Source organism: Vombatus ursinus, unplaced genomic scaffold (genome assembly GCF_900497805.2).
Source record: "Vombatus ursinus unplaced genomic scaffold, bare-nosed wombat genome assembly UNPS02014773.1, whole genome shotgun sequence".
NCBI lineage: Eukaryota > Metazoa > Chordata > Mammalia > Diprotodontia > Vombatidae > Vombatus > Vombatus ursinus.
Window position 1 is genome coordinate 3428833 of NW_020954551.1, and position 71327 is coordinate 3500159.

General features: G+C 42.2%; 3 protein-coding genes across 4 annotated transcripts; all 3 read left to right on the plus strand.

The window, feature by feature from the left end:
• The first annotated feature begins 7424 nt into the window (after window positions 1-7424).
• Window positions 7425-48118, plus strand: ABHD6 (abhydrolase domain containing 6). The gene is made up of 9 exons (XM_027864126.1): window positions 7425-7512; window positions 18596-18740; window positions 28762-28918; window positions 31331-31444; window positions 32375-32507; window positions 39652-39809; window positions 43299-43353; window positions 43551-43651; window positions 46779-48118. The coding sequence occupies exons 2-9, from the start codon at window positions 18622-18624 to the stop codon at window positions 46953-46955; spliced, it is 1014 nt and encodes a 337-aa protein (XP_027719927.1). The 5' UTR covers window positions 7425-7512; window positions 18596-18621; the 3' UTR covers window positions 46956-48118.
• A 16506-nt stretch (window positions 48119-64624) lies between these two features.
• RPP14 (ribonuclease P/MRP subunit p14) lies at window positions 64625-70517 on the plus strand. 2 transcript variants are annotated; one of them, XM_027863891.1, is made up of 6 exons: window positions 64625-64726; window positions 66481-66592; window positions 66685-66769; window positions 67136-67212; window positions 68259-68337; window positions 70431-70517. In XM_027863891.1, the coding sequence occupies exons 2-6, from the start codon at window positions 66495-66497 to the stop codon at window positions 70488-70490; spliced, it is 399 nt and encodes a 132-aa protein (XP_027719692.1). In that variant the 5' UTR covers window positions 64625-64726; window positions 66481-66494; the 3' UTR covers window positions 70491-70517. The 2 variants fall into 2 exon arrangements, with proteins under 2 accessions (XP_027719692.1, XP_027719693.1); XM_027863892.1 differs by lacking the exon at window positions 64625-64726 and adding an exon at window positions 65352-65411.
• Window positions 70518-70609: 92 nt separating this feature from the next.
• On the plus strand, window positions 70610-71296 carry HTD2 (hydroxyacyl-thioester dehydratase type 2). Its single transcript, XM_027863890.1, has one exon. The coding sequence runs from the start codon at window positions 70623-70625 to the stop codon at window positions 71157-71159; it is 537 nt and encodes a 178-aa protein (XP_027719691.1). The 5' UTR covers window positions 70610-70622; the 3' UTR covers window positions 71160-71296.
• Window positions 71297-71327: the final 31 nt, after the last annotated feature.

The following is a 71327-nucleotide window of genomic DNA, read 5'->3' on the forward strand; positions in this document are numbered from 1 at the left end:
CATCCGGAACTGCCTTATTTGTTAGCATGAAAACCAGGAAACAACCTGTTTGCCTAGCAACTGGGGAACTGTTGGGCATGGCAGGGGAAAAGGGTTGGGATAGTTCAGAGGGAAGAAACTGCAGTGTATTAACGTCATGAAATGAACAGCGGCACAGTGTGGGATAGAGATACGGCCTCAGAGGGAGGAAGATGTGGGTCAGTTCCTGTTCCTGACGCATCCTAGTGCTGTGTCCCTGGGCAAATCACTTAACTTTCCAAAGGACCAGGGAAATCTCTAAGACTTTAGCAGGTGTTTACTTTTATTGGTAGAGAGAATTTCCTCAGAGGGGAAGTCACAGTGTCCAAACTATTATGTGTGTGTGTATATATATATATATATATATATATATATACACACACACACACACACACACACATTATATATATATATAATACACACACACACATATATATATAAAATGGTATATATGTATGTATATATATGTGCATGAGTGTATATGTGTGGATATATATATGTGGATATATATGTGTGAATATATATAGTGTGTGTATTTTTTACATATATAATGAAATATTATAGTCCTATAAAAGCAAAAATATGAAGAATAAAATTGACATATGGAAAAACATATAAAGTGATGAAACATGAGATCAACAAAATATCATACACAGTGAATACGGTTATACTAGACAAAACCAAAGGCAAGAGAGATAAGGGAGTATTATAAGTACATCAACAGATTTGGAAGGGAACCTAAGCAGAGGTATTATTAATTTTGTTCAAATGTGTGTTACAATGTTTAATGAAAAGGCAAATAGTTCACTTTGGAGGATTTGCCTTGTTGTTTTACCTTATTATTTGCTTATTAGTTTTTGTTGTGAATGTCCAGTTAATGATAATAGTAAATACAATAAGGGACTGACCAGTGAGAGTTTGATCCTCAGAGCACTGGGTCAATCCAAGTGGAGGTTTGATGAATTTGCCTCCAGAAACTCATGACAGAGGAGACTTTTCCCTCCATGATTCAGAGCATGTGCAGGTATACTGACCCGCTTGTTGTGTGGTAATAAAAAGACTTTTAATTGGCTTAGAATCCAAACTAAGGTTTCATATGAAAGACACAAACAAAAACACCCACCCCCACCCCCACCCCCACCTCCCTGCTGGAGGCTTTCAAGGGAGAAGAAAACAGCTGTGAGCCTGGAGGGGGGCCGCATGTGGCCTCATCTCCTCACCCTGGAGGCATTCACAATTCCATAATTGTAATTCCAATTTTGTAGCCTCCCATCTCTCTGCTGGTGTCATTATCTAGAACCATGTAGTTGCCTGTGACATTATTTGCCTTTTTACTCTGATGAACACTTCTATTGCTATTTACTTTTTCCAGCATGAGCTTTGTTCCCCTAACTTTGACTAGACATTCCTTCTGGGGTGGTCCTTTGTCTCATGACTCCTTAGTTTCTGACATATAGCACCTCGATCCTTCAAAGAGCTCTGCTTTTTTCTCTGTTGGCCCTCCTCCCCCCACCACTGAAAATGACAATATCTGTGGAACATTTTCCAAAAATTCTTAGGCCAGAAAATTCAACGCTCTTGTGCCCATCTGATGAGGAGATTCCCCAACATGGGGGTCCTTGAGGGACAGACACACAGTCCACTCAGAGCACTGTTTTCCCAGCCTGATAGGACCCACCGGAGCTTGTGTTCTGTTTAAAAAGTCTGAGAAATCAGAGCTTCCTTCACACCACCAAGAAGCACCAAAGAGGCCTTTTTACATACTTGCTGAGTGAATGAATGGATGACCATGCAAGGCTCTGGTCTCCCTGAAAAGATGACACTATTGTTGCCTAAGAACGTTGTATAAAATTTGACCTCAGGCTTATGTGTATTGCATGTCTTTACCCTGTCATGGCTCACATATGATCAACTAAATAGAATTGCCACCTTGACCAGTTAAGTGGGTTATAGATAACATATAAATATACAGATAGATAGATAACAGATAGGTAGATAGATAGATAGATAGATAGATAGATAGATAGATAACAGTCCAGACTCTCAGGATTCCAGTCTTTTATCCTGCTAGATGACACAGGGGATAGAATGCTGGGCCTGGAATCAGAAAGACCTGAGTTCAAATCCAGCCACAGATACTTACTAGCTGTGTGATCCTGGACAAGTCACTTCACCTCTGTCTGCCTCAGTTTTCTCAAGTGTAAAATGGGGATAATAATAGAACCTATCTCCCAGGGTTGTTGTGAGGATTAAATGAGAAAATATTTATGAAGCACTTAGCACAATGGCAGGCATATAGTAGGAGCTTAATAAATGCTTGTTTCCTACCTTCCCTATCTCAGAATCACAGTCTGAGTTGAAATGGGAGCTCATTGGCTACTTGCTCTGATGCATACCTGACTAAAAATGAATCTCCTGTCCAGCACACCAGCCAAGTTATTCAACCTTTTTTTAAAAACCTCTAGTGATGGGGAACTCACTACCTCCCAAGGCAGCGCATTCCACATCAGGACATGTTGAACTCAGTAGAGTTTTTCCTGACATCAAGCCTAGATCTTCCTCCTTGCAACTTCTTCCCTTTGCTCCTGGATCTCCTCTCTGGGGCCAAACAGAACATCTAACCATTATTTCATGTGACAATCCTTCAAATATTCAAACAAGAGTGAACCCTCTACGAAGTAATGAATTCTAAGTCTTGAATGCAGCCTGAGATACTCCCAGCTCCATATCCGGTCCTGATGCTTTTGTCAATATGGTTCCCAACCTTACTCTGACCAATGGACTTTGGCTCAGTAGCACGCCCTCCCCCAAATCATCCCTATCTGTAACAATCAATCATAAGCACCTATTATGTGTCAGGCACTAGCTGGACGCTGGAACTATAGCTAAGGTGAGGCTGAGGTGAAGCAGTCCATGTGTCCAATGAGCTTACCCTCTACCAAGAAAGACAATGTGTACACACTTAGGTCTATAGATAAGATATATAACACAGATAGAGACAAGGCAATTTGGAGGAAGGTGAGGAGGGGTGGATCAGGAAAGACTTCATGCAGAAGGTGGCATTGAAGCCCAGCCTTGAAGGAAGCTGAGACATTTGAGAGGTGGGAGGGAGTAGAAAGGAGGAAGCTTCCAAATGTGAGAGACAGCCAGCGAAGAGGTGTGAAGACGGCGGAGGGAGCGCCAGGGAGTGAGGAAGAGTTCGACTCTAGCCTTGGTGAAGGGCAGGAATGTCTAATAAGATTAGAAAAGTTGGATAGGAAGTGGTTGGGAAGATTCTGAAATGCCAAAGATAGTGTATATTTGTGCCTGGAGGTAATAGGGAGCCAGTGGAGTTTGCTGAGTAAGGGAGTGATCAGTCCTGTGCCTTAAGGAATGTAAACACAAATATAAAAAAGAGTGAAGGAAAATAATAATAAAAAAAAAGAGTGAAGGATAACTAATGGCCACCCCATGGGCTCCACTGATATGCTTAAGAGGTCCCAAGAAAGCAGGTGAACTTGGACCCTCTACCACACTCTGTGCAATCTGGCTATCATCCCTATCTCCTCTGCAGTGATGGACTCTGCTCCTGAGATGTCTAGCTGGTAGGTGAGCTTTGGCCTCATTTATATTATTATATAAGGAAGGCCAATATATTATATTGGCCTTGCTCCAATCTGGTCTCTTCTTCCAGTCAGCTCCATACCATGCCATCTTCCTCCTCTTTCTAGCTCCCCTGTATATATTGTTTTCCCCCTTTAGAATGTAAGTTTCTTGAGGGTAGGGACTGTCTTTTTACTTGCGGGACTTAGCACAGTAACTGACACATTGTAAGCACTTAATAAGTGCTTGATCAATTTCTCTCTCTCTCTCCAATCATCTATAATCATCTATCTATCTATCTGAGTCACACGGGATAGGCAGGTGTGGATGGGTCCTGATCGTCATCATTGGAGGAAATATCCATACTCATGAGCTCATGTATCCAGTGCAGTATTAGAACAACGTAAACAAGCCAGGTGACCAAGCGTAATGGAATTTCTTGATATATATCCTGGCGTCTGATAATTTCAAAACTTTCCACTTCAGTAACATGTTGAGACATGAAAGCCGATAAAGAAACAGCTGTTCTCGCTTGAACATTTGAACATGCTGTTACTAACACAGGTATCCCAATAGGGGTTCTCTCAGTAGACTGGCTAGGATTCATTGGCTTCAAGAATCTGGTCTTATTTTGTCCAGTGGTTAGCACTCACTCATAAGAGGACTTGGTGCCCCAGTCCCAACCTGACTCACTACATGACCTTGGGAAAGTTTTTTCAGTTCTTTTCAACTTCATGTCCTTCTTTGTGAAAACAGGGCTAATTGAAGCCTCCCTGTCAGGAGTGTGGTGAAGTGGAACCAATATAAATGACTGTGGATGGTGGAATGGTTCAGTTTGGTTTGGCTGAGTGGAAAACATTGCAGACACACTGAATTGGAGCACCTAGTACTTACTGAATAGTGATAGACCACCTGGTTTCCAAGATAAGCATTCACTGTAAACTCCTGTGTAGCAGGGACAGCCAATCTTTCCTTTCCTCAACATGGGGTTATGCCAGAGAAATGCATGACTCCTCCTTTCCCCCAAAAATGTTTCCAGCAATAGGCCCAGGTTATTTAGATAACTCCACCCAGATACCCCAAGAAAGCATTAGTGAAGTCTGAGATTGCTACAGAGAGGCTAAGTCACTCTCTGGAGTCTCTATAACTCTGGGAAATGTGGCACGCTTGGGAATGAGAGGAGAGAATGATGAAGAGGAGGGAATATTAAGGGTAGCTAACATTAATATAGCACTTTAGATTTTGCAAAGTACTTTACATATATGATCTTATCTGAACCCCACAACAACCCAGTGAGGTAGATATTATCCTCATTTTACAGATGAAGAAACTGAGGCTGAAACAAATTAAGTGATTTGTCAAGGGTCACACAAGCTGGTAATCAATTAATAAACATTAGCGCTCATTTTGTGCCATTTACTGTGAAAAGTGCTAGAAAGCCAGCAGCTAGTAAGCATCTGAGGCAAGATTTGGACTCATATTATCTTGACTCTTGGTCCAAAACTCTAGCCACTATACCATCTAGCTCTCTTTGTTTTGTTTTTGTTTTTTTGGTGAGGCAATTGGGGTTAAATGACTTGCCCAGAGTCACAGAGCTAGTGTTACATGTCTGAGGCTGGATTTGAACTCAGGTCCTCCTGACTTCAAGGCCAGAGCTCTATACACTGCACCACGTAGCTGCCCCCCCCCATCTAGCTCTCTTTTGAAGAGAATATCAAATTGTAATAAGTCACCACAAGCATATATGGAACTGAGGACAGAGACCTCTATCCTCAATAAGGTGCAATGTGTTGTGGTTTCTTGAGATCCTTGGAAGATCTTTGGATTTTGGTCCAGGTATCATAGGAACTCCAATAAAAGACTGGAGAAACAGTGCTATGCTTTGGGCTACTGATGAAGTGGAAGATTCTGGAGGAAAACTGGTCCCCTGGGAAAAGGGATGACTTCCACCTGCTGGTGCCTGAGGAGAACTACAGGAAATGAGTGATGCAGACTGAACAATTTTGGTTGTTGAAAGGGATCCATGACAAAGCAGCAAATGACCTCCATCTATTGGGGGCTGAAAAGAACTGCAGGAACTGCTGCTCAAAGAAAAGGCATGCTTTCCTGTAGTTGACTTTAAGGTTACCATTGAAATTCAGCACCACGGAGCAGGTAGGTGGTGCACTGGATAGAGCACCCACCCTGGAGTCAAGAGTACCTGAGTTCAAATCTGGCCTCAGACACTTGACACTTACTAGCTGTGTGACCCTGGGCAAGTCACCTAACCCTGATTGCCTCCCCAAAAAACATCCAGTGTTTCCTAGATCCTGTGATCTCTTATCCCTATACCCAGAGCAGAAAGATAAGATAAACCTGGGAGATCCTGAAGCCTTGGTCTGAAAGTCTATCTTAGATAAAATTCAGAAGCTGTTCATTAAAGGGAGTTTTTAAAGGGAGTTACAGTAAAAGGGACTGAAATAAGGCCTGGTTTAAATATAGTTAGAGAACAGAAATTAAATAGGTAATCATAGAGAATCATAGGAAATAGGACTTCAGACGAAGGGAATTACAGATTAGAGCAGGAAGGTCAGAGGTCACCCAGTACAAATCCTTCATTTAAATATTCCTTATTTTTTTATTATTATGAATTTGAAAAATAGTGACAAATACAAACATTTTCATACATAAAGAACATAAGAGGATTAAATATGAAACTGCACATCTGTTACATACAGCTTGTTTTTCTTTTTTTAAGTATATAACAAATTCACCGTGTTAGTTCCAAAGTTTTCTGGCTTGTGTCTGCCATCCCCTGAATTTCCTTCAGTGAATTTTAAAAATATCTCACTGGTGTCCTTTTCTTTCTTTCCTTCTTTCTGTTTTTGCTAGCGGGATCTGAGCACTTTTTCAATGATTATTGATGGCTTGAATTTCATCTTCTGCAATTTTCCTGTTCACATCTGTTAAGGACGGTTTTTGTTCTCATACATCTGAATCAGTTCTCAGTCTGTTTATCTTGCATGTCAGCTCTTTGTCAGAGAAACTCGTTACAAAGAATGTTTCCATTTAACACTCTTTAATTTGAGTTTATTTATGCAAAAGCTTTTCAAGATCCACCCCCCCCCCAGCCTTTTCTTTATAATGTAAATGTGTTTGGGCAAAAGGAGTTGTTTTCCCAGGTTTCCCCCTTTTAAACCCTTCCTTTACAGTTTGATTTTGTCTTTGCTAAAGCTGTTGGAGATTTCCCCAGTTAACCCTTTCTTTCCTAATCTGATTTTGTTTATACAAAAGGAGTTCAGTTTTCCAAGATTCCCCTCATTTTACCCCTTTCCTTTATAATTTGATTTTGTCTTCAAAAGCTTTTATTTTTTTCTAAATTCTCCTTCCCGTTTAACATTTTCCTTTATGACTTTGGCTGAATTGATTTTGTTTCTGCAAGTTTCCCCCAGCCCTCGCCGACCTCATGTAATTAAAATTGTCCGTTTTATTCTCAGCGATCGATCATCTGCACCCCTGGTCGGGTCCCGCGCCCAGCCATAAAGGCGTCCGCCTCCCTGCGCCTCTCGTGCTGCATGACCTGCCCATTGCTATCTATCTCGCAGGTGGGCAAAGTGAGGCCCAGAGAGGCGGCGGCGGCCCCAGCTCTGGCTCTCCGGCCGCCCTCTCGCACCACCCACCTGCCCGGGCGCGGGTGCCAGGGCAGCTATCGGAGGCCGGCAGAGCTGGGCGGAGCCGGGGGCGGAGCCTGAGCCGGGGGGCGGGGTCCAGGCTGGCAGGGAGGGAGGGCTGCCGCCCACTTTCTGTCGGCGGACGAAATCTGCCGGCTTCCGCGGCGCCTTTAAGGTGCGAGCAGAGCTGCGGGCCAGCGAGCGAGCAGGGAGGCCGGCCGTGGGGGAGTGCGCAATCGGGGGCGACGCTCGCCTGCAGGAGGTGAGCGGGGGCCCGGCTGGGAGGGGGGCGCCCTTGGCCTTGCGCCTGGAGAGAGGTGGGGGCGGCCCAGGAGATGCCCCCTGCCCGCCTCCTGCCCCGTGGGATGCCGGGGCTGCTGCCCACCCTGGGCATCGCTCTTCATCCCACGGGTGCAGAGGGGGGTCCTTTCCAGTCCTGGCATCGCTTGAGCTTGGCGGCTCAGCTCATCCGAACTCAGGGATGCTGCCGGAGGGAGGCCTTCAGCCCCGGGCTGTCGAAAGCTCTGGCCCCCCACCCCCACTCCGTGCTCTTTGGCACCGGCAGCTCCTCCGTATCTCCGAGGGTCACCCCTCTCCGCGGGCTTCCTTAGTGCCTGCCACTTTGGTCGGGTAGCCGAGAGTGGCTCTCGGCACGGGAGCAGGAAGGAGGAGCGAGGCTGCTGCAAAGGCAGCATCCCCGGCGGCACCTGCGCCCAGGATTGAGCGCTGGAAGAAGGAACCCTGGAGGTCATTTAGTCCAACCTGCTCATTTTACAGATTAGGAAACTGAGGCTCGGCGAAAGTAGGAGGTGATTTCTCCAGGGTCACGCAGAACGTTTGTAGTATCACAGTATTTTAGATTTAGACTTGGTCCCAGCCCCTCGTTTCACAGTTGAGGAAACTGATCAGGGTCCCTAGAAGTGAAGGGCTTTACAGGATTTGAACCCAAGTCTTCTGTCGTCAGCACCAGGGAGTTTATTTGGAGTATGCTTAACTGCAAATCTCAGATTGGCCGAAGGATCTTTCTGGTCATCAAGTGAAATATTAAATATTAGTAATGAATTAACCCCTTGACAAATGCTGAGGGCGGGTGGTATACCAATGGTCAGAAAAATACTATTCCGAGGCTTTTAGAAACCTCGCCGTTGGATACATTTGTTAAAGGGATTCCAGATGGATTTTTCGCCCACCTTTCCCCATATTATGGCATTCATAAAGAATACAGTTCGGTACACTCCACCAGCACAGTTAGTCATTCAATCAACGAATGTTTATTTAGCATGTTCTTGTGTGCCTCCACTGTGCTAAACCCTGGGGATTGGAGTAGAAACAATGAAACAATCCCTGCTCTCTCGGAGTTTACATTCTAATGGTGGGAACAATTACGTATACAAACATATACCGCATAAATAGAAAGTTAATCAATACCCATCTCTACAAAGTAGTTCAATACAAGGCAGTCAAGTATGGAGGAGACTAGCACTGGGGCACTGGGGGAAGGCTTCACCTAGGCAATGGTGCTTGAGCAGCGTCTTAAAGGAAGAGACTAGATCTCTGAGATACATCCAGTCAGTCAGTCTGTTAGTATTTATCATTTATTCCAGGCATGGGGCATGATCAGGACAAAAGCACAGAGACTAGGGATGGAGGATCCTATCAGAGGAACAGAAAGAAAGACCATTTGGGCCCAATCACAGAATGTGAGAGGAATTAACTACTGTCCAATGAGGTCGGAGAGAGAGATTGGCACGAGCTTGTGAAGGACTAACCGGGACTTTGTATTTGATGCTAGAGGCCGCAGGAGGGGACCATTGGAGGTGACCGAGTGGGGGAGTTACATGGTCGGATCTTTGATGGAGGAAAATTACTTTGAGCAGCAGTGTGTAAGAAGGACTGGAGTAGGTTGAGGCTTGAGGCTGGCTGAGCAGTTAAGAAACAATTAACAAGAATCTAGGTGAGAGGTGATGAGGACTGGAATTAAGGTGGTAGCTTGATGGGTGGAGAGAAGCCATCAGATACAAGATGATGCTGTGAATGTACCAACAGGAAGCTTTGGCCACTGTGTGAGATGAAGAAGAATGTTTCTTAGTGGAGTGGTGCCTGTGGGCCCAGCAGTAAGCTACTTACTGTAGGAGATACTGGAAGAAGCTAAGAAATTTGAAGAAACTTGTAACCTAGTTAGAGTCAGAATTTGTTTACAGGAAACTGCGAGGGGACCGTTGGGAACTATAAAGAGAACATTCCTTGCACAGGACGTGACATGTCCTACCTGGCTTTGTGTATTGTTTTTACCTACAACAAAGTGTCTGAGGCAGAGCCAAGAGTCAAGCTGTTCAGCTTGGATGGCCTTGGCCCTTTGGTCCGGGGGATCAAAAGACCCGTTTGTTAGTGTTTGGGGTTGAAAACATAGAGAAGAAAAAAAGCAAGTATTGATTTCTATAAAAAATTTTTTTGATGTCTTTGTCTTTTGTTTTTACGTTATGGTCATTTCCTGATAAACATCACCACCCCTTCTTGAAAAACCGAAAAGGGAAACTGACTAATGGATTGACTGACTGCAAGAATTCTCTACTGTGGTGAAGCACCCAGGTGGTTCAGTGGGTAGAGTGCTAGCCTTGCAGTCAGGAAGCCCCCAGTTTGAATCTTGCTTCAGGTATTTACTGGCTGGGTGACCCTGGACCAGTCACTTAATCCCTCTCAGCCTCAGCTTCCTCACCTGTAAAATGAGGATAATAATAGCACCTACCTCCCAGGGTTTTTGTCAGGATTGAATGAGGTAACACATGTAAAACACTCTGCAAATCTTAAAGCATTATGTTAATGCTAACTATAAATAGCCTTCTATAGCACTATTATTGTCCCATAGCACTATTTATTATTATTATTATTATTATTATTATTACTGGTAGTCCTCAACCTTCTAACAAGAGGGAGCTCAACACAGATTCTGTACTTTGAACTGAAAGAGACGTCAGGGGCCATCTGGTCCAATGCCTCGATTTTCCAGATGAGGAAACCGTGGCCCAGGAAAGTTAAGGGGCTTGCTCAACCAAAGTCATACAAGTAGTATGTGTCTGAGGTGGGATTTGAACCCAGGTACTTAGAGCAGAACTGGCGCTCTTTTCACATTCTATTTTGCTTCCATCATGTGTTTCCTTACTTGTTGTCCAGGTTTTGATTGGTCATCATTACAGTTAATTAGAGTTTAGCTGCCTTTTAGACACCTCTGTCTAGTCATCTTTTCTGTTGTTTTCCTGGTTCTGCATTCTTGGCTCTGTATCACTCCATGGAAATGTTCCCATGCGTCTCTGAATTCCTCATTTTCAGCATTCATTTAACCACTTCCCAATCAATGACACTTATCTTTTCCAGTTTATTTGCTAATATAAAAAGGGTTGCTATGCACATTTTGCCCCATTTCTTACAAAGGCCCTTCTTTCTGTCTTTGCCCTCCTCGTGACATATACCCTACAGTGAGTCACCAAAGAATGTTAGCATTTTAGGGACTTTCCTTGAGTAATCCCCAATTACTTTTTCCAAAAGAATTCTCCCGCTTCAGCGTTCCACCAGCACTTTATTATTGTGCCTGCTTTCCCACAGCTTCTCCAATATCACCTACTTCCATATTTTATCATTTTTGCTGGGTGAAACCTCCAAGTATCAACACTAATTTCTTTATTAACAACCCACCCAGAACAGCTGTAGAGTAGTAACAGTGTCAAAGGCTTGTGGAAGGATAACATCCAAGTGTAAACAATTCTAATGGTCTTTCTTTTTGAATCTTTGATCTGAGAAAATATGGTATATTGTCAAGTGCTAAGTCAGGAGAGGCTTGGGGAAAACTCTTAAGGAGGGCTCCTAAGAGGAGAAAGTGAGAAAGGAGTATGTTCTAGGCACCAAGACTGCAGGGGTATGGAGATGGGAGATGATGGAATGCCTTATATGAAGAACTGAAAGAAGGTCATTACGGCAGGGTCAAAGTACATGAAAGACAGAGATGTGTAATAAGATAGGAAGTGCTTTAAAAGCCATATGGAGGATTGCATAGTTAATCCTAGCCATGAGAGGAAGTTGCTTCATCAGGGAAGTGACATGGTCAGATCTGCACTTTAGGAAAATCATTAGGGCAGTGGAGTAAAGGATAGACGGAAATGGGGAGAGACCTGAGGCAGGGAGATCAATTAGGAAACCAATTCAGTAGACTGTAGAGAAATAATGATGGCCTGTGCCATTGGGGCTGTAGAGGACATATTTGAGAGGTAGTGTGGAGGCAGAGATGATAAGATTTCACAACTTCTGGATGTGTGGAGTGAGAGATAGGAAGGAGTCAAGGGCAGCACTGATGTTGTAAACCTGAATGACTCAGTGATACTGGAGAAATTTGGAGGAGGGGGGAATAAAGAGAAATAAACACTTATTGTTTGGTTCTACCCATTTTTCCTGGTTCTGCCCTTTGGGGTCAGATGGAATAAGTCTAATCCCTTTTCCGCATGGCTCCCTGTGAAATAACTAAAGTAGTAACTATGTTCTCCTAAGTCTTTTCAATTGAATTAAATAAATATTCATTAAGCACCTACTTCTGTGCTAGGTGCTGAAGATAGAAGGCCAAAATAAAAAATGGTCCCTTCCCTCAAGGAGGTGAGTTGAAGAAAGGGGGAAGGGATACGATGTGTACAACTTAATACCAAGTTAGCTGATATAATTGCAGGAGAAAGGCAGTCCTGGGCAGAAAGACTCCCTGCAGGAACTGGCATAGGAGTTGTGCTTTGAATGGATTCTAAGGTAATGAGGGAGAGCATTCCAGGTATAGGGAAGTGCCTGTGCAAAGACCTGGAGGCAGGAGATGGGATGTCAAGGTCAGAGATTAGCTAGCAGATCCATTTGCCAAGCGAGTAGTATGAGATAAGATTAGAAAGGAAGATGGGAGCCTGATTGCTTTTGAGGACTTTAAAAATCATCATTTAGAGACCGGGGCATAGGCAGGTTAGCCTTTAGGCAATAGGGAGCCTTTGAGGATTGTTGAGTATGTATGTGGAGGGTGAGGGCACGAGTAGGAATGTGAAAAGAGATGAGTAAGAGCATTTAAACAGGGAGGATTTGTAAGAGATGAGTAAGAGCATTTAAACAAGAATGTTGTTACAGAAGCCAAGGGAGGAGAGAGCATCCAGGTAGAATGGGGGCAGGCAACAGTGATGAGAGGGCCCAAAGATCACAGAAAAGGCCTTTGGATTGAGCCTTAAGAAATCATTAGTAACCTTTGAGCCAGATGATAAGGTAATTTAGGGATTAAGAAGGGAATGGAAGGCTAAGAAATGGAGGCAAACAGGACGCCTTCCTAAGAGTTTAGCTTGGAAAGGGAGAGGGTGATACCTTAATGAGGCATCAGGGTCAAGTGAACCCATGTTAGTGTCATGATGGACCCACCAAAGCCACAGAGGACAGATAATGCCTGGGTTCTTCTAATCGATCACTTTGCATTTTGTAGCTATAGACAGTCTTTGTCTTTTTTTTTTTTTTTTTTTTTTGCTTTTTGGCTCTGTCTTTTTTGATTTCTTAGGTCGTCATTTATCTTCTAGCTTACCATCTTCTTCGCCTTTTCAAAATTCATCCCTTGGAAAAGGACCCACATGTACAAAAATATTCATAGCAGCTCTTTCTGTGGTGATCAAAATTGGAAATTGAGGGGATGTCCATCTATTGGGGAATGGCTGAACAAGTTGTGGTATATGAATGTAATGGAATACTGCTGTGCTATAAGAAATGATGAGCAGGTGGACTTCAGAAAAACTTGAAAGGACTTGTATGGTCTGATGCTGAGTGAAGTGAGCAGAACCGGGAGAACGTTGTGCACAGTAACAGCCACGTTGTGCAATGACAAACTTTGAAAGACTTAGCTCTTCTCAGTAATACAAGGATCTAAGACATCTTCAAAGGCCTCATGATGGAAAATGCCATCCACATCCAGAGAAAAATCTATGGAGTTTGAATGCAAATCGAAGCATACTATTTGCTCTTTTTTTTTCTTCTGTTTTGTTTTGTTTCCTCTTTCTTGTGATTCCTTACAACATCACTAATGTGAAAATATGTTTAAGAGGAATATATATGTAGAGCCTATATATGCATACCATCTTGAGGAGGGAGGGGGAGAAAATTTAAAACTCAAAAGCGTATGGAAATGAAACTAAAAAGAAATTAATTAATTTTTTAAAAAATCATCCCTTGATAGGCAGCATGGTACAGTAGCAAGATTGCTGGATTCAGAGTCAAAGGACCTGCATTCAAATCTTGACTTTTCTAGTTACTAACTGTGTGGTCATGGGCAAGTCATTTCACCACTCTGCCTCAGTTCTCTCATTTGTAAAATGAATGGGTGGAACTAGATGGCTTTTAAGTCTCCTTCTGGGGCTGCTAGGTGGCTCGGTGGCTAGAGTGTTTGCTCTCCTCTTCCTCCTGATGCTGACCCCACCACAACTGATACTTCTAGCACAGAGAGAAAATGGAATTCTGGAATAGAGGGTGCCAAAGCCACAAAGCATTACATGATAGCAGAGCCTGGAAGGGAAGATGTGGCAACAGGACCCCGATGCAGCTGTGACCAAGGAAATGGGCGAAGGCTCCAACATGAAGCCAAAATACAAGGACCTCAATTATCATCTTTGAGGTTAGATCAGGGCAACTCCCCTTATTGAGTAATAATCTTGCTGTCCTTCCAAGTCTGGCCAAAGGGTCCTCAGTGACAACCCTAGTGTCACCTGGGGTAGAACCTTCAAGGAGAAGGCTATGTTCTTCCACCTTGGGGCAGAATATATTTTATGTGACCTCTATTACTTAATGGCCTCCAAGATGGTGAGAATGCCTTTCTGTTCTAAGAAGGGTTAGGTTGTCTGTTCCCTTCCAGAGTAGAACTGGGCTCAACTCTTGTCAAGAAACAAGCAACAAAACAGATTTGACTTCTCAAAAATTCTTCAAAGGGCCCAGAACCCAAGTCTTGGATTCTCCTGAAAGATCAGCAGATTTTTCCTGGTTGCAAAGGACTTTGGAGCTCTCTGAGGGACACACCTGTTTAATGCTCTAGCCAGAGATTTCTCCCCCAGCCCTCTGCCACAAGTGAAAGTAAGGAAAGAGCCCAGGGAATCTTGGCAGCATTGTTGGGGTGGCCACGGGGCACCTGGCAGCCTGAGGACAGTGGAAGCAGCCAGCCCACCCACATGAAGCACACCATTATATTTTAGTGAGAAACTGTCCCAGAGGATGTTATTTTGACTATTAAAAACCTGATATTCAGTTGCCTGGGTAACATGATGTTAAATGATGTTCTGATGAAGCAAAATTAGAATCAAAGGATCCTAGATGTGGAACTGAAAGTCCAACGCTGTCATTTTACAGATGAGCAAACTGAGGCCCAGAGAAATCCAGTGACTTGCCCAAGGCTTGGTTTGTTATTGTTGTTTAGTTGTGTCCGACTCTTCGTGACCCCATTTGGGGTTTCTTGGCAAAGATACTGGAGTTATTTCCTTCTCCAGCTCATTTTGCAGATGAGGAAACTGAGGCAAACACAGTGAAGTAACTTACCGAGGATCACATAGCTAGTAAGTGTATGAGGCCAGATTTGAACTCAAGAAGAGGAATCTTCCTGACTTCAGGCCTGGCATTCTATCCACCGTACCACCTAGCTGCCCCTTGCCAAGGTTACACGTGTACTAATTGAAAAATGCCCAAGTTCAGCTGAGGTTCTTTGAGTCCAAAGCCAGTATTCTTTTCCAACCAATAAGCACTCCATTATTCCCAGCCTTTTTCATTATGTTGATTGGTTTTGCTGGATTTTTTCCTCTTTTTAAAATTCTTTCTTATGAGGGATGGCTTTCTGGGAAAGGAAGGGAAGGGAATACTATAGGTGGAAATGTAGATGATGTAAAGGCAGAAGGTAGAAAAATCTATTTTTAAAAGAAAAAATAATAGCTGACATTTACATAGAGCTTTACCATTTGCAAAGTACGTACATTGTTATTTTATTCAATCCTCGAAGCCACCCCACTAGGTAGATGCTGTTATTATCCCCAGTTAACAGATGGGTAGCCCAGTAGTGACTTGCCTTAGGCCGCACAGCTGCTATGTATATGGAGTACTGCTTGGGAAGACTGCCGGCCTTGCTGATCTAGGCAAGGCACTTCCTTGTCTGTACCACGAGAGGCCTGGGCTGGATGGCCTCTCAGGGACCTCAGAGGTTGTTGAGTGCAACTGCGTCATTTTACAGATGAGCAAATTGAGGCTGAAATAGGTGCCCAGGCTCATCCAGCAGGATCTGAACTTGGGTCTTCCTGATAGCCTTTTCACTACATCCCCATCCCCCTCTGTGGCATACCTAACAAGACTCAATTGGTAACCTTGCTATTAATCGTTGAAAGTGAGTTGAAGTGTTATTTTTTTTTTAAGCTTAGCCATGCTGGTCAGCTTTCCTAAGCCTGAATGGCATGGTTGGCAAAGATAGATAGTCCTCATTCTCTTGCCAGTGATTGTTTTCTTGTACAAAGAGCACAGCAAACACCATTTATGCTTATCGCCTTGGGAAAACTCAGTAACTCTCAAGATCTCAGGCTCTTAAGAGGTGATTGGTGTGATGGAAAGAGTTCATAAAACATTTTATTGATACTTTTTAAAAAATTGTCATTCCCCAAGAACACTCTCCTTATCATAATAGAATACCCCTCAATTTCCCCATTAGAGTCCTCCTTTGTAACTTGGCTTAAGCAAAATAAATCAACCCAAATAAACAAGTATCAGAGAAAGAAGAGGAAAAGCATTTCTATAACACCTACTATGTGCTAAGCATTTTACAAATATCTCATTTAATACAACCTTGGGAGGTAGGGACTATTATTATCCCCATTTTAGAGTTGGGAAAAGTGAAGCAGACAGAGGTTAAATGATTTGTCAAGGGTCACACTGAGGCAGCATTTGAACCAAGGACATACCTGACTCTAAGCCCACTGCTCTAACTACCATATCACTCTGTCTCTAAATAAACGTAACTAATTATGAGACATGTGAATACATGACAAGTACAAAAAGGCACTTTTGTCAGAGGGGAACAGGATAAAATGTCACATGAGATCCCAAGTCAGGAAAGATTCCAACTGAAGGAATGAAAGAGGATTGTGTAGGGGAAGATGGTGCCTGAGCCAGGCTTTGGAGACGGGAGTGGGGAGAATCTTACCCTTTTGATGTGTCATGGCCCCCCCCCCTTACAGTCTGGTGAAGCCTAGGCACCCCTTCCCAGAATCATGTTTTAAAATAATTAAAATTTCAATAATATAAAAAATATTCAATATTTTTCAAATTTCAATAATATAAAAATATTTTAAAAATAAATTTCAGTTACAGATTAGTGAAAATAAAGATGCTACTCTTTCTCATCCAAGTTCACAGCTCCCCTGAAACCTATCCATGGACACCTTGGGGCTCTGTGGACCCCCTAGTTAAGAATCCCTCCTTTAGAGGATAAGAGAAGGAAAAAATGAGTACTGTCTACAAAAAGAAAATCAGAAGGCACCAAACATGATGATAGAATGAAAGTCCCTGTCACATGAAGCTCTCCTGACTACCCCCTAGGTGATAGTACCCTTCCTCCACAAACTATTTAAGTTCTGCCATTAGAGAGTAAGCTCCATGAGGGCAGGAACTGTTTCTCTCTTTCTTATATCTAGTGCTTAGCACTGTAGCTGTCAATCAATAATGTTTTGTTAAAGGCTTGATATTTATTCTGTGTATATTTCAATATGTCCCTTTTGTCTCCTTCCAATAGAATGTAAGCTCCATGAGGGCAGGAACTGTTTCATTTCTGTTTTTGTATCCCCAGCACCTAGCCAGGTGTCTGGTGCATAGTTAATGCTTAATAAATGATCCTTGATAGCTTGAATATTTATATCCCCAGTCACTGCCTAGCACACAGTAGGATAGTGTAGACATTGGACCAGTGAGTTCAGTGATATAGGGAAATCCTGGATGAGAACACTCCTTCTACCAGTGCAGATTAGGACCTTCTGTTAACAAGTTATGAGAACAGACCCCAAAATCTGAAATCGTTTTAAAAAGAAATTGATTTGGTCATTTGGTAGAAGAGGAAAGCAGGAAGAAGGCTCCTTCCTCAGTCTCTGAAAGGTTTACATTATATAGGGTTTCCTAGGATTCCTGCACGAATACGTACACATAGCGGTGAAGCTGTTGTGTGGAGAGGGCAGTTCCCAGGCAAGGTTCAGGGAGTATCTATCAGTGAGCATGAACATTCAAATGAAGGGTGACTGAGATGTAAGCTTGAGCATTTTCAGTTCGAGAAACCCTAAACACAAGCATTGGGTTGACCCCAGATCTAGGTGGCATTCAGGCATTCTCTGCAGCAGAATATCCAGCTGGTCTCTGAGGTCAGCCAGTTTCTAGCCACATCAAGCTAGGTTCAGACAATTTTTATAAATAAGGCTTTCGGAACAATGTGATCAATTTTTCCGTACACTTCACTGCAATGCATAGTTTTAGAGAGTTTTCTAAAACACTGAAAGATTTACCAGTCATTCAGCTAATTTGTGTCAGAGATGAGATTCAAACTCAAGTCTTCTCAGCTCTGAAGCCTCTTCTCTGGCTTCCTCCCCAGGCATATATACTTGTTACTAATTGATGAAACAGAAATGAAAAAGAAAAACATAAAAGACTGTGAAAAGATCATGTACATATATACTACTGCACCCCCTGCCAAGGCAAACAAAAAACATACATACTCTTTGTACAGAGAAAAACAGTTAAGCTAGAACAAATATTACAGTGACTGCCTGAAAATGCATTGTACCATTTATTTCCCTTGCCCTCTGTCCCCTTTCCTGCTGCCTAGAGAAGAATATGTTCTATTATATTTTCCTCAGGACTATTATTGAAGGCCCCTTCCCCCAATTTTTTCAGATGAGGAAACCGAGATCCAGAGAAAGGACTTACCTAAGGTTGCATGGTGCCTTTGAACCTTGGTCTTTTGTCTCCATATCCTGCACCCTCTCCCTTGTTCGACACTGACTCTCGAGTCTATATATCACAGAGCCAAACCCCAGCGGGGTCCTGCCTTCTTCCATGTCCCTTTAGGACTGTTGGAGCCTCTGAAGCTGAGCAGGGGAGATACAGTGGAATCCTGTAAAAAACTCTTCAGATGCTTCTTTGTAAAAATGAAAAAATGCACTCATTTAACCTTCATTACTGCCTGATTTCTAACTGATCTTGGGACTTCTTTCCTCTTCCCCTTTGTATATTTAGGGTTTTTCCCCCAACATGTAGTTTTAAAGATTTTTTTCCCTCTTCAACTTTTACAGGTGAAAGTAAGCCTTAAAAAGACAAGATGGATCTTCACGTGCTGAACATGTTCGTCATAGCTGGAGGGACTTTGGCCATCCCCATCCTAGCCTTCGTGGCTTCATTTCTCCTGTGGCCCTCAGCGCTGATCAGAATCTACTATTGGTAAGAAAACTAGGTTTGTAATTGACATTTCAAAAGGGAACATAGAACTACTCTTGGACCTGCTGGTCCAGCATGATGCCTGATATTCAACAAGTGCTAAATAAATACTTCTGGGTAACTAATCCTTTTGAATTTATTCTATTCTCAAAGTATTGTTGGAAAGTGTAGTGAAAATTCTTATAGGACTGCTCTCCAAAGTTGCTAATTGCCTTTTATTTTTCCCACGAGACCATCCACACCTCCAAATTCATATACTCTTTTTGTTTCTACCAAGAAAAGAGTCCTTTTCTTTGAAGGGCAAAATATTTCCCTTTTGGTCTGGATCTGTGATTTTATCAGGGTGGGGAAATCCTGTAGTGGGAAGAGTTGCCTGGCAGAATCTAGAGATTAAGTAAAGTATTTAGCCATGATGAAACAGCTGAGATGTGTCCAAGCAAGACTTGAATAATAATAACTATTATTTTAATAATTATAGTAATATTTATATGGCCGTTTGAGGTTTGTAAAGCACATTACAGATATAATCTCATTTGAACCTCACAACAACCTTTAGAGGTGAATGCTATTTTTATCTCCACTTTATCCATGAGGAAACTGAGGCTGAGGAGCAGTGCCTGGGGTCATGCAGTTACTAAGAATCAAAGGTTGGCTTTTAACTTAGGTCTTTCTGATTCCAAGTTGAGCTCTCATCAAGTAGTCAATCAGTAAACATTTATTAAGCACCTCCTATGCTAAATGCTGGGTTAAGTGGATGTTAAGTCTTGGACAAAGATCATCTTGAGTTCAGGCAGTCAAGTCTGACGCTCTCTTTAAAATTAAAATAAAATAACTGCGCTTCATTGGGGCCTTTTGGTTTTACATCAGAGTTATTTCTGACTATACACCACCCACCTCAGCACCCAGAATTGACTTCTCCTTCATAATAAGGAAAAACAGTTAAGCAGAGAGATTCTTTTCCTTTGAAATTTATAAATAAATTGCATTCTTGGACATTGAATGTCAACACAGTTGCTGTGTTGACATTCAGTGTCCAAGAATGTAATTTATTCATATATTTCAAAGGAGAAGAATCCAATTAAGCTGTCCCAGGTGGTATTTAAGAGAGAGAACATTTTTTTTAGGTTTATGCCGAAATTGTTCACTCACATAAGGATGACTATCGCTTGGCTAAACCTTTCAGTTTTCCACAGTCAAGTGAAGAGAGGTTTTCTAGAGAATTAAGGAATTGAGAAATACTGCCACTGGGGATGAAGTGAAGCCTGGGAAGATCACATCTGGGCCCTTTCAGCTTCCTTCTTTACTGGCTTTTTCTCATTTAAATGGCATGGAAGGTTCTGATCTTTGAAAAGAAGTTAGTGGGATGGAGGAGCGTTTTGTGGGATGGAGGAGTGTTTTTCATGCCCTTTCAGTCCAGGGTTGACTGTAGAGATGGATGGGGCTCCACCTCCTTGGAAACTGAGACTGCCAAGCAGTAGTCAGAATCCTAGCCCAGGGGACATGCCTCACTGATTTTCAGGGGGAAGAGGCTTTTTGTTTGTTTCCCACCATGGGGCTGTTGAATGGAAAAACCCATTAAGGTCAGTTCATTCCAGCTCAAAGACACCATAGAATGGAATCTCTGTTCTTTGATGCAGCTAACAATAGGGAAGCAGGTGATTCTCAGAGTCCCTGTGGCCCTGATGAACCTTCCTGGTGGGCTGACCAGTTGTTGTAAGCACAGATACGTTGGGCCTACCCATTCATGATGCATAAAGCAATCAAGGGGAGGAACTGTGTTCATGGTAAGGGTCAAGAGCCAGGGAAGCTTTTCGGATCACAGCAGGTAGGATTATCATTTAGGAGACCAGTATGTGAGTCCAAGAATATGGACTCAAAGATGCAGCATTGCATAGAGAGCTGGATTGGGACCTGGGTGCCAGTCCCAACTCTGTCATTTGGGTAGCTCAGCCTTTCTGGGCCTCAGTTTCCTCATCTGTAAAACGAAGGGGTTGGACTAGATTGGTGATTCTTAAACTTTTTCCACTCACAACCCCTTTTTGCCAGAGAAATTCTTAAGTGTCCCTGGGTATATAGGTACATGAAATAGTATACAAATCAAACATTTACTGATAATAAATCTTAACGAAATTTATTTAAAAACAATTCTTTGGTATACATAGAATTTTACCATTTATTAAAGACAATCGTCTTGAATCTGAGCTGAGGGGTTTCTGGCCGTGTTTGTTGGTGTTCATGGTGTGACTGCATGCGAAGTGCAAAGTGCGCATGTTGTGTGTTCAGAACCAAGCCTGCGGTGAAGTCATGCCATGCAACACGGGCAATCGCTGCCTGAAAATGAGTTTGATTTTGAATTAATTTTTGGTCATTGTGTGTTCAGAAACCTTTTACTGTTGACAAATTTTTTGCCACCCCATATAGGGTCGAAACCCATAGTTTAAGAAGCGCTGGGCTAGATGGTCTTTAAGGACCCTGCCAACTCTAAGCCTGTGATCTTATATGAAATCAAGTAAGGGCAGCAGAGAACTTATGATTCCATTGGAAAAAAGAGTAGCAAGAAGATCCTACAAGGCAGTAACAACATGGCAGGACCCCGTCCCCTGAACATAGAACTGCCATTTTTAACTCAGGTCTACAACTGAATTCATTACCCTCTCGCCCACCTCCAATCCTTCCCTTTTCCTAACTTCCCTATTATTGTTGAGGATACCATCACCCTCCCAGTCACCCAGGCTCAAATCCAAGGTCTCATGCTTGACTCCTCACTTTCTCTCATCTCCCATTTCCATTCAGATACCAAACCCTATGTATCTGACCTTTGTAATATGTCTTATAGACTCCCCCTTCTCTCCTCTGGCACTGCAACTACCTGGGTCAGGCCCTCATCACCTCCCACCTGGGTCCTCTCCAGTCTATTCTCCACTCATCCTGCTGTCAGATTGATCTTCCTAAAGAACAGATCGGACTAGATCTCTCTCTCTCTCTGTCTCTGTCTCTCGGTGTCTCTCAACACCCCCCACCCCCAACACCCATTCAATAAACCTCAGTGTCTCCAAGATAAAGTATAAAATCCTCTGGCTTTTTAAGGCCTTCAAACCTTGTCCCTTCTTACCTCTCCAGTCGTCTTACACCTTCTTCCCATCCACGTATGCTGCCTCTGCAACTCAGTAACACTGGTCACCTTGCTATTCTTTTTTTTTTTTTTTTTTGGTGAGGCAATCAGGGTTAAGTGACTTGCCCAGGGTCACACAGCTAGTAAGTGTTACCTTGCTCTTCCTCACCCAGATACTCCATCTCCCAGTTCTGGGCATTTTCTCTTGTTGTCTGCCATGCCCGGAACGCTTTGCTCTCCTCATCTCTGCCTCTCAGCTTCCCTGTTCCTTCAATTCCCAGCTAAAGCCTAGAAGCCTTTGTCAGCCTTCCTGAATCTTAGTGCTTTCCCTTTGAGACTACCCTCCAGTTTATCCTGCCTGTATCTTGTTTGTACGTATCCGTTTTCATGTGTTTCCTCCTTTAGGCTGTGAGCTTCTTGAGAGCAGGGACTGTTGTTTGCCCTTAGGTATTTCCCAACTACTTAGTACAGTGCCTGGCACTTTGTTGTTGCTCTTTGTTCAGTTGTGGCCAACTCTTTGTGACCCAATGGACCATAGCACACCAGCCCCTTCTATCCTCCACCATCTCCCAAAGTCTGTTCAAGGTCACATTCATTGTTTCCATGATACTATCTATCCCTCTCTTCCTCTCCCATCCTTTTTCCTTTGGCTTTCTATCTTTCCCAATATCAGGATCTTTTCCAATGAGTCTCATCTTCTTATTATGTTGCCAAAGTATTTAAGCTTCAGCATCAATATTTATCCTTCCAGTGAATAGCCTGAATTAATTACTTTAAGTACTGACTGATTTGATCTCCTTGCCATGCAAGGGATTCTCAAGAGTCTTATCCAGCACCAGTATTACTTATTTGTGTCCACAGGAATCACCAGTCTGAGTATGTCTTTGGTGGAAAACCCCTGCTGGTATTAAGTTAGTGGCTCATGATACCCATTGATGTATCTGACAACCCCACTTACTCAGTTGGGTCAGTCTCATTTCAAGATAGAGGCATTTTGGGGAACTTGCTTTTTATGTGTTCTACTCATGCTGAAAGTGTGATTGTTCAATGATAAACTTATCTGAAGGAAGTGGAGGTGCTTTCCTACCTACCGTTCTGTGGAAGAAGTAGGAAGGGGGCTTTCCAATTCAGCATCCATCAGCAGTCACTCAACAAGTGCCTACTATATGCATGTCAGTTATACTCTCAGGGTTCTAGACAACTCTAAGACTACATTGTAGAGAAGATGCCACCCAGCATTGTTAGAAGAGGTTTCTTCATCAGGAATTCCATATACCCATGAGATCACAGGTCCAGTCTCTTTCCCCTTTTTGCCCCTTTCCCACTAATGTGCCAGACACTGCTAAATGCTAGGGATACAAATACCAAAGTATTTGGAAGGAAGGATTTAATGGGACTTGCTCTGGTGCTGCTCTCAAAGCATCTGTCCATGGTTCTGAGCATCCTTGAAATGTATCCAACCCATTTTCATCAAGATGTTGGTGAGCAAGGCTGATGCTGAAGGTTTCTATATTAGACTACAGGGAGTGATCTCTTAGGTAGTTCACTCTTTTATGGCAAATGAAGGAAATGGAGAGCTGATTTTTATTGAGCTGAAGGAGTAGAATATAGACTATATAGCAATATGTTGACAATTCTCAAATTTTTTAAGTTGTTTCAGTCATTTCTGACTCTTTGTGACCCTATTTTTGAGTTTTCTTGTCAAAGATACTGGAGTGGCTTGCCATTTCCTTTTCCAGCTCATTTTACAGATAAGGAGACTGAGGCAAACAGGGTTAAGTGACTTGCCCAGGATCACACAACTTGTAAGTGTCTGAGGCTGGATTTGGACTCATGAAGATGAGCCTCCTAGATTCCAAACCCAGTGCTCTATCCACTGTACCACCTAGCTGCATTTTTCTGTGTAGGTTTTATTTTTTAAGAAAGCTAAGATGGATGGTGAAGAAAGGGATAAAACAAGGGATCTTCTAAGGATGCAGTTCCTTTAAAAATGATATTAAAGGAAGAGAAACAAGTTTAAAAAAACACCTGCATGGTAAGGAACCCAGGCTGCTGAGTTATATCTCCCGACAGGGCACAAAGTGGCTTTTTTATGAGCTTGGCTATTTAGGTCACTAGGACCTTGGTCAATGTTATTCCAGAAATCAAATACTCTCCGCTTTTGTGAGAGGGGATTTGTTGGCTACAAAATGCCCCATTCTTCCAGAGACAGGTTTACACACTTTGTGTTTCTTCTCTGTAAGCTTTTAGCTAGTTTTTTCTCTCCTGGTTTATAATATTTACAAATGAAGCAGAGGTGCCCAGTGTGTGGGCTGTGGTCCCCTGGGGAGCTAAGGCATTCTCGAAAAAGGTCTACAACTCCACATTTAATGGCTTAACAGAATAAAGAAAGAAACATCTTCTCTAGACTGAATAAATAATATGTCTCATGTACATGTGTTACTATTTTTCAGTGACAGTATAAACTCATCTTTATATATAGTACTCTAAGGGTTTCCAAGTGAGGTAGGCATGTTTAAAGGTAACAATAACTGGCATTTCCATAGTGTCACAGTGGTTTGTCCTTCGTTCTCGAAGAGGACCATGACATCAGGGAGATGAAGACATGACTTGCAGTTGACTTTGATTTGAGTGAGGGAGGGCTGTGCAGAGTCACCAGCCTCACTTTCTCCTCCAGTGCCATCTGGGTCCAATGACCAAATACCGATCAGGATTACTGGAGATGGCGAGGGATGTAGCAGGAGATCTTGGCCCTTTTAAGCTAACGTCTTTTCAGGTTCTCACTTTGAGAGAGGCAATGCGCATTCAGTGAATAGGCCTCTTTAAGCAGTGAGTCAAGGGATGCCCCCTTTAATTAAAAAAAAAATCGAGATGGGAGGGGATGATCCATAGAGGTCAATGGCTGTGATTCCCAAAATAAAGGTAAAAGTAAATTTCCATTGAGTGATAAATGTTTCTGAATTTGGCATTATGGCTAGAGTGCTGCATTTGGAATCAGGAAGACTCGGATTTGAGTCTTGCTTCAGACATTTACTAGCTCTTCAAGACCCTGGGCAAGTCATACCCTCTCTGAGCCTCTCATTCCTCATCTGTAAAATGGGCATAGTCCTGGCTTTAATACCTACCTGATAGCGTTTGCTTGATGCTTAAATGAAATATTTGTAAAATTTTGCAAACTGTAAAGAGCTGTGTAAATGTCAGCTATTATGGCTAGTAGAAGTGGCAGTAGTTATGACTTTTTTGTCCCATATTTTCTCAGTTGATAAATGCAGTGGATAGAACACTGAGCTTGGAATCAGGAAGACTCAGTTTTGTGAGCTCAAATCCAGCCTCAGACACTAGCTGTGTGACCCCAGAAAAGTCATTTAACTCTGTTTGCCTCAGTTTCCTCATCTGTAAGATGAGCTTGAGAAAGAAATGGCAAACCACTCCAGCATCTTTGCCAAGAAAACCCCAAGAGCTAGACACAACTGAAGCAAATGAACAACAACAAGGATCTCACAAAGTGAGATAAATAAGTAAAGAGTGGATCTCTTGAAAAGGGTCAAATAGATTGGGAAGCAGTCAACAGACCACAATAACTCACAATAAGAATCTTAGACAGGATATCATCTTTCACGTGGGCCATTTCCCCCCCTTAATTTTGAAGGAGGCAGGTCTGAGGGGGAAACCTTACAACCTTACAAGAAAAAGTGGTTACATAGTCATGTCCCTTCCATTTGGGGATAGAAATAGACCCCAAAGGAAGGCATCTGGGTGGTGCAGTGGATAGAGTGATGGACTTGGAAACAGGAATGGAAACAGTGAGTTCAAATCCTGCCTCAGACATTTACTGGCTGTGTGACCCTGAGCAAGTCATTTAACCTCTGTCTCAGTTTCCTCATCTGTAAAACGGGGATAAAATAGCACCTACCTCTTAGGGTTGTTGCACGGAAGATTAGATGAAATAATATGTATAAAGCACTTCATGAACTTTAGTGCAAAGTGCTGTATTATGAGAGAAAACATTAGTATTCCATTGAGAGTAGCTTTGAAAGTGAAAAATGCCTAACCAGACGAATAAGAACCATGAAAGAGTAAGAGAAAAAGTGAAAGTGGAATGGACAAAGAATCCTAACAGATTTTGAAGGAGAAACCGAAAAGGAGTTATGATATTTTATTTATTTAAATGTAAGTCATTACAAAGCATATATAATTAATTATCTTGACAGTTAATAAGTTTATAATTAGCAATTTAAAAATTAATTAGAATTGCTATAGAAGTTAACTTACTTCCATAACTTCTCATTTCAGGTAGTTTATGAAGTTATCTAACTGTAATAATAACAATAATAACTAGCATTTATATAGGATTTTACAGTTTGCAAGGTACTTTACAAATATTATCTCATTTGATCCTCATAACAACCTTAGGAGGGAGGTACGATTATTATCCCCATTTTACAGATGAGGAAACTGAGGCAAGCCGAGCTTAAGTTACTTTTCCAGGGTCATGGAGCTAGTGAATGAGGCAGGATTTGAACTCAAATCTTCATGACTCTAGGCCTAGCACTGTATCCACTTCACCAAATTTCATACTCTGTCCTCCATGTCACACTGCCTCCCAACACTGCAGTTTTACAAATGAGATAGATACATGGATCACAATCTGATGTATGTCTCAGAGGTCTTGGAGGAATAGAAGAATACTTTCATTTTTTCAGTGAAAACCACTGTACAACCAGCTGAGGTGGCTGAAGGATGGCCCTGTTGTTGATTTTAGGAAGTTTCTCAAGTGGAATTGGGCTGAGGCACTGCGCTCTTAACAGAAACTCTATGGAAACCACATTCAATTCAATTCAATTCGAAAAATATTATTAAGCATCTAGAGTGTGCCTGACATTATAATGGGTCCTGGAGAGGTACAAAGACCCAAACTGAAATAGAAAAGCATCATGGGGCAGCATGAAAAGTTCGGAATTGGAGTCGAAGGTTGTTGTTCAGTCGTTTCAGTTGCGATCTCATTTGGAGTTTTCTTGGCAAAGATACTGGAGTGGCTTGCCGTTTCCTTCTCCAGCTCATTTTATAGATGAGGAAACTGAGGCAAAAAGGGTTAAGAGACTTGCCCAGGGTCCACACCTAGTAAGTTTCTGAGGCCAGATTTAAACCCAGGAAGATGAGCCTTCCTCACTCCAGGTCCAGCACCATGTATGCACCATGACGCCACCCAGCTGCCCTGGACTTAGAGGACCTGTTCAAATCCTGGCATGTATGTGATCCTGGGCACCTCTCTCCACCTCTTTCCTCATCTGGAAAATGAAGGGATTAGATGAGCAGATGTCCAAGGTCTCTTTATGTAGCTTTACATCTGTGATCCTATGAAATAATCCCTGCCCTCGAAGAGCTTACATTCTACCGGGGGATATAGCATGAACACTTGTAAGACTCAGAAGTCAATGCCGGCCGTGAAAACTAGTTGGTGATGCTGCCAAGGTCACTTTCACTTGTTTCCCCGTTTGCTGTCTGCCTGCTCCACGCAAAGGACCATGACAGGAAACTGCAAGGGAAAGTTTGATCTGCAGGGGAATGTCTTCTTAGCAGCTAGTTTGGATCTAAGACCAATGCTGCTCACCCCACAGTAAACTAGTGTAGGAGACAGCTTGGAGCTTGCTGCTCGAAAACTTTGTCATATGCAGAGGTGAGGAATTATGGGTAGGGGACACTGCATATAAAGTCAGACTTGGAGGGTGTCTTGGTTAATTTTGCTAAGCTGTTTCCCCCCTTCTTTTTTGCTCTCTGGGAGACAGATTGGAGGAGGGATGGAAAATGTGGGTGATGTAAAAAGAAAAGATCAATCAAAATGTATTTTTTTAAAAGGAATTTGGGACAGTGGAAAGAATATTGGCTTGAGTCAAGGGATCCGGGCTTAATACTTCCTTTGTGACCTTGAGCAATTCACCTCACTTCCCCGGGCCTCACTTTCCTCAACTGTAAAATTGGAGTTAGACTAAATGGTCTCTTAAGGTCCTCCATCTTCAGATATGTCATCCTGTGACCTTAAATAAAACCAAATATCAACAGGAAACAACACTGCCCTTGCCAAACAGGAAATTATCTAGAACTAAGGTCTCAAGATTTATTTAAAAAAAAAAAATGACACCTGACATGTCTCTTTTAATTTTTTAACTTATTTAACATTCATTTAAAAATTTTTCAAATTCTCTCTCTCCCTCCTGTCCTACCCATTGAGAAGGCAAGCAATATGATATCAGTTATACATGTGAAGTCATGCAAAACGTTTCCATGTTAGTAGTGTGTCTAATAATAGGCAAGAGACGTAAAGAAAGAGAGAAGATTGTACTTCAGTCTGCACTCAGAGTTCCTCAGTTCTCTCTAGAGGTGGATAGCATTTTTCATCACGGGTCCTTTGGAACTGCCATGGGACATCGTCTTGATCGAAAAGCTAAGTCTTTCCCATGGCAATGCTGCTGTTACTGTGTACGATCTGACAGGTCTCTTTAAGGAAGATTTTTTTTTTATCCTAGACATGCTGCTTAGCAAAACACACCGGATGCATCCATTAAAGCATCTCCTGTTCTGCCTGACTGACCACTCAATGAGTAGGGGCTTGGTTGGCATCAATAAGGCCCTTGCTGCAGTGCACCCAGAGGCTAAAGCTCTGGAAAAATCTTTGCATATGGTGCGCTCTGCAAAATGCAGCCATTCTGGAGGAAGGCCAGCTTTGTGCTAACCCTCATTAACATGTTTATTGTCCTGCCCCCTTGTCTCTTTGTAGTATCATGCTAATTTTTTTTTCTTTCTCTCACTCCCCATCTCTGTCTTCTGTTTCTGTCTCTCTGTTTCTGTCCCTGTCTTTCTGGTTCTGGCTCTGTCCTTCCCCTTGCTGTCTTCACGTGCACCTTCACCCTCTAGGTACTGGCGTCGGACCCTGGGCTTGCAGGTTCGCTACGTCACCCATAATGACTACCAGTTCTGCTATTCCTGCCGGGGCAGGCCTGGAACCAAACCTTCCCTTCTGATGCTGCACGGCTTCTCTGCCCATAAAGACATGTGGCTTAATGTAGTCAAGGTAGGCAGCCAGCTTTTCCCTTTACGATGAAATGCTAAGATCTGGTGGCCCAGAGCCTCAGACACTTACCTGCTGTGTGACCCCAGGTAAGTCACTCAACCTTGCTCAGCCTCAGTTTCCTCATCTGGGGATAATAAATGGAGATAATAATAGTACCCACCTCACAGAGCTGTGGCCGGGATCAAATGAGATAACATATGGAAAGCACCTTGGGACACCCTGTATTAATGTTAGCTATTATTAAGACTGTCAAGGAAAAGAGTTAGCTTGTGTTCTTGCAGGTCCATAAAACTGAATCCAGAGGACAGATCTGGCCTTTTTACTCCAAGTGGGTTGGACTGGATGATTTCAAAGGTAGCCTGGTACAGTGGAAAGAGACTTGGATTTGGAGTCCAAGGACCTGGGTTCAAATCCTGACTTTGCCTCTTATCATCTGTCTCGTTACCTTGGTCACATTGCTTCCCCTCTCTGAGGAAAGGAGGAATACACATATTTTTGGTGCCATAGAATTTCACTGTCATGTAGGTATTTATGTTGAGTGACAAGCCTCTAGTGCTTAGTAATGCCTGGGGAGGGGGGCAAGGAGAGGGGAGGCATGACTCTCACTCCTCCCCTAGAATAAATAGAGGCTTTGTCCTCTTCTGGCCATAACAACCATCGATGCCAAGGTTGGGATTTAGGGGTTTTCAATCATATTTGTTTATCCTTTTAAGTTAGGGTTTCTGCCCCACCCATTTAAAAAATTATTCTTCATAGTCATTTGTTAGGGCAGCTTTATGAAACCCCACCCAGGCACCTATTCTGAGCCTCTGGCTGGCCCCTTTGGTTAGTCGGATAAACCATGAACCTAAGAGGCCAAAGTCAAGGGGGAAGAGGGGAAGGCAAGCAGGACGATGGGAGCTTATCCAGTCTGGCTTCCAGCCAGGAGCCAAATCATCCCAATTAAGAATCTACCTTTAATTGCATTAACGGGTGGATTCTGTGATGGGTTAGTCAGTGTTACTGGACTTTTTTTTTTTTAACTTTTCAATCCTTTTTTTTTTTTTTTACCTGCTGAGGGGAGGGGGAGGGACATATTTAGAAATTAAGGTGATATAAAAATATATGAATAAAATTAAATAACTAAAATTAAAATTTTTAAAGAAAGTGAATCTATCTTCAGAGAAGAGAATTTCCCAACAACCTATCAGACACCAAACATGTATTAAGCGCCTGGTGTGCATAGAGCACTGTGCTAGCCAAAGCTTAGTTAAGATGGATCCTACCCCTATGAAACTTACAGTCTAGTAACAAGCAATACAGAGACCATGAATATAGAGCATTACAGGCCAATGATAATAACAACAATAATGATAGCTAGCATTGATACAGCACTTTATAGTTTGCTTACCTAAAGGATCTCATTTGGGCCTCCCAACAGCCCCTGCAGATATGATTATGCCAGACTTAGGAGAGGTAAAGTAGAGGCTCCGAAAAGCTAGTGATGTGACCATAGTCACACAGGTGATAAGTATTAGGGGCAGAGTTTAAATGCAGGGCTCCCTGCCTTAAGGGTCATCCTTTGAAAACCTGGTTGCCAAGATTCCCCGTGTGGCTGCCATGAGTGGAGGAGTGAGAACTGAAGATGGCGACACCAACCAGCTGGGCTAGGAAAGACTAGAAATACGCCACCTGGGTGTGTTCCTTGGGCCTGGCTGCTGACTCACCTTCTCACTCCTAATCACACTATTTATGTCGCTTTTGTCCTTTTGTGACATCTCCTCTTTTGAGGTGGCCCTGGATAATTTTAATTAGATTTACCTGTGTGCAGATGTTGGGAGGTGGAATCTCATAATGGTAGCTAATACCTAACATTTATATAGCACCTACTGTGTGCTGAGTTCTTTACAGCTGTTGTCTCATTTGACCCTCACAACAACCCTGGGAGGGTGATGCCGCTATTATCCCCAGTTTATAGATGAAGAAACTGAGGTTAAGTGACTTGCCTGGAGTCACACAGCTAATGAGTATCTAAGGCCAGATTTGAATTCAGGTCTTCCTGATTCGAGGCCCGGTGCTCTATCAGCTGCCTTTGCCTTGAAATGGGCTTGGTGGCCTCTGAAGGAAGTGGTCTTCTCCATGCGGGCAAAGCAACTTATGACTCTTTCCGGCTCCAGACCTCTGCTCCTATGTGTGACCTTGAATAAGGTCACCCACCCGTTTACCTCTCTGGTCCTCACTTTCCTCATCTGTGAAATGGGGAGGCCAGACCAGACGGTCTCTGAGCTGTCTTCCAGCTCCAGATCTACTCTTGGGATTCTGTGCCTCTTTTCCAGATGAGCTCTCTCCTCTCGACTGGCCCGGTTGCCATACACCACTGTCTTTACTGATGAGTCATTCCATTTGTGTGTGTGTGTGTGTGTGTGTCCTTAGTTCCTCCCAAAGAACCTTCATTTGGTCTGTGTCGACATGCCCGGCCACGAGGGTACCACTCGATCCTCCTTAGACGACTTGTCCATCGATGGACAAGTGAAAAGGATACACCAGGTAGGTGGTGGAACCCTGTCGTTGAAAGGACTCGCACTTCCTTACCCTTCAACTCTTAAAAATGGTGAGCGGGCAGGTGGTTTACGTTGGCCTATGGACCAACAGCTAATGAATGCGTTTTCTCTGTAAGTTGTGTTTGAAAATTCAGGCAGTCAAAGATGGCTTTTGATTAGACAGAGGTTAGACTCTTTGACATTTGCTTCATTCTTAATTTATTTAAGGTGCATCTGAAGAATTTGATTTGGAAAGCTTCCCTTACCTCATTGAAAGGGAACTTCTGAACCACCATCCATCAATCAGTAAACCAGTATGCATTTATTAAGCACCTACCTGTTGCCTGGTGCAGTTTCTTATCTATTTGAAAATGTGATACCCAAGATTCAGTGTGGTAAAGTGGAAAGTCACTGGGTTTGGAGTTGGAGGGATAGGGATAGGGATTGAATCTGTGATTTCACTGGCATAGGGAACTCTCTACCAGTGCAAGTGGGCACCTTCTCTGTGACTTACTGTCTTAAGAGAGTTGCCTAAGGCACTTAGAGCTCAAGTCAGCAGATCAATCTGCAGACATTTCTTAATCTTACTATTTGCCAGGCACTATTCTAAGAGGGAGGGCTACAAAGGAAGGCAAAAATGCAGTCCCTGCCCTCAAGGAGCTCCCATTTTAATGGGGAAGACAACAGGCAAACAGCTTTGTTCAGTCAAGCCAAGTCAAGGAGGAATGGTCATGTAGTGTAGCCTTGGGAATCTCCACTCAGTTTTCCACCCTGATGCCAGAGGGGAAGGAAGACAAGAGTGTCAAAGGTTTGCTACGAGGGCAGGACCCTGCTGAGGGGTGGGAAGCTTTTCTCTCCCCAGGGGCTATTTTTAGTTGCCTCCACAGGGTATGGTTCCAGTTCTCTCACCAGCCTCTTCTTTTGCTTCTTTTTGCAGTTTGTGGAAAGCATCAAGCTAAACAAGAAGCCTTTCCACCTGGTGGGTACTTCTATGGGGGGCCATGTTGCAGGGGTGTATGCTGCCTATTATCCATCAGATGTCTGCAGTCTGACGCTGGTGTGTCCTGCGGGTGAGTCCCAGGGGTAAATCACCCTAGTCAGTGTGTCTGAAATCTGGGCTGGAGGCCATTCCTTAGTGAGACTTAACCAAGCAGCCAAAAAGCATTTATTAAGCATCCAGTTAGATAGATAGAGCATGTATTGGATGCCTACTATGTGCCTACTTTTAGAGCACCTTCCATATGAAATCTCATTTCTATGTTGTGCTCGATCGGAATTTTTTTTCTGATCCAGAAATAACTATGACCCAATCACCCCCTCCCCACCCCCCCCCAAAAAACCCCTTTCATTGAAACCTAGTGATTGCTTCAGACCTTCCTTCAACTTCCAAACTTGGGAGAACAAAATTGAACTTCATTGAAGGTCTTTCTACGAAGGCCTTTAGATGCCTTTAGAACTAGAACTTAGAACTTTAAAATAAAGTTTATTGATGTTTTGTTTTTACACTATACAGTGGGGAACTCTACTCCATGAGAAGTCAATTAAGCAAAACTAATAATACAGTGACTTCATATGAATAAGCGTGAAACATTCCACATCTGTAGCAGCTGTTTTCTTTCCCTCCCATCCCTGCCCCATTGACAAAGAGAAAAACAAATTCCTCGTAAGAACATAGTAACACAAAACAAATTCCCCCAATGGCTGTTATCCATCTGTCTGCCTGTCTATCTATCAATCTATCTATGTACACACATTTACATATATATATATATACATTTATGTGTGTGTTTGTATATCTATATCTTTCTGTCCATCTCATTCTGCATTCTAAATCTCACCTGTCTATAATCCATCCCGTGTGTCATCATAAGGCCTTTGGAATCATGGGTGGTCATTGTATTGATACTAGTTCTTACAGCTTGCAAAGGTGTTTGTTTTTTACAGAGTTATTATTGTATACCTTGTTCTCCTGATTCTGCTCATTTCACCCTTTATCAGTTTAAAAGAGTCCTCAGAATTATAATGATGCGATAGCATATTATTCTCTGAGTTCTGCTCACTTTACTCTGCATCAGTTCACATAAGCTTTTCTTTGTCTTTTTAAAATCATCTATTTCCTCATTTGTTACACTATCCCATTCTTATAACACAATTTGTTCAACCATTCCCCGATTAATGGACATCCCTTTAGTTTTCTGGTTTTTTTTGACACCACAAAAAGACTTGCTATAAATATGTTTAAACATTTAAGACCTTTTCTTCTTTGATCCCTTTAGGGTATAGGCTCAGTAGTGGTATAGATGAGTCAAAGGACATACAGTGGTTAGTAACTTTTTGTGTAAATGAAAACATCATTTACACAAAAATTTACACATCATTTTTGTGTAAATGAAGACATCATTTGAACAAAGACTTATGCTGTTCATCCTGATTCCCATCCAGCCTAGAGATATGTTGTTTTCAAGTGCTCCCATTCCTTGGGGAGCCCAGGGGCATAGCCTGCAATTGCCTTTTGGGGAAGAGGAAACGTTCTTACTGAAATTTAAATTCCAGATCTTTAAAGTCTTCTCCTCCTTTCATATGTCCACCATCTTGATCACAGATTCGAGCTGCTCTACCAACTGGTCTGTGTGTATTGCTGGTGGGACAGGTTCTGCTCAGGATTTGCCAGTACTTTAGAAATAGTGACTTTCCCCAAGAACTGGAAGACACCCATCTGGGCAGATACTCTGACTAAGGCAGATGCTAGGGCCTGCCGGTAGAGCTCTATCACATTTACTGAAATGTCAAATCAGATTCTTAAGCAATGAAGTACACAGGTTAGCTCCCCCAAAAATAATAAGCCGCTGTTAGGGAGGAGATTCATAAGTGGAGAGTGGAGAAGGGATGAAAAATTTTGGAGCTTGAACCTAAGGGTCAAGTGATTTGGTCTGTCTTCCTGTGAGGAATGCTAACAGTTTGGTTCCCACAGAATTGATAAGAAAAGAGGACAGGGGGAGATTAGGTTATTGATTAATTGATTTCTTGGTTTATTGGTTTACACAAATATGTAAACAAGATAAGGGAGTGAATGGGATAATATAGGGTGAAGCCCCCTCAGGGGAATGAACTAATCTCGACCTCATTTACTTTTTGCAGCACATTCTGGCTAAACCAGATGTTCCATGTGGCTAGACCAGATGTTCTGGTTGTGCAAAGAGACCACTCCCCTCTAACTTGTTTCGAACTTCCTTCAGTAGAAGTTAGAATTCCCCGAATAGATTGTGCCCCTAATATACCCAGCCAATGGGTTGAGGGGAAGGGGGTTAGGGCAGAGACATTGCGGATAGGGTCTATATGTTCTGCTTTACAAGACACTCAGATGCACACCCTGGCTGGAGCCATCTTAAGCGAATGCTGGGTGTGTCCTTTCTCATGAGAAAGCAATAAAACTCCTTTTTGCCTTTCTTAAGAAAAAGTCTCTGATTTGATCATTTTGGGGGTCACAAACACCCCACACATTCCTCTTCACTTTTCAAACTTGTGGAGAGGCCAAAGGACAACGGAATGTCCTTATTGGATTGCTTTAAATGATTTAGGTGGCATCAGACTTTAAATTTGGTTTCCCTGTGATCTGTGGGAGAGTTTACGCCTCTGGTACAACTGAGCGTGGAGATTTTATTTCACTAATTGCTCAGTTGACTGGGATTGGCTTTGTCCATTTCAAAAAAGGAAAAAAATTCCTCAAAAATAGAGTGTGCTTATAATAAGTACATCTGACTCTTAGGCTCAGGAATTAAAGCAGCAATGGCTTAATTACTTTAGTAAAGAGGCTAGACTGGGGCTAGGGAGGCTGACTCCAGAAGAGACTAATCCCGGAACCACACGTTAAGATTTGAACTATAAACCCTTACTTCCCACCCAGAGCTGGGATTTGAAGAGAACACCGTGACCAAATAACCACCTTACCTCTGCTTTTGAATATTAATAGCCTTGGGAAGATTTTCACTCATCCCAGCAACTCCTAATGTACATTTCAAATGAATTACACAATTGTAATCTTGAAGCTATCTGAGCATTCAGAAAGTAGTTGAGAAATCTGGCTTTTTTCCAGGAAAACAGATTGTACATTTTGTTCTTTTGTGATTTGTTATTTCTTCTGCTTAATGATTAGATTACATTTTCTGTGGATAAAGGAATTGTTTACATAGACCTTGAATTATCAAATAAATTTCCTTCTCAGTGGAAAAAAAAAAGAAAGAAAGAAAGAAAGAAAAATTCCAGATCGTTTCCAGAATTGTTGGACCCTTCACAGGTCCACCAACAATACAGCCGTTTGCCTGTTTTCCCAAAGTCCCTTAAACTTTGATCATTTTTCTTTCTTTCTTTTTTTTGTTATCTTTGCCAATCTGAGAGTATAAGGTAGAACCTCAAGTTGTCTTAATTTACGTTTCTCTTGTCAGTAATGGTTTGGTGTATTTTTATATGGATATAGTTTTGGTTCCTCCTCTTCAGAACTGGTTAGTCATGTCTTTATGAATATGTATATATGAATTATATCTTTGTATCTTTATGAATATCAATGGCTCTTATAAATTTAAATCAGTTCCTTAAATATCTTGGAAAGATGCCTTTATCAGAGAAACTTGCTACAAAGAATCTTTTCCCAGTTATTTAATCTTAGCTTTATTAGATCTGTTTGTACAAAAACTTTGAAATGATGTGAAGTCAAAATTACCTGTTTTATCTTCAGTGGTCTTCTCCATCCTTTCTGTGATCATGAACTTTTCTCCTATCCATAGATCTGATAGGTAATTTTTTTTCTTGTTTCTCTAATTTGTTAATGATGTGACCTTTTATATTTAGATCATATATCCATTTGGGCTCTACCTTGGGCTTTAACTTCTTTTTTGTTTATTTTGTGGTCAGATTTATCTAGAACTGGTAGAGGCAAATTGAGCCCCACCCCCGTCATAATTTTACTATTTACTGTTTTTAAATGTCTTTTACAATTACTTGTTAAAATAATTTTAACATTCATTTTTTAAAAGTTGAGTTCCAAATCCGTTCCCTTCCTTTCTTTCCTCTCCTCCCTCCTTACTGAGAAGGTAAGCGATTTGATATAGGTTATGCATGTGCAGACATGCAAAACATATTACTGTTAACTGTTCCTTATGATTAATTTAATTTTTATTTGAGTGTTTTAAAACTATGCTACTCAGTGTACATATGTTAATTGAAATCAATTCATAGTCTATGGCTCTAAGTAAAATCTCCTTTAAATAAGTCTGTTATTGCTGTTGCCTTGACTGAAATAATAATTACCACCCCTGATTTTTTTTGTATTCAGCTGAGGTATAGTAGATTTTGCCCAAGTCTCTTGTTTTAACTCTGTGAGTTTTTAGGTTTCATATGTGTTTCTTGCAAGCAACATATTACTGGATTTCACTTGCTGATCCATTCTGCTCACCTCGTCCACGCTCAGGCCCGAGTTTGTCCCATTCACGTTCACAGTTATGACAGTTAATTGTTTATTTCCCTCCATCCTATTCTCCAAATGTTTTTTTCTTCCCTATTCTCCTCACTTCTGGTTTATTTCAAGTTGTTAACCTTTTTTTTAAAAAAAATTTAACCTTTTCTTAATTATCTCTTCTCCAAGGTTGGGTTTGCTTTACTTCTAATTTATCCGTCTCTGAATCTACTCTGCTTCTTGTATTTCGTTTTCTCCATTTCTTGTTCCTGTCTGAATTCTTGTTGAGTTTAATATATTGCAAAAGCAAACTCGTGTGTGTGTGTGTGTGTGTGTGTGTGTGTGTGTGTGTGTGTTCTGCCCTCTTTTGACCAGTTTAGCTGAAGGTGAGTTTCAAGTGTTGGCCTACTCTCCCCCATTCCTTCCATGTTGGTATATGGTTCTACTTATGCAACACTATCGCGTGTGCTAATAAATTCCTCGATCTTTCCTCTCATTTGTCCTAGTATAGCCTTCCTTGCCCCTCCCTTTTCTTTTTATTACAGTATCTTCAAAATACAATAACGCTAATTATCGGTCTTCTGACTCATTTGACAATCTTTATAACCCTTTGTGATATTAGGATTCTAAAATTCTATTAACACTGCCTCCATTAGAACACAAACTGTTCATTTTATAAAAGAAAATTTTTTTTTAACATAAATGATATTTTATTTTTTTCTAATTGCACATAAAGACAATTTTCAACATTCAATTTTTATATGATTTTGAGTTCCAAATTTCTGTCTCTGTCTCTGTCTCCGTCTCTCTCTCCTCCCCACCCCCAAGAGGGCAAGCAAGGTGATATAGATTATATATGTGCAATCATGTAAAACTTCCCATGTAATCATGTAAAAATTTCTACATTAATCATGTTGTGAAAGAAGAAATGTAACAAAAGGAAAAAAAAAGCAAAACCAAAAAAAACCACAAAGAAACAAACTGGTCATTCTTATAAAGCCTTTTCTGATATTCACTTATGTTTACCTTTTTAATTTTTCTCTTCATTCTCATATTTATATTTCAGAGTTTCTTTTCAGCCAGCTTTTTCATAAGGAATATTTATAAGTCCTCTATTTCATTGAAGATCCATTTTTTTCTTCATAGGATTATATTGATTTTTGCTGAGTAAGTTAGTTTTGGTTGTAAACCTTTATCTTTTGCTTATTGGAATATAGTATCTCATTCTGTGTTCTCTGTTCCTTTATATTGATAGCTGTTAAATCTTGTGTAATTCTTATTGTGGTTCCTTGCTATTTGAATTCTTTTGTTCTGGCTGCTTGAAGTATTTTTTTCCTTTTCTCTTGAAGCTCTGGATTTTGGTAAGGAGACGTTCCTGGAAGTTTGTATTTTGGGTTTTTTTTTTCCAGAAGTGGATTCTTTCTCTTTTCACAATGAAACATGTTTAACATGATTGCACATGTATAACCTGTACCAGATTGTTTGCCATCTTGGGGAGGAAGAAGGGGAAAGAGAGAGGGAGAAAAATTTGGAACTCAAAATCTTATAGAAAATGAATGTTGAAAACTATCTTTACGTGTAATTGGAAAAAAATAAAATTCCCTTTTTTAAAATGAGGGGTCTTGGTGATTTCCAGGTTCGCTCCCAGCTCCATATCTATGGTTCTAAGTTCCACAAGGGCAGAGATCCTTTCTTAGCTAAACTGTTAAACCCTCCACAGCACTTTGTTGCTTTATTCTCAGCATGTATTTAAAAAACATTTGTGGCTGAATTGAATTGTTGGTGAAGAGCAGATAAGAAGAAAGAAGATTTGGAAGGGGTCACCATTAAGTATTAGTTGGATTGTCTACCCAATTAGAACAGAAGTACCGTGAAGTCAGGGACTTCCTTTTTTTGGGGTCTTGTGTGGGGGTGGGAATATGTATCCACAGCATTGATACTGTATACTTAGATGTTTTTCATTCATTCATTAAGCATAGAGTAGTGGACAGTAGGCTGATCTTAAGAGTTAGAAAGACCTATGTTCAAGTCCTGTATTGGACATAAATTATCTGGGTGACCCAGGGCAAATTAATGCCCTTCCCAGTGCCCCCAGGCAACTTTCTAAAACTGTGAACTGGTGCTGCAATGGTAAGAGAGTTTCCTCACTGGGCATTCCTGATTTGAACCCAGATCTTCCTGACTCCAAGTCCAGTCTTTTCTTCACTGGCGCTTACTGATTCTTTAAATAAGGCAGAGGTAATATGGGCCTAACCAAGCAGAACTGCCTTCTAAAGGAGATCCTTCCTAATGCTGCCTGCCCCTTCCAGGGTCTGCCTCTGAGATGACTCTCAATATTTGTTTGCATGTCAGAAAAAAGTCTTGAGTAACTTCCTTCATCGCAGAGGAGGGGGACGGAGGGTACAGAATACAGCATTGACTCTCAGACCTTCTGTTGGTTACTCTTACTGATCTGCTTTGTCTCTCTGTCTTTTTTAGTCTCTGTAACAAGGGATGATGACTTGTTGGGTAACTTATAGGGAGGGAAATATTTGGGGAAAGGGTGATATAAAAAGAGAAGACATGAATAAAAATAAGATAAAATTGAGAAAAACCAAGAAATGTGTACTGGGTTACAGGAATTGAGCGGATTACAGCGTCCTGGTGTGGGCTGACAGCTTGCGTGGAGGTGATGGGGAGCTGGGCACAGCAGGTGCTGGGCCCCAGAAAGGGCACGGCACAGGCTGAACGAGGCTTGCTGAAATCTCTTGGCTTGGCTTTCCTAGGCTTGCACATTACCACTGAGAACGCCTTTGTGCAGCACCTCAAGATGCTGCACGAAATGTCTGCTGTGGATAAGATCCCCTTAATCCCGTCAACCCCAGAAGAAATGGCCAACATGCTGAAGCTGTGCTCCTATGTCCGGTTCAAAGTGCCGCATCAGGTGAAAGCTTGGGGAGAGGGCTGCTTCCGTTGCCAGACAAAGCACAGCAGAATCCTAGAATCTCGGTATCAATTAGGGAAGCTGGTTCTACAGCTAGAGTTCAGACCCCACCTCTGAGAGGTCACCTTTGTGACTTTAGGCAAGTCTCCTGACTGGTCAGTGACTCAGTTTCTTCCTTTATAAAATGAAGGGAGTTGAACCAGAGGCCTCTGAGATGCCTCCCATCTTGAGGTCTATGGTCTTATAATTGGAAAGGACCTCAGAAGTCCAGATGTTACTTGATCAATCTTTTTTTTTTTTTTTTTGCCTAGAAGACTCTCAGTGAGGAAACCCCGTTCCCACCTCCCTAGGTTGGAGGCCAGACACCACATACACCCAGGGTCCCTTTCGACCTTGGCTTCTTTGGCATGTCCATGCTTTTTCCAGGCCTACTGCAGCCAACCTGAGCAAACCAACCAGCATCTTAGAGACCCGTGGAGGAGGTGGTATATATCATTTCTAGAAAAAAAATTATTGAGTGAAAACATTTTTAAAAATTTAAATGTGGGCATTTGTTTTGCTGGACTAGGAAGATGTGTTTTGAGGGATTTGTTTTGTTTGCTCAATGAGGGTGGAAGCTAGTGGGAAGACCAGATTAATTTTTTAAATGCTGATTCCTTAGGGAAAAAAATATAAAAATGTGTTAAAAAATTTAATTTCATTAAAATTTTCATTGGTACCAAGCTAAGCAAGAAGGATCACTAAGAATCTGTTCTTAGCCTGGTGTCAGTTGACATTTTTATCAATATTTTCTCAATGATTTTCGTAGAAGAAAAGGGTTGTTTAGTAGTTTTCAGCTGTGGCCAACTCTTCATGACTCCAGTTGGGGTTTTCTTGGCAAAGATACTGGACTTGTTTGCCTGGTTTGCCTGCTCATTTTACAGATAAGTAACTGACGCAAACAGGGTAAAGTAACTTGCCCAGGGTTACACAGCTAGTAAGTGTCTGAGGCTGGATTTGAGTCTTCCTGACTTCAGGCCTAGCACTCTATCCATATAGAAGCATAGTAGGCATTTTTGAAAACATGAAAGGTATGTGATCAAGAATTGTACACTGAAGAGGTTCCCCATTAATTAGGAAACGGTTGAACAAGTTATGGTATATAGATGTGATGAAATACTATTGTGCTGTAAGAAATGGCAAAGAGGATGATTTCGGAAAAACCTAGGAAGACTTAGATGACCTGATACAAAGTGGAGGGAGTAGAATCAGGAGATCAATTTATATTATGACATTATTGTAAAGACAAACAACTTTTAGAACTGATTAATTTGGTGACCAAACATGATTGCAGAGGACTCGTGATGAAACATGCTACATATTCCTCACAAAGGGCATATTGGGACGTGTTATTTTCCGATGGGGCCAATAGGGGGGATCAGTTTTGTCTGACTATTCCTATTTGTAATAAGAGTTCTGTTTTTCTTTCTTTCACCGTTGAGGACAGGGACAAAAGGCCAGGGAGAGAGAAGGCAGATTTTTGTTGATTTTAAAAAACAGTTAAAAACAAAGACAAATAAAAATAGATTTTATGTAAACACATAAAAGGGGGCTAACTTTAAAACTATAAACAAATACTTTTCTAGTTTCTTAATTAAATTTTATTTTTTCAATTAACAGACAATGTTCAAACCGATGAATTTTTTTAAATTCAATTTTATTTATTTTTCAGCTTCAGATTCTCTCCCTCCCACTTCCTCCTTCCCTCTATTGAGAAAGCAACAAAAATAAAACCACTACAAACATGTGTAGTCACACAAAACAAATTTATTGGCCATGTCCCCTCCAAAAATGCTTCAATTTTCTTTCATCTCTCTATCTGGAGGTGAACAGTATGCTAGACTAATACATTTTTAAAATTTCCAATCCCAGTCTTCATAAGCAGGGCATTTATGGCTAGAACCAGGGTGCAGCATTTGTAGTAATAATAACAACAATAATAAAAATAATAGAAACAATAATAGCTAGCATTATATATATATATATATATATATATATGTCTATAGTTTGCAGATCAAATGTTATCTCATTTGATCCTCACAACACCCCTGTGAAGGAGGTGCCATTATTATCCACATTTTACAGATGAGGAAACTGAGGCATAGAGTGGTTAAGTAACTTGGCCAGGGTCATACAGTCAAAGTAAGTGCCCAAGATGGGACTTGTACTTGGATCTTCCTGAATCAGTCTGTCCCTACTTCAAGGCAGAGTTGGAAAAGGACTTGGAAATCCCCTGGTCACCAAGTCAACAAGCATTTATTAAGCACCCATCACCATGTGCCAGGCACCAAGTGTTATGTGCTAAGTGCTGAGGATAAAAGAAAGGTAAAGAACAGTCCCTGGCCTCTAGGAGCTCACACGCTCAACAGAGAAGTCCCTTTGAGGTCAAGTGACTTGATTAAGATTACACAGGCTTTGAGCCCCCAGCTCGGTTCTCTTGCTGTCATGGAACCTTGCCTCCTCTAGCTTGGCAAATGTTCTGAGCACCTGGACTGGAGCCAGACTTCAGCAGTGCAGATAAGGGGTCCCAACAGCTTTACTAAATGCACTTACATTTCAGACTGAGATGACGGACCTGAGGCACTTTCCACTCTGGTCACCATATTGGATGTTTTACTTGTTTTCTTTTATCACAGGAAGGTTCCGTGAATGGGAAGAAAGAGACCAAGTGTGGGCGCAATGACTATGATGTGAAGATAAAAAAAATCATAAAAATGCCGAAAATGTCCTTTTAGATAAAGGTGAACAGCCTTGCCTTAGGATACTCAGGGAAATGCTTATTGAGATTAGCTGAAACATTAGATGAAGAGACCTAAGAAAACTCATTTCAGGGACTTGTCAAAAGGGTATAATTTAGGTTCCTGAGAGACCCAGACTCCCAAATAATAACCAAAATCTTGCTTTGCATTTATTTTGGTGGTTCAATGACTTAATATTATTATTTGTTATGATTATCATCTTAAAGGTCTGCAGTAGGTGTTATTGTTAGTAGAAAATGTATAGTGCAATTAAGTTAAGGAAGGCTGGCTGGTTGGTTGTAATCTTTTATCAAGATGAATGATACCCTAAGGGTTTGGTAGGTTTATGGTATCTTTTAGAGACTAAACTCTTAATTATGTTAGTAACACATTATTAAACCTGAATGATTCAATTTCATTAAAAACAGAGCTTTTGACACTTACTGTGTGACCCTGGACTAGTCATTTAACCTTTGCCTCAGTTTCCTCACATAAAATGGGGATAATAATACCTACCTCCCAGGATTGCTATGAGGATAAAAGATAATGAGAAAATATTTATAAAGTATTTTATAAATCTTAAAGTGTTATGTAAATGCTACTTATTATTATTATTATTACTCAGCTCAGTTTCATTTCAAAGACCTACATCAGTGAAGATATTAAAATCATTGTTTTTAGATAAATAAATAAATGTATTTTTTCAATTTAGCTTCTACAGGGACTTGTTGACGTTCGAATTCCACATAACGATTTCTACCGGAAGTGTAAGTAACACTGCTCTCGTTAAAGTTGAAGTCATGGGTTGTTGGCTCTTGTTTTGCTAAGTGTCTGATGTTGGTTGGAAATCTTTTTGTTGGACCACTGTGCAAAAATGACCCTGTAATGCTGCCTTAGCATCTCCCGAAATAAACGACTCTTGCCGTCCAAAAGCATGTTATTTTGTTTTTCCTTTTCTGGGAAGTGTTTTTGGAAATCGTAAGTGAAAAGTCAAGATACTCACTCCAAGAAAACATGGAGAAGATCCAAGTCCCAACACAGATCATCTGGGGGAAGCAAGATCAGGTACATCTTCCTATGTGTCAATGTTTGAGTCAGGTTGACGTCATTTCTATTAATTTCATTGAGGGAAATATTCTTTAGGCATGGGTGGTTATTTATTGTAAAATCATCCCTCATTTTTATTTATTGTGGGGCAGAAGCAGAATGGCCCCATGCCATAATTCAAAATTTGTATGTAGAGTAGATATGGGAGATGGAAATATGATGTTCTTCCCCTCCCTACCCAGCCATCTCTTTGCTCTTTTGCTGGAAGTTTTTTTAAGGGTCTTTTACTTAAGATATTCACAACATACATCTTAAGAGGAAGGAAATAGGGCAAAGTAGAGGTAGTCAGGTGGAGAGAGAGAGATAGGTCAGGAGTCAGGAAGAGCTGAATTCAAATCCCCCCTCAGACACATACTAGCTGTGTGAGTTTGCCAAGTGCCTTAACTTCTGTTTGTCTCAGTTTCCTCAGCTATAAAATGAGGATAATTAATAGCACCTATCTGTCTGGTTTTCTGTGATATCTAATGAGATACTATTTGTAAAGCTTTTAGCACAATGCCTGGCACATAGTAGGTGTCATGTTATCAGTAGTAGTAGGACTAGTGCCTAAGAGAACTTGAAAAACCTTAGCAATCTCAGGTAAACAGTTTATTGGACCTTGGATCATTTGAATATTATCGAAGAAGAGATGATTCATGAGAGAATGTCTTTGATTGGGTCAGTTTCAGATGAGCATTGTCATGGAAATTATCAGTGTAATATCTGTGATAGATCATGTAATACACTGTTAAGAAAATCACAGAATCAAAGAGATGAACAAGACCTCCCTTCCCATCTACTTCTGAGTAAGAATCTCTTCCATATCATGATATATCCGCATCTAGTCCAGTGCCTGGCACGTAATTAACTTTTAAAAATATTTGCTGGATTGAATGGAATATCAAGAGGTCATCCAGCCTTTGTTTGAAGACCTCTACTGGAAAGGGAGTCATCACCTCCCAGGCAGACCCATTCCGTTTTTATCGATGATTTTATGATCAGTGTTTTTGTACTGAGGCCTGCTAAAAATGTGTATTCTTTAATAGCTCAGTCAAATTTATACTGTCTCATAATTCATCCAGATTCAGAGTTTCCTTTTTTATTTATCTTTCGGATTTATCTAGCACTGAGAAAGGAATATGAAGCTTTCTACTATTATTATGTTACCATCAGTATCTTTTTTGCAATTCTCCTAACTTTTCTCTTACTAACTCAGCTGCTTTCTTATCTGTTGCACATAAATTTAATTTTTTGTTGTTGTCTATAACACCTTAAGCATAATATAATTTTCCTGTCTTTCTTGACTTGATCAATTTCTACTTTGATCAGTTACTTGATTAGTTTTGTCTTATCTGAGATCATGATTTGTTGCATATCCTTTTTTTTTTTTTTTTTAGTCCCCTGAATTATAATAGATTTTTTTGGTAGCATTTCATTTTTCTGTTCCACTCTTGAATAACTTTAATGATTGTTCCTAATATCGAAACCAAATTTGTCTCTTTACAACTCTTGAATCTGGCACCATGTTCTGCCCTGTGAGACCAAGCAGAACGAGTCTGAAGTCTCTTCCAAGGGACAGCCCTTCTTGCCTTGAAGACAGCTATTGTGTCCTCTTCCCCATCCCCCAAAATCTTATCTTCTCTGGGCTAAACATACCAGTTCCTTCAACTGGTACTCATATGCCTTGATCCAGTCCTTTCATGATTGTGATTACCCTCCTCCAGAATTGGACACAACATTCCAGATGTGGTCACATACAACAGGACCATCATCTGCCTAGTCCTGAACATTAGGCAATGTTTCTCTAATTACTTCTGCCTTGTATTTTTCATTCTCTCTGATATTAAAGCCATAAAACCAGGTGTTTTCTCTCCAGTGTCTTGGCTCAGGCACTTGACATTGCATTCTTTTTAGAGCAGCTTCTGCTGGGGCTAAAAATCATGCTATTCTAATGATTTATATTTCATTGGTACAGTAGAAAGAGTGCTAACTGTGGAGTCAGAGGACCCGAGTTCAAATCCTACTCCTTTTATTTATAACCTGGAGGACATTGAGCAAACCATTTTAACTCTCTGTGCCTCAGTTTCCTCGCCTGTAAAATGAGCAAGCTGGACTAGATGACTGACCTCTGAAGTTACTTCTAGCTCTAAATCTGAGATCTGTTAAGGATCTTAGGTTGAAGGTGGGATTGTTTTTGCCTTCTGAGATATAGACAAAGGCTGTCTTATCTGGAATGAGGGCAGGACCAATGAGCTTGAGAGAGTAGAAGTAATCTTTAATCCAGTTCAGAAAAAGAACTGTTTGCACAGTGGATAGAGCACCGGCCCTGAAGTCAGGAGGACCTGAGTTCGAATCTGGCCTCAGACCAAACACTTGACACTTAGTAGCTGTGCGACTAAGTAGCTGGGCAAGTCACTTAACCCCAGTTGCCAAAAAAAAAAAAAAGAAAGAAAGAAAAGAAAAGGAATGTTTGTGACAAAAATCAAGTAGAAGGCGATTAGTAGCAAGAGAAACCTCAAGAAGAAGGAAGACAACTCTTCTGTTCATTGGCTTTGGGGTTAGAGATCCAGGGTTCAAATCCTACTTACCTTGGTGGTTTGACTAAGCAAGTCACTTCAGTTCTCTTTACCTCCATTTCCTTATTTGGGGAATAAGGGGTGTTGAACTGGATGACCTTTGTGGTCCTTTCCACCTCTACATCTGGGATCCCATTTCAAAACCTGCTGTCAGGGGAAGTTTGCTCTTCGGTCTTTTCTGGGTTGTTTTTTTTGTTTGTTTTTATTATTTCACTAGTATTGGAAACTGTTGATTTAAGAAGCAATGAGATCTGCTCTGAATGGTGTGGTATTCCTCAAACCTGTGATTGATATCTTTGGTGTAAGGTGGTTCCGGTGAGGAAACTCCGTCTATCAATGCAGATCAGTATCTTCCCTATAATTTATATTATGAGAAAGTTGTTTAGAGCCCTGAGAAGTTAAATGATTTTTCCCAGGTGAGGCAGCCAGTAGATTGTCAGAGGGAGGACTTGAATCCAGGTCTTATGACTCTTAGACTAGTGAGAATGTAATGAGATCTCCCCATAATCCTGAGTTCTTTCTCTGCTCAGGTCCTGGATGTGTCGGGAGCCGACTTGTTGGCCAAGGGAATCTCCAACTGTCAGGTGGAACTTTTGGAAAACTGTGGTCACTCTGTGGTGATGGAGCGGCCCCGAAAGACGGCCAAGCTCATTGTGGAGTTCTTATCTTCCCTGTACAGTGCAGCCAACAACAAGAAGCAGGACTGAGCTTTCTTTGGGATCCAGCCCCTCCTTAGGATCTGCTCCAGTTTCAGAAATCCGACCCTCTGTTCACTTCTCAGGGATCCTGTACCCAGCACGCAGGTGAAGTGCCAAAGTCCCTGTGGAAACCAGAATCATGATCTCTTTCTAAATTGTTAGCACTATGGCGCTCTGCTTCCATAAGGGACCAGAGACCGTCTAATTTTTTTTTTTCAAAGTCACAAATCAGGTGGAATAAAAGAAATCGAGCCATGAAATAGACAGAGGTCTTTATGTTCATCCAGGTGATGATGCAGGGACAGTTTTGTGACAGCTGACCCATAGTAGACTGTAACCTTCAAGTCCATATCAAGCCCAAGAGACCTTCCTTCCTGACTGAGACATTACGGTATTTCTGTTAGAACCTTTCACCTTGCATGATAACCCGCTGTGGTAGGAGACCTTCTCAGTGAAACACTTACTCTTGCTTGTATCTAATTTATCGAAGCTGTATGTGGAGACTTAGACACGAGAGCCATTTATGAGCTGAAGCCCCGGGACTTTCTAACCTAAAATGTTTACAATGGCTGGAGAGGAGAGAGAGGTAGTAAGCTTGGGATCAGCTCTAACGGTGCTTGTCTTGGCGGTGGGCACAGGTCAGCAGCTGAGAACAGACGGGTTGGAGGGTAATGAAAAACCGGTTGCCAGACATGTCCCTGGAATCATTCATTTTTAAAGAATTGGGGCCTAATCAGCAAACTAAGCAATAACACTCTAGGTGATGATGTGAATGATCAAATTAAGGTTCCATCTTACACAAACAAGTGACTTGCTTCCTTCCTATTAACCCATGCTGCTGAAAATCCTTGGATGTCAATAATGCATTTATATTACTGAATTCTATGAATTCTCTGCACAGTCATGGAATTGATGACAAGGGTAACAGCCATAAGATTTTCCTGAAATGACATAAAGTAAATCTGAATTCAATCAGGACCACATAGGTGATTCTATTTTCAAACTCCTAAGTGAGCTCATGTGTTTGTTAAATTGGGGGCAATGAGTATGTTTATAGAAAAGGTGGGTGGCCAGTCTGGGTGATTTCTAAGTCTTATTTTGTATCTTGTTTGTAATTTGTAGCTGACTGATATGATCTGTCTGGAGTAAAGAACAAGCCTGGTCAAACTGTTCCTTGTGGCCTCTTCTGTTGTCTGTAAATGCTAATTCTGACCTGTCTTTCCATGTCTCATTAATACATTGAAGACTGATGATATTGGAGGTACGGGAGCTCCCCTTCACTGCTACAGAGCACCACTTGGTCTCTACACTGAGTTTTAGACAGATGCCTGAGGCCCGGGGTGGGAGGGTGGGGGTGAGAAATGACTGGCCTATGGTCACACAGCATGTAAGCACCAGAGGCAGGGGGAGGCTTCATGGGACGGTGGAGAGAGAGCACAGGCTTTGGAGTGAGAGGCCCTGGGTTCAAATCCCAATTCTTCCACTTTCCACCTCTGGGGCTCAATTTTCCCATTCACAAAATTAGAGGTCTGGACCAGATGACGTCCAAGATCCCTTTTAGCTCTCAATTTATCTAGGACCTCATGATTCCTGATTCTGGGTCCCTTGTTCAATCACTAGACTGTCTTCCTCGATCTCACTCCCAGCAAATCTCTCAGGAGTGCATCTTCTGTAGGTTGCTTTGAAATAGGTAAAACCTTGGTGTTTTTGCTTCAGCTTAAACTTCTGCCCCAAGTGTTCTTGGAATTAGTCTCCCATCTTTTTACCCTTTGTTTACTTGATCACATATGGCTGGGGCTCAGCCCACACTGGCTCTTTTGAGGTCAAGCCCTGACCCTTCCCTTTGGAGATCACTGGTTCAGCCCTCCCTCACTTCAATCTAATTCACCTTCGAGTCAAGACGCGTCCTCCTGATGTCACCGGTCTTCTCGAGAAAGGGGAAAAAGGAAGGATGAGCTACAATGCAGACCAAGCCCTCTATTTTACAGATAAGGAAGCAAGGTCACACCAGGTGTTAAGAGGCAGAATTCACACTGAGGTTCTCTTGACTCTAAATCTGCCTCTTTTTCCCCGCTGGATAGGGCTTTCTGTTTCCTTAATGCTCATTAGCGTTAGAGAAAACAGATCAGAGAAACGACAAGAGACGCAGATCTTTCGCTTGGCCTGTTGCTCCATGCAGAGCCCTTGGCTGACCCAGCTCAGTCTTCCCCAGGCCATGATGAAATCTTCTTCTAAAACATTACACAGCAAAAGCTTGGCCGAGGACAAGGGTCATTCGTGGTTGTCTTGGACTCTGACCCTCAGGGATCTTAGATCCAGTGCTGAGTCATCTAGTCAACATCCCCCTCCCCCATACGGGAGGAAGCAGGGGGTTGGGGGAGTTGTCCAAGCTCACACAAGTAATAAGTGTCAGGGACAGAATTTGACCGTGGGTCTTTTGATTCCAGAACCCAGTATTCCTTCTGCTAGATCACACTCCCAGCCATTCTGGGCCTCTCGATTTCCAAGGAGCCTCTTTCCTCCAGTTCTAACAACCAGGTCAAGTGTGCTGAATCATATTCTCCGTGTGATAAGGGCTGTCCACAGGCTGGCTTGTCCTCACGCTTGAGGCTAATCATTTTAGACCAGACTCATCAAGCCCTGGCCTGGGCAATACTCCTGAGTGTGGCTCAAACCAGATTAAAATGTAATTGATAAATATTTAACAAAATAAATAAAAATACAAGAGAATATAGTTAATGTTAATATGTGGTTTTCTAAGTCAATGTGCAGTCTGTAGAGATACTTATGTATGGTTTAATGGCCTGATTCTGTTTGGGTTTGATACCACAGCGTTGGACTTTAAGCTCCAAGAAAAGTCTTGTTGGTTTAGCTTGGTCTGTCCAATGCACAGATATTGTTTTAAAACATTTTAAAACATTATCATTAATCTAAATACATAATCATTATTTAAAACATTAGCTTTAGCACAGCACGGTGTAGTGGTAGCAAAGACCACAGAACCCTTCCTTGTATCATTTAAATAAGAACAGATAAGTAAAAGCAACTAGGTCTGACAGTACATATACCTTTCTCTCCCCCAAGTCCTCCACCTCTTTACTGGGAGACGGGAAACAGTTCTGCCATCTGATCTCTAGGACCAAGATTGCGATTCATCCGAGTTCCGCCTTCTTTCATTATATTTGTTCACATTATTGCTTTCATTGTGGATATCGTTCTGTCAATCAGTTAATCAACAAGCATTTATTAATATGCCAGGCACTGTGCTAAGCATTGGGATACAAAGAAAGGCAAAAGCAGTTCCTGCCCTCAAGAAGCTTATACTCTAATTGGGGAAGATGACACATACATGGTTTTTCATCCTTTGCTCTTGCCTCAGTTCACTCATATCTTCCCACATCGGCTTTCCAACAGGTTAGCCTTCTGTAAGTTTGCAAGGTTTGACAGAATTTTCTCTGGGACTCTTCACACCTGGGGAAGCTGGCAATCACAGTCCTATACACACCTCCACATCCTCCTGGGTATATCCTACAAATCCGAAACCTTGTTAGTGTAGGGACTGTTAACATCCAGATTGAGTTAAAAATCTGTCATCGTATCTTATCATTGCCCAAACTAAACCCATAATACAGCTAATTCAAGCACGGCTCTCTCAAGTCTTAAATGGTAAACAAATTCCAAGGGAATTTCCCTTCCAAGGGAAGGGAACAGCCTTCCACCCTGCTATGCTGTTCTTGTGATTAAAGACGTGAACAGAGTGGTTGGGAAACGCTTTAGGACAAGGCTCCGAGAAGGGCTTTCGAAGGTCTCCATTTACCTTCAATTCTGGCCCTACTGTGTCTAGGAAAGTGAGGCATAGACAGATCCCACCTTCATATCTCTGTGATTTCAAAAGCAGTTGGAAGTTGGGGGAGGGGGTGTGGAAGAGAGCAACTTACTAAGGCCCTTCTGAAACACATTGCGCTGGAGCCTGATGAAGCTTCATGGAAAGTGACAATTTTGGAGTTGGAAGGCATCTCGATGGCCAACTAGTAGTCCAAGACAGCCTTCAAAGGATCCCAGGGAAAAAGCAATTTCATAGCTTGATTGGTGGTGGATGGGATATTTCTTCCAATTCTTCTTGCCCTTATCTGAGTAGATTTAGAATGGAAGTTTCTTGCAGACACAGAGAATTCAGGGTTTTTTTTGTATTTCCCTTCATGTTAATGCCTTTCCTCTGCTGATCTCCAATTTGCCCTATGTATATTTTATTTGTACAGAGTTGTTGGCATGTTGCTTCCCCCATTGGACTATGTGCTCTGGGAGGGCAGGAACTGTCTTGTGCTTTTCTTTGAATCCCCAGTGTTTAACACAGTGCCTGGCACATAGTAGGTGCATAATAAATGTTTACTGATTGGCTGACAAATAAAGGAATGTATATATTTGCACAGAGAAGAATGAACTCATCTAGTGCAGAGGCTAACCAATAACCTTTTATTATTTTTGTGAACAGGGCAGAGAGTGTAAATAAAATCAGGGGGAAAATGCTATTTGAAGATGCAGCTGTAGGGAGAAGGAGTCATGTGGGGACAAGTTTGTGAGTAGTGATAGTGATACAAATAATGAAGGATGAAAAGACTGAAGACAAGCTTCTCTATCTGCAAACGTGCCTAGGCAGGTATGCCCTGTTATTGCATTTATCCTATTTTTCCACCTTCCATTCACTGCCAGTCTTCTGCAAGCAGTTACCTACACCTATGGTCTCCATTTTCCTACAAACCACTATTGCCTGAACTGCAATATGGTGCACTCTTGAAATCACCAGTGGCCTTACTGCTAAACACTAGCCTGTAAGCTCTATGAGGGCAGGAGAAAGTGCTTGGAATTGGACCTGTGATGTCACTGGTGTAGGGAAACTCTCAAGTGAGAAAACTCCAACGTCTAATGCAGGGCACCACCTTCTCTGCATAATTACCTACAGCATTCAGAGCTTCAGAGACTTGCCCGGGATCACAGTCAGTATGTGTCAGAGGTGGTCCTTGAAGACGAGTTCTTAGCTTTGAAACCAACTGTCCACTGTACCACCATTGTCTCTCTATCCACCCACACAAATGCATCTCAGATAAAGATGTTGCCGAGGGTGCAAACATTAAGAGTTACCGTCTTGCCTTCCCCTGAAGTAGCCATCCTATCCCCAATTTCCCTGTCCCCTATACCCGATATAGTGATTCTACTGCTCACCTGCCCTGATTATAGAAATTTGCTATAAAAGGAAAAGGAGGGACATAGCTCTAACAATGTCAAGACACGTCTCCTCAAGGGCACAGTCTGACCACCATAACAAGGGAAAAACTCCCTTAGCTCTGTTTGATTCCAGGCATGAGTCGTATCTGACAGTCAATTGTGTAGAAACTGGGTATCAAAAGCCAGGCTCAGGATTAACCAGGTGAGGAAATTTCCTATTCAGAAAGGAAATAACACAATGGAAAAACTGAGGATGCATGGAAGGTCGGTCTCCAAAACTTCTCCCAGGCACAGTTCTCAGGCTGCAGCACATGTCATTTTCTGTGATTGGCTTCATGACAATTCAGAAAACCATCCCTGTTATCAAAACTCAAAACAATAGTAAATTATGGTCCCAACAGCTTTTACCTCAAATAGCAAATTTTCATTAATCACAACTTAAGGTTTGAATATTATTTATTTTCTCATATTTCCATAACAGTTACATTTCATTTATCCTTTGCTTTTAAATTAAAGCTAACCACATTCTGGTTTCAGAATACAGCAAATTCCTGATAGTTGACTTATTTTAATATATTGAAGTTACATCTTTAAACCACCCTATACATTTTTATAATTTTTATAAGTGTTAGGTAAAAATTTTCAAATGAAAGCTCACTCTTTATCACAGTAAATGTACTATTATTATCTGCTTTAAAACAAAATATGTCCCATTAAATATTTAATAGTTTTCAAATATTTATCAACATTCTTTTAAAAGTTTAATTCGTAATCTAACAGCATCCAGATTTTTTTTAAAAGGTGTTTTTCTAACAGCATTTCTGATACAATGGTCTCTCAAAATTCACAATATAAAAGAATTTAGAAATACAATAACAACATTTACATTATCATATATTTAAAACATGGAACAAAACACATTACCAGTCAGATAACATCAATTCATTCAAATGCATTTCCAAATTATCCTACACAGAAATCATTAATCTTATTATCTTTGGTATTTTATACTAATCACATCTAAAATCCAGTATAGAGTTATCAAGTATGGAGTAATTACATTCAATTAAAGAAATAATAATAATAACAATAGTCAACATTTAGATAGTGCTTACCGTAAGCCAGTCACTATGTTAAGCACTTCACAATCATATCATTTGATTGACATGAGAACCCTGGAGGGGTGAGGCAACCGGATATAAGAGATAAGATAACTTGCTTAAGATCACACAGCTAATAAATTTCTGAGGTCAGAGTGTAACTCAGGTTTCCCTGCATTTTGCAACTTTTTTTTTTTTTTTTGGGGGGTTATTGACATCCAACACCTTTATTTAGGAACCTGATCTGAAATGAGGGGTTAACAGTCAGAGGGGGAGGGTCTCTGAACTGAGTGAGACAGACAGGAATCTCTGCTGGGATAGGGGTCAGCTGAACTGGAATGGGGGTGGTGTCTGATCTGGGATAGAGGTCAGAAGAGGGTCTCTGAGCTGGGATGGGGGGCTTTGAGGGTCCCTGATTTAAACAATCTTTTCTTGGTCAAGCAAAGGTTAAGTACTAGGTAAATTTAAACTGCAAACTACATACCATTTTTTTTCTTCACTCTAAGATTGCTTTCAAACTAGCTGCCTTCTTTCCTTACAATAAAACAATAGCTGTATCAGTCTTCTGAGGATAAATGATCTAAGTGTTATTTACCCTTAAATTTTTCATAGAATTTAAGTCTTATTTTCCGTAAAACAAATTCCACAGAGTGATACCCCAAAACTCACTAAGGTATTTCAGAAAGGGATGCATTCCTGGGATGACTCAAAGTCCCAGGAGTTCTCCCCTGCCGTCTTCAAATGATTAATGTTCAAACCTCCAAAATCTAGTGAGATGTTTTTAGCATTTTTTGCAAACCCAATCTCCCAGTGAAAGCCTAAAGTGGCAGTAAGTCCTGCTTCTGGAACAACTGCTTCAAGTATGAAACTTCAATCAGTCTTCCCCAGCATACTAAACTCTTTGGCTACAGCCTTTCAGCAGTTTTCTGGCTGGCTGCATTTTCTCTTTAGAAATCTTTCAAGGTAACAGAATCTACAAACAACAAACACTAAACACAATACAAAGAATTTCCCAGAAAAACACAGACAGGGGCAGCTAGATGGTGCAGTGGATAGAGCACCGAACCTTAAGACAGGAGGACCTGAGTTCAAATGCGGCCTCAGACCAAACACTTGACACTTACTAGCTGTGTGACCCTGGGCAAGTCACTTAACCCCAATTGCCTAAAAAAAAAACAAACCAAACCACAGACAAAATGATACGACAAAAACATACTTGCTAGCCTTAATTTTTTTTTTCAGTTTGCAATAATTAAAAGAGTTAAAGTAACCCAAACAAATTATCAGCTGAATCTCTTGCAGATTTATGTCAGATGTCACGTAATTCAATGGCATGCTATCTAGTCGTTCTGGTAACTGTTGGGAGCATCCTCTGGTACTATGCTATCAGAAAGTCTATCCAAGGGGCCACCCACAGGTATTTTATTATTGCTGGAAGCCATCCTTCTTCACATCTCTTGGGGGAAAAAGTAATCTAAAAACCAAAACCTAACCCTTAAGTGCCCCACTCCCTGGAGCAAATCTAATTTGTACCTAAGCCATCCCAATCCCTGGGGCAAACTTAATGGAACCTATGTTAACTCTGTTCTCCCCTGACACAGGTTTCCACAGCACTAGTCTTACATTGGTGACCCAGCATCTCCCTGCCATGCATCCTGTTCCACACAAATGTATCTCAGATAAAGATGTTTCCTGCCACTTGCCCTGGGCAATTTACTTCGGTTGTTCTGGATGGAAAATTAATAGCTACACCTGTTTTCTCCACTTGATCAGCCGTTGCCTCTCCAGTTTCCATGTATGTTAATGGCACAATTATCCGCCAGTACATTCACATTCAAAATTTGTGAGTGGACTCATCTTTGATTTTTTCTTCTCCTTCATTTCTCCATATTCAAGTCTGCAAGTTTTTCCTTTTCAATTCCTCTGCCACCACCCTTGTCCACTTACATGAGAGTATGACATATTCCCGCGATGGGTAGTGTGGCAGCGATCTCAATTCATTCACCTTTCTTTCCCTTCCTCTCCATTCTTACCACCATCACTATTTCCATTTCAGGCTAGATTGCAGTAGCAATGTTCAAGGTAATGTCTCTGACTCCATGCTCTCTTCTTGCCTAACGCAGTGCTGAACATGAGTAAGCACTAAATAAACATCTGTTCATTGGTTGACTGGTTCACAATTTTGCTTAGGTTGGTCTTTTCCCATGGTGCGAATAGTAAAATCAAATAGTGACCTGATTTCTAGAAGGCGAGTACTTGCTAGAGTAATGAGATTCCTTGTCCCAAGTGGGGGAAAGCTGATGGACCAGTTGATACTATTGAATGTTTTGTCCTAGGGGAACGATGAGGGAGAGAGATAGTTTAGGCTCTTTTTTTAGTAACCTACATTCATTCTTCCTTGATCTCCATGGGAATATTCTATGAGAACATGCCTAATTGGAGGATTCAGGTTTCTGAACCCTAAGACATAAAGAGAAACATAAAAACATGGTAAATGAAGGGAATGCTGTAGAGATAATATATCTAGATGTTAGCAAGGCATTCATTTTAGTCTCCCATACTATTCTTATGGAAAAGATGGAGAGATGCAGATTAGGTCATGATGCCACTAGGTGGATCTGGAACTAGTTAAATGGCTGGATTCAAAGAGTTGTTACAAACAGTTCGATGTCAACTTGGAAGGAGGAATCTAGTGGTGTGCCCCAAGGATCTGTGCTTGGCCCTGTGCTATTTAATGGTTTTGTCAACGTCTTGGGTATATGGATGGCGTTTCTATCGGATTTGCAGTTAACTCAAAGCTGGGAAGGGTGGTTAACTTCCTGGATGTCAATCACTATTTAGAAACATTTGGGCTATTAGAACAAATAAGAAGGGATTTAATAGAAAGAAACGTAAAGTCTGTACTTGCATTCAAAAAATCAATTGCCCAGGGGCAGTTAGGTGGCGCAGTGGATACAGCACCGGCCCTGAAGTCAGGAGGAACTGAATTCAAATCCGGCCTCAAACCAAACACTTGACACTTACTAGCTATGTGACCCTGGGCAAGTCACTTAACTCCAATTGCTTAAAAAACAAACAAACAAACAAAAAAATCAATTGCCCAACTACAAGAACTGGGGAGGTGTGGCTAGATAGCAATTCATCTGAAAAAGAACTGGGGGTTTTAAAATTCAGAAAAATCCCTTTGCATCAGCAGCAGTATGTTATGATAGCCAAGAATGCAAGAGTGACCTTCAACAGCACAGACTAAGCCAGTGATAGTCCTTCTGTAGTCAGCCCCGATCATATGACATCTGGAGTACTGGGTTTGGTTCTAGGTTCCACAAAGGGACATTGATCAGTTGAAGAACGTCCAGAAGAAGGTGATCAGGGTGGCAAATCACTTTACTTCTCTGGCCTCAATTTTCTCATCTGTAAAATGAAAGACCAGACTAAATGACCTCTATGATCTTGTCCAGCTGTAAACTGATGGTGAATGAACTCTATTTCAAGCCAAATAAGGATCTATGGAAGGAATTAGGGTTATTTAGCCTGGAGAAAAGTTGGGGGTCCACAATAGATTTATCAGGGGTCTGAAGGGCTGTCACAAGGAAGATGGGCCAGGCTTGCTCTGCTTGACCCCAAGGGGCTGACCTAGGAACCCCAGGTGGATGTTGTGAAGAGACAAATGGAGCCCCCAGATGGGGCAGGATGGGTGGGGTCCCCTCTCAGAAAAGCTGGTGGCGTCAGCACCTGGATGACAAGGAAAAAAAACGCCAACTGGGTGGGACCATGCCAAATCTCCCCTCACACACACACCCCATGCTGGCCAAATAGCCCGGAGGAGAGAAGCAGATTCAAGTGACTCAGGTTTGAGGGTCACCTTCTAGCAGCAATGCTGGTAGCTGGTAGTACAGATGAGGAAACCAAGCCACAGAGAAAGTAAAATAGCTTGCCCAGGGTGATAAAGGCTAGTGTCAGAAGCAGAATTCAAACTCGGGTCTTCCTGCCTCTGAGACCTGTGCTCTATCATCCACCTCGTGTCACAGGTAGAAAACGCTTTTCAGTTCTCCTGGCCCGTCTCTGCTCCCAGTGGTTGACATGAGGGTGTCCTTAAGCCCTTCCTTTGCAGTCCCCTCTCACACAGGCCTCCACTTTGACTTGGTCCATGGGGTCATCAGGATTCTGCCAGGACTACATCCCTGGCTCATCCACACTCTGATTGGATCTCCTGAGCCCTAGCTTCTCCACTTTTAAACTTCCTGCCTCTCAGAAGACATTTACACCAAACAGAATCCCTACCTTGTGATGTCATCACCTTGGATCTATTCACACAGTCTCATGGGAAATGGGGTGCTAAGAAGTTTCCCAATAAGGGATGATCTCTGAGGCCCAAGTATCATTGGAAATGGAACTCTGTGGATTTCTTCCCTCACTGATGCTCACTGCATTTCTGTAGATACCTTTGTGATGTGTGGGGATTTGAATGGGGATTACTTCCTGGTCTAGTATAGATGCTAAACTCTTCCCATGGACTTCTTAGGGCCTATAAAGCATTGGAGCTTTCATACCATGCAGAGACTGCTGGGGTGGGGAGAATTCAGTTCTTGGATATTCCTGTACTACCAGTATGCAAATAACAGTAGCACAGTCTAATTGCCATGGTCCAGTTTGGAAATATTGGATTTCTTTTTGAACAGCCATGAGTGCTTAGAAGGCCAGAGACACAAAAGTCTGGATTCAGAAAGGATTGCATTGAGCCAGGTCTGGGCAAATACAATTTCACAAGGTTCGTTGTGTGACAAATGTCAACATAACTAACTGATGAGTAGCAGCAGCGATATCTGTGACCAGCTCTGACCACTTCCTGGCTGTCAGAATCTGTGTGTGAGCCCCAAGGCAGGACTGAGAGGGTTATGGTATTCGGTTAGGGTGAACTCGACTTTGGAATTTGATGTTGCATCAGCCCTGATATCTCTTTCCTGATTTACAGGGCAGTGACTCCATCTTCGCCAAACCGTTGTCTCTTAAGCATCTTCTGAAGCACAGCTTTCTATAATACAGCAAGTCCTTGAAAGAGAACCAAAGGGTTGGATGAAATCTGCCCTTGACTACCCTAGCGAGACTGTTGGAAACATCATGGACAGGACCCAGCAGGTAGGAGGGAGAGGGTTCTGGAATCACAAGGGATGCCTGGCTCAATCTCCTCGTTTGAAATCCAAGCAGAAAGGATGGAAAGGACCTGGAGAGTTCCAGTCCATTCATTTTTCTCTAATTTATGGATACTCAATCTGGAATCTGTGAACTTAAAAAAATATTGATAACTGTATTTTGACATAATTGGCTTCCTTTGTAATCAAAAACCTTATTCTGGGAAGGGGGGAAGGGTCCGTAGCCTTCATCATGCAGCCCAAAGGGCCCATGATGTCATGAACTGCTGTTCTAATATGAAACTAATCTGGAATCATTTTTGAAAACCTAGTTATTTATACTTTTCTTTTTGGGAGGCAATTAGGGTTAAGTGACTTGCCCAGGGTCACACAGCTAGAAGTATCAAGTGTCTGAGGCTAGATTTGATCTCAGGTCCTCCTGACTCCAGGGCCAGTGCACCACCTAGCTGCCCTTTATAGTTTTCTTAAACATCTCCAAAGCAGACTTCTCAAGGAACGTCTCAAAGTCAGGGTTGTACTGGGGGGAAACATCTGGATACTTTTCTACCATTTCCTTAGGGACAGGAATAGGGACTCGACTTGTGATCTTATTGGTGTAGGGAATTCCTCAGTCCATGCAGAACGGCACCTTCTCTGCACATTAGAGTCTTAGAGAGTTGTCTAGATTGAGAGGTGAAGTGACTTGCCCAGGGACACACAGCCAGGATGTGTCAAAGGTGGGACTTGAACCTAAATTCTTCCAGCACTCTATTTCACATCACTGCCTTGGAAAATTGACTCCCTAACAATGATTTATTTTCTATTTTTTTTACTCATGGATGGTCTGCAGTGCCAGGGTTTAAACAAGCAAAAACTGGGAAACATTACCCTCTTGTGGACCTGAAAGACATGGTTGCAGGAATGGCTTCCAGCTTTTGATTTTGTTACTGGCATCCTAGTCTTTTGGGGGCTACGATCAAGTTTAGGGATAGGATGATAACATTTCCCGGTCCTATTAGTTCCCCCTCCTAGAGCCCTTACCCAACTCTCTTTTGAGATTGAAGTCTTTAGAAGACCCGAGTTTAAATCCCAACTCAGCCACTTCTCACTAGTGTGACTGCTTAACCACTTGAGACCTGTTTCCTCATCTGATGCACGAGGGCTTTGGATAAGACAACCTCTAACATCCCTTACCGCTGTGATTCTATGATCCTCTCTTTCTGTACAAGTGGTGGTGGGGTGGCCCACACTTATGATCCCTGCTCCTAAGAAGGTAGATTGCTGGAGCTATGGAGTTCTGAGCCCTGGGAGAGGTGTGGAGGGGGTAAAGCGCATAGCTACCAAGCAACCTAAGTAAGAATGAACCTGCCCCATTGGAAATACAGCAAGACAGTTTCTGTGATGATCAGCAGTGGGATGGGGCCACATGTAACCGCTTCACTTCTGACTTGGGCAAACTAGGAAGACTCAGTCTCCCTGTCCTCAACCCCCCCCCACCCCAAAAGTGATGCTGCGCTAGGGCAGTTTCTTTTTAGTGAAAAGGTCTTTGACATAAGAGGACATGGGTTCAAATCCTGCCTTTGTTGCTACCTATGTGAACTTAAGCAAGTCACTGAACTCAGTGGGACTCAGTTTACTCATTTGTAAAATGAGTGGAAGTGGACTTATTGGTCTCTAAGGTCCCTTCCAGCTCTAAATCTATGAATCTAAGTTTTTTTTTTAATTTACGAGGACCCTTATTGTAATCGAGACCCCGATCCCAGCTATGTCACAAAACTTTGGGTCTTCACTTTCTAGGGCCTAGACCACAGTATGGTTGACTTGGGCTTGAATTCAAGCTCTACTACCAACTTTATTTCCATCAACTAGCCAACAGTCTGTAAACATTTACTTAAGCTCCTACTATGTGCCAGGCACTGTGCTAAGTACTGGAAATACAAATAAGAAAAAGACAGTCTCTGCCTTCAAGGAGCTTTCAATCTAATGAAAAGCAGGAAGGAGGTAGCCCGAGGAGGGGCATGATGATGTTAGGGGGTGGAAACCCAAGCAGAGCAGCTGGAGGTAAATGAAGAATTGGCTGGAAATTTTGAGCCCTCAAAAAATTGAGGCTTTGGAAGGAGTTCATTGCATTCTCCAATCAGAGAGGAGAGGCAACTGAGAGTACTGAGGAGGTCTGATGACTAAGGCTGGGGCAATCTCCGTGAAGGTGAGATTTCAGTTGAAATGAGAAGTCTGCAGTGGGCTCCTGACTGGAATTCACTCCCTCTTCATGTCCACCTTGCAGCACCTCTTGCTTTGCTGAAAGCTCAGTTCAGGCGCCATCTCCTAAGCCACACTAGTGCTCTCACTTTCTTGAAATGACTCTGTATTACTTAGTACATACTTTGTACTTTTTTCTCTTCAAAATGAATGAGGGTCGTGGTAGGAGAATAATCCTGTTCAGGAGGTGGGCAGGTTTGTTGTGCTCCTTAACTCAACATTTTTATCCAGGAAAAATCAGATTTTTAAAACATCCAGGGTAGCTTTGAAAGGAGGGGAAAAAATGTCACAATAGGGCAGACTGAAGGGTGTGTGCCCAAGGGGAAGGGATGGTCCTCACAACTTCATCTTGGGAGAAATTGCATACATAAAATCCTTAAGATTAGCAGCAACAGTTTAGAACTCCCTCCTTCTCCCCCACCTGCCCAGCTACCTGTTCTATATGGGTTTCCTACAAAGGCACAGGGCTTAGGTCTGTCCATCACCTTGACTCATGAAACCCTGCCACAGTTCTGTATCTGTGTATACTTTGAAGCTGCCAATTTGGAGATAATGTTCAAAGGAATGACTTCCCCTTATCTTCCATTCTATGTATTTGTCGAATCATACCCCTCCCATATGACATGGGCACAGTCAGGTCTACCTCTATTAACCAATCCTCACAACAACCCTGGGCGCTACCCAGGCAGCCCACTCATTTTAATTTTTTTCTATCGCCCCCATTTTACAGATCAAGGAACCAGCGCAGACAAAATAGTCTGAATCAGGAAAAGCATGGTCATCTATAACATCAAAAGGGAGTGGGCATAGGTAGCATAAACAGCAGTAGACACAACCAAGATCAAAAGTCAAAGGTCAAGGATCTCCTTCTCCCACCTCGAACGCTTTCCAAGGACCAGAGTTTCATGGGATGAAGGTCCTAACGTAGAGCTACTATCTCAGAGCAGCCCTCAAGCAAGTCAAAATAACGGGGCATCACCACAGGTACACTGGCATCTTCACAGTCTGGAAGCCAGTCAGTTGGCAAAAACAAAACCAAAAAACCAAAAACCAAAACACCAAAACCAAAACCAAAACCAAAACCAAAACCAAACCCATTTATTAAATACTATGTGCTAGGCACCGTGCTAAATACTATGGATACAAAGAAAGCATCCTCCCCACTTAAAAAAAGGCCCCCAAACTCAAGGAGATCCCATTTTAATGAGAGATAACATGTAAATAACTAGGGCCATGTAAGGTCTTGTCGACCTGAAAGTTGGTTAAAGAGACAACAAGCTAGGTGATAAGTAAATCCATATTGTTTTATTCCCTTAAGTTGGCGACATGTTACATTGAGCCAGAGCTTTAACTCTGACTGAAATCAAGCAATTTTTGGAGGACATTTAAACCCTGACTCAAGATATCTGTGTTACTCAGTTTTATGGTCTCCGTATGTTTAATCAGAGCATGAGAGAGGAAATTTAAATAAGACAGGCAAATGTCAGGTCCAGGATATCTGTGTTTTCTTTACCACCATCAAGGTAGTGTCTGGGTTGAAGGTGCCTTAGTGGTCATAAACGTAAGAATGCTCTTGGTCAGCTTTAGCTGTTGACACAGTAAGGGGCATTCTCAGTTCACTCAGGAAGAAAAGATTAATTCAGGTTTTTGGTCCTTATTGAGGTTCAATTGGTCTTAAATGATAATCAGTCTAGACAGAGTAGCTGGATACTTTTTGGCTAGTTCTTGGGCAATTCCAGGTACCTAGATGCTTATAGCAAATGCAATATTTGTAAAGTGCTTAGCACATGGGCTAAGGTGCTCAATAAACGCTTGTTCCCTCCCATCCACCCATATAAAGGGCAACAAAATCCCTCAACCAACATCTGGTCTTATTTCATTTGATCCAATGGCTTTCAAAGATTTTTCACACTTAGTCTAAAGCATAAATTTTAAAAACCTAAATGAATGGAGATTGATTGAACAATCTATTGCCTACTTTAGGTAAAATGGGTGATTTGAGGAAATATCAGTTAATCCCACCCTTATAATTAAAAGAGCATTTTAGGCAAATAAAGGATCATAGATTTAGAGCTGGAAGGGTCCTCAGAGGTCACTAACTCCTTTATTTTAGAGATAAGGAAACTGAGTTTCAGAGAGGGAAAGTGACTTTACCAAAGTCACACAAGTTAATGGCAGGCTGGCATTCCAGATTAGAACCTCTGTCTCAAATACAGGATTCTTGCCACTCGTCCACCTCTATCAGAAGGCACATTGAGCTCTTATGCCTCACTCTGGCTCTTTATGATCACACACTTCGAGCTGGATAGGACTTTTAGAAACTTTCTAGTTGAAACCCATTAATTTACAGATGAGAAAACTGAGGTCCAGAGGATGAAAGAAGAATGTAACAATTCCTACTTTAAAGGTAGGAATGTACAAACTATCAGAGAGATAGCTTGCACATATATAAATATTTACAGAGTATTATCTAAAGTGAATAAATATAAATATAGTGTACACAAAGTAGTTAAATCCAAGGCTCCTGAGTGTCTTCTTAAAGAAGAACTTTGTGAGGCAGAGGTAAGGAGCAAATGCATTCTGGGCATCTTCACTTTGCATCTTCAACATTTAGCGTGGTACTGGGCAAATAGAAATAATAATATTAATGTTTTGCACAGTATATGTAATAATGATAGTTAGCATTTATGGAGGGTTCTAAGGTTTTCCAGACTTTCCTAAGTATGATCTAAGTATGATCCTCACAAGGCTGTTTGCTGAATTGAACAGAACTGAATGCTAACGCTAATTTGCCATCATCATGACCAATAACAGAGCATTAAAATAAAAAGAAGTGAAGTTGTACCTCGTGCTCACTGAATTGGCAGAAAAGATCAAAGGCAGAAAATCAGTCAATGTTGGAGGGGCTGTGGAAAGACAGTTAAAGTTAGTGGAGTTGTGAAGTGGTCCAACCATTCTGAGAAGAAATTTGAAATTGTGTTTTAAAAAAAATTAAAAAAGCAAAGAAGATGACCCAGAGATCCCATTGCTAGGATTATACCCCTAAGGAGATCAAAGACAGAAAGAAACTCCTCACGCATCACACAACATTCAGAGGAGCCCTTTCTGTAGCAGCTAAAAGGAAACAAAGTAGCAGTTCAGTGCACTGGAGACCGGCTAAAGGAGTCGGAGTATTAATGAAATGATGGATGCGAAGAATTTAGAGAAGGATGAGAAGACTTATTATGTGAAGGAAAGGGCAAGGGCAGCCGAGTTCTGTGTACCCTTTCTTTTTGGTTACAAAGCATGGCGGGGAGAGGCGAGATGCGTTCAGCACCAACGAAGTGCCCAGCACTGGGCTGAGCGCCAGAGATACAAAAAGGCGGAAGAGAGCCCCTGCCCTCAGGGAGCTTACAGTCTAATGCAAACAACCTGGTACCCACTAAGCCACGGACCGGATTAAAATGGGAGACTATCCGGGGAAGGCAGGGTGGCCTCGTGACTCCTCAGAGGCTGGATCTGGAGCCAAGAAAACCTGGGTTCAGATCCGCCCTGGCGTGACCACTGGCAAGTCACTTTACTTCTGAGCCTCTGGGCTATAAATTAAAGAGGGGTGGCTATCTGCTTGTTGGAAGGCGTTTCCTCCCTTTAAGGGCTACAAGGCTCTTTGCACACGTATCATCTGAGCCTCACAACATCTCTGGGTCTCATGTGGCCCATTTTACTGATGAGGAAACTGAGGCTTCCAGAGAGGTGAAGCTGGAGGGAGGCACCGCCCCCCCGCCCTGTTTATTGTTCCCATTTAACAGCTGGTGAGACTGATTTGTCTAGGCATGGGACCGCCCAGGTCAGAAGCCCTTTCTCTCTCTCTCTCCAGGTCCCAACAGAGGCGCCCCCTGGTGGCGGTGCAGCCTCTCTCCTCACGGGAACTTTCGCACTTTCTCAAGCCCAGGCTCACTTTCTCTTTAACCCGGAAGGTAAGAGACAGACGCCGGGGCGCGGTGACGTCACATCCGGCCTCCACGGCGTGTTTCCGAAAGAGCGCCGGCGCCGGGAGAACGTGAGGGCGGTGTGGTCGAAAAACTGAACCGTGAGTTTCGTGAGAATCACTGGGTCATTCTTAATCGCAGAAGCGTCAGTCAGAAGGAGGGGAATAACAAGAAAGGCTCGTAGCGGGTCTTTCGGCTGAGATCCTCCGTCTTCTGGGGAGAGGAGCTAAACATGGGGACTCCGGGTGTAGGGCACAGTTGGCCGCTACGCGTGCAGTGCTCTGCGAGAACCGGAAGAACATGCTGCACCCTTTAGCGCGCAGGCGCGCACGCTCACGCACGCGCACGTCTTGTAGTGCGCAAGCGTGCCCTCCGATTCAGGCGCGCACGCTTTCTGGCGCAGGCGCACCTTCTCTTGCGCGCGCACAAGTCCACTACGGCGCAGGCGCTCCCTCTGCACACGCGCAGCGGCGCCGAACCCGAAGCAGCCGCTGAGTCTGTGGGCTGCCAGGGTGGTTCTTCCCACCGCCTCTTCTGCTCCGCGGGGCCCAGGGTGCGCGTGGGTCTGCGGCCGCTGTGCGGGTGAGGAACGGTCGCCGGGGCCGCGCGAGTGCCGTCACGCTTTGAAGGGTTGGAAGAGCTTTCCCCGTGCGGGCTTCTCCAAGGGGGAGACAGGCCCCGAGAGGCGAAGGCACTAGTGGCTGAGGCCGTCCGCCCCCCGAGAGCAGGCAGGGTTCCGTTTGGCCTTGTATCCCCAGGGCCTGGCACCCAGTCAGCGCTTCATAGGTGAATGCGTGAGCCCGCGTCTCGGGACTGCCCTGCCCGGGCGCCACGCAGTGGGCGCTTCGTAGATGCGTAAAAGGCATCAGAGGCTCCTTCCGCAGAGGCCGTGAGTGCGGGCCCTCCAGCTCTCAGGCTAAGGTCCTGGGAGGGCCCCTGCTCAGCATGCCTCATCCCGGCATAGCTGGTGACTCTGGGCATTTCCCCCCGATTTTAAACGTCAAATAAGTTAAACGTTTCTATATGTAAAGAATAGAAAAGTGGCCTGTATGGGAAGCTAGATTTTTTTTTAATGGACCTGTTGCTTTCCTTTTTAAGTGTATCCATTCTATAACTTAATAAGCTTTCCCGATTGCATGTATTACCTTCTTGCCTTCTGTTTTCGTTTGTGCATTTTTTTTAAGTTATTTTGATTTTGGGAGCTCTATTATTAGCTTCCCACTTTTTCCTGTACTCCTCTCCTCCCTTGGGAAAAGTAAAACAAAAATAAAACCCTTGTAACAAAAGTATAGTCAAGCAAAACGAATTCCCACATTATTAATGCCAGGGCCAAAAATATACATCTTGTACATCTCCTTCTGCAGCACCCTGAGTCCATCACCTCTCTGGAGATGGGTCATCAGGCCTTTGGAGTTGGTGTTGGTTGGTACTTAAGTCAGAGTTTTTAAGTCTTTCAAAATTGTGTTTCTTTACAATGTTCTTCCACGAATTGCTCTCCTAGTTCTGTTCACTTCCCTCTGCATTAGTTCAGACGAGTCTGCCAGGTGACCCTGGGTTCTCCAAGCTTGTGCTTCTGGAAGATGCATTCTGTTGGATTCCACCTGGCTTGGAAGATTGCCTCCATTCTGTCCTTTGTCCCAGAACCAGCCTTGTTAAGCTTGGAGAGATTCATTGCCACAGTTGGCTCCCAATCTATTGAGGCAAAGAAGGGTTGAGGCTGGTAGTAGAGGGAATGACTACTGGCTTGTCTCTGACCCATGAAAAGTACTGGTGGCCACAAAAATTAACATTAAAAATAAAGTTTTAGAAATAATTCAAAACTCAGAAATTAATACTTTTGATTCTCTTTCTGTAGGTTTAATCAATACTATGAAACACTTAAGTAAAAACAAGTTGCCTTCACCTGCCACATTTGAAAGAATTGTATATAAAAATCCCTCTGAGTACCATTACATGAAAGTCCAACTGTAAGTTTATTTTTCTAAGTGCTTTTACATTTGTTCCTTAAAGATCTGAAGGTGAAGAACAGGATTTTTTAAATGCCTGCTTTTCTTTATAGTGAATTTCAAGATCATGGATTTAGATTAACTGACGCACAGTTCAAACAACTGATTGTTTTGGCCCTGAGGGACTTGTTTGGAGAGGTATGTGAGCCTTCAATTTTTTAATCTGTTCAATGCTGCTAGGATTTTTGAAGGTACTCCAGAGAGGATATCTCTCGATATTATTTCATGACTTACCTTTTTTTAATACTAAAAATTGGCACTGAAATATTCTTAATTTGTCCCCATTTCTCTTCATAGAATGTTGCAAGGAAAAAGTAAAAGCTGAATATTCTCATCCCAGCAAATATTCCTCATTTACAATTTCTAGTTAATTGTTAACTTGGAATCTAGTCTTCTTTCACCACTAACAAGAATGTTCCCAGTAATTGATAAAATATGAATGTTGAAAATATTTCCTAATGGGGATTAGTAATTGTCTAATAGGAGCATCATTTCTGTATGTAGGTTGGTGCTGCCTTACCCTTTGATGTGTTGACATATGAAGAAAAGACCTTATCAGCAATCCTGAGAGTCTGTAGCAGGTATTAACCACTTAGCCTTTTAAAAACATGTAGACTATGGGGGCAGCTAGGTGGCTCAGTGGATAGAGCACCGGCCCTGAAATCAGGAGGACCTGAGTTCAAATCTGGCTTCAGACCAAACACTTGACACTAGCCATCTGATCTTGAGCAAGTCACTTAATCCCACCTGCCTAAGCAAAAAAACCAAAAAACCAAACAAAACCATGTAGACTGTGGAACAGAGTGACTGGTGGGGAAATAGGGTGAACTCTGTCTCCTCATAATGCACTTTTCAGAACAGCAAGCTAGGCAGTCCAGTGCCTGCGTGTTCCAGACATTGTGATAAGCTCGAGGAAGGGCAAAAGACAGCCCCTGTCCTCAGCTTGCTTACAATATAGTTGGGGAGATAACATAAAAACAACACGGGCTAGTCACAGAGGGAAAAGGAGGACTGAGATAGATGTTTAGCAAAAGGTGGGACTTCACCTGAGGCTGGAAGGAAGGTATTCTTTGTTGTCATCTTCAAGAATCTATCAGGTATCTACTAAGAACATTGTAGTAGGCATAAGAGGGGTGATACTTCATTTCTTTCCACTAGGAGCATGTATTCTAAGGGGATTTGAATTGGGTGTTGTTCCTAATACAAGGCCCATTTTGCAAACTTAGAAATGTCTAAATATACATACAAATGTTTAGAAACTAGTTGAGTTTAAATTTTTTCATGTTATAGATATAGATCCATAGATACTTGTGTGTGCCATTCTTTCTCTTTTAAGATTTAGCATTTCAAGGGGCAGCTAGGTGGCACAGTGGATAGAGCACTGGCCCTGAAGTCAGGAGGAATTGAGTTCAAATGTGGCCTCAGACCAGACACTTGACACTTAACTAAATGTGTGACCCTGGGCGAGTCACTTAACCCCAATTGCCTTAAAAAAAAAATATTTAGCATTTCAAATTAAGACAGTTTTTGGCAGAAGCAATTGCTAGGACAGACAGAGTTAAGGATGCTGGAAGCATAGTAGAAATACATCTTTGTGTCATTCTGACATGATCTGACTTTTCTGCAGTGGCCTTGTGAAGTTGTGGAGTTCTCTGACACTGCTGGGGTCCTATCAGAACAAGAAATGTGCCTTCAGAGTGATGCAGGTACAGACTGTCTTTGAGATGTTACAGGGAGGAGGGAGGAGGCCTTTCATGGGTGTCCACATCCATCAATCATGTGTGTGTGAGAGGGAGGGGAGTGAATTGGTAGAGAGGAAAGAGATGGTGAAAATTATGTGGTAGTTTTAAATTTTATTTGTTGTTGAGGGATTTTATTGTTTCCCAGGCTTTTAAAGGAAAGCGTTTAGCCTCCAGTGTCCTGTGTTTTTCTGGGTAGAACTCTCTTACCTCTTTTATCTGAAATAAGCAAGTTTGTCTAAAGCTTTGCTTATTAATGCTTAATAGTATCTCCCACCTATGCCCAGGGTCATCTTCATTAAAGTTCTTTGCCTGAGTCTAGCCCTTGCTTTAGGTTGTTGCTAAAGTTGGGCTCCAAGAAGATCTGAGAGTTCTGACGAGGTTATGGTTCTATCTAGACTAGCTCCCCGTAGGCTGCCAGAAGAGTTCCTGCTCTCCTAGGCTGCGTAAAAAACAAAAAAGTGAGTGGGTTGGCTGTACTCGGGCCGTGGTCAGCCCACAGCTGGAAGCTGCTGCTAGTGCCATGTTTTTTTGAAGGATGGAGACCAACTTGAAGGCATCCAGTAAGGGGTGACCTAGATGAGGAGAGGACTTCAGCTCTCATCATTCAGCGGTAGTTGAAAGAAGGAGGGAAACTGAGCCTGAAGAAGGGGAGACTTAGGGAGTGCTGAAAACCGTCCTTGAGTATCGGAGGGCTGAAATTGGAGCAGAGGTCCGAAATTGTAGAGAAACAAATTGAAGCTTGATGTAGGGGGAAAAAACAAAACTTAGTAACAATTAGAAGCATCCAGTCAATCAGTAAAGCATTTATTAAGTACCTACTATGTGCCAGGCACTGGGCTAACTGCCAGGATATATATGCACACAAGCTATGTGAAGGATAAAAAGGAAATTGTTAATAGAAGGAAATTAATTAATAGAAAGAAATTAATGGAAGGAAAACACTAGGATTAAGATGGATTGGGAAAGGCTTTCTGTAGAAAGTGAGCAGCTAGGTGGAGCATGGAGCGCACTGGGCTTGGAATTAGGAAGACTCATCTTCATGAGTCAGACATGCTAGAACAACAAGAAGGTAGGATTTTAGCCAGGACTTATAGGAAGCCAAGGAGGTGAGTAGGCAGAGATGAGGAGAGAGAGCCTTCCAGGCAGGGGCAAGAGCCAGAGAAAATGCCTAGAGTACGTGTTAGGAGGTGAGATGTGAGAAGCCTGTAAAGGTAAGGACTAGATTGTAAAGGGCTTTGAACACCAGAGGATTTTATATTGGATTCTGGAGGTAGTAGAGAGCCATTATTGAATAGAGGAGTGGGGTGACATGTTTGGACAAGCACTTTAAGAAAATCACTTAGGTGGCTGAATGGAGGATGGACTGGAGAGGGGAGAGACTTGAGGCAGGTGAACCCCCAGCAGCCACTGCTGTTCTGAGGTTGATTGGGCGTCCTCAGGAGGTGGTTGGATCCTCCTCTCTGAAAGACTGGAAGACCATTGTCAGCAGTATTGTGGGGGAGGGTTTTGAGTCAAATGCAGGCTGGAGTGGATGACCTTAAGAGATCTCCAAATCCTAAGTGCTGTGATTCAGTGTTTAATTACAGGGTGGCAGGTGGCACAGTGGGTAGAGCCCTAGGCCTGGAGTTGGGAAGACCTGAATTAAAATCTGGCCTCAGACAAGTATTAGCTGTGTGACTTTGGGCAAGTCATTTAACTGCTGTTTGCTTCAGTTTTCTCATCTGTGAAATGGGTATAATAACAGCACCTACCACCCAGGGGTGTCCTGAGGATCAAATGAGATAGTAATTGTAAAGATCTTAGCACAGTGCCTGACACATAGTAGATGTTATATAAACGTTAACTATCATTATTACTACTACTACTACTAACCACTACCACTACCACCACCACCACCATTACTACTACCACCACTCCTGTGTCGTAGCCTCACCTGGCCTTGATTCAAGTTTAACTTCAAATAAGAAAAAAAAGAATCACTTTGCTAGCCATCCTGATGGCTTGTGTCTTGGTGTAATTTTCTTCCACTGTAAGATTGTTACTTTTCTTTCTTCTAGGTTTCTCCATTCCTTCTTGCGTTATCTGGTAATAGTAGAGAATTCGTGTTGGAAGAGTAGGAATTGAATTGGAATTCGCTGAAAACGAATGGTCAGGAAACAGTATTTTTTTTTTTTGTTGCCAACTGTGTGTGGCATTTGTAGAGAGAAGAACTTGCAGCTCTGGTTTGTAACTGTTCAGAATTTAGAAAGATGTTCACAGTAGTTTCCAGTCAACGCATTTTGCTGAGCACAGTGGGGCCCAGAGTTCTCCCAGTGCTGCCGAGGCTGAACAAAAGAAGCACGTGCAGTTCTGACTGGGCCAGGCAGCACCTTCGACATTTGAGTGTGACAGTTGGAGACCGGGCAGAGCTCACGAAGGCTTTTACCCAGAAGGACGTTGTTACGTTTTCAGAATTAACAGGGGACGTCAACCCCTTGCACTTGAACGAAGACTTTGCAAAGCAGACAAAGTTTGAAAGGACCATTGTTCATGGAGTTTTGATCAATGGGCTGATTTCTGCGCTTCTGGGTACCAAAATGCCTGGTCCAGGCTGTGTGTTTATTTCTCAGGAGATTAACTTCCCAGCCCCTTTGTATGTTGGAGAGACTGTGTTAGCGACTGCTGAAGTGAAAAGGCTGAAGATGTGTGTTGCTTTTATTGAAGTATCATGTTGTGTAATAGAGAAAAGAAAAACTGTGATGGAGGGCCTAGTTAAAGTTATGGTCCCAGATGCCCCTGGTTCTTGAACCATGTGTTAAAGCTACAGAATCAGAAACGTATTCATGTGAAAATTAAAGTACAACTGGAGAGGTGGTGCAGTGGATAGAGCACTGGCCCTGAAGTCAGGAGGACCTGACTTCAAATCCAGCTTCAGACCCATGATACTCACTAGCTGTGTGACCCTGGGCAAGTCA

Coding starts and splice junctions, on each gene's coding strand:
- ABHD6 (XM_027864126.1), top strand. CDS start 18,622: ATGGATCTTCACGTGCTGAACATGTTCGTCATAGCTGGAGGGACTTTG. Junction 31,445..32,374: donor AAGTGAAAAGGATACACCAG/GTAGGTGGTGGA, acceptor TTCTTTTTGCAG/TTTGTGGAAAGCATCAAGCT. Junction 43,354..43,550: donor TAACGATTTCTACCGGAAGT/GTAAGTAACACT, acceptor TTTTCTGGGAAG/TGTTTTTGGAAATCGTAAGT.
- HTD2 (XM_027863890.1), top strand. CDS start 70,623: ATGTTCACAGTAGTTTCCAGTCAACGCATTTTGCTGAGCACAGTGGGG.
- RPP14 (XM_027863891.1), top strand. CDS start 66,495: ATGAAACACTTAAGTAAAAACAAGTTGCCTTCACCTGCCACATTTGAA. Junction 66,593..66,684: donor CATTACATGAAAGTCCAACT/GTAAGTTTATTT, acceptor TTTTCTTTATAG/TGAATTTCAAGATCATGGAT. Junction 68,338..70,430: donor GTGCCTTCAGAGTGATGCAG/GTACAGACTGTC, acceptor TCTTTCTTCTAG/GTTTCTCCATTCCTTCTTGC.